The 71,871-nt window shown below is 41.1% G+C and overlaps 1 protein-coding gene and 2 non-coding genes across 6 annotated transcripts; 2 read left to right on the top strand and 1 right to left on the bottom strand.

Annotated features, from left to right (window-relative positions):
* Positions 1–8,347: 8,347 nt before the first annotated feature.
* Positions 8,348–8,454, bottom strand: LOC113833032. The gene has a single exon (XR_003480577.1). It is a non-coding gene; the product is annotated as a U6 spliceosomal RNA (small nuclear RNA).
* Positions 8,455–41,388: 32,934 nt separating this feature from the next.
* On the top strand, positions 41,389–69,938 carry Nap1l1 (nucleosome assembly protein 1 like 1). 4 transcript variants are annotated; one of them, XM_027392421.2, is made up of 16 exons: positions 41,389–41,540; positions 50,382–50,418; positions 55,110–55,195; positions 56,288–56,390; positions 62,602–62,743; positions 62,957–63,037; positions 63,658–63,786; positions 64,766–64,837; positions 65,273–65,412; positions 65,762–65,907; positions 65,998–66,017; positions 66,579–66,701; positions 67,169–67,198; positions 67,702–67,752; positions 68,364–68,435; positions 69,092–69,938. In XM_027392421.2, the coding sequence occupies exons 2-15, from the start codon at positions 50,402–50,404 to the stop codon at positions 68,397–68,399; spliced, it is 1,176 nt and encodes a 391-aa protein (XP_027248222.1). In that variant the 5' UTR covers positions 41,389–41,540; positions 50,382–50,401; the 3' UTR covers positions 68,400–68,435; positions 69,092–69,938. The 4 variants fall into 4 exon arrangements, with proteins under 4 accessions (XP_027248222.1, XP_027248221.1, XP_027248223.1 ...); XM_027392420.2 differs by having other exon boundaries at positions 68,364–69,938; XM_027392422.2 differs by lacking the exons at positions 67,702–67,752; positions 68,364–68,435; positions 69,092–69,938 and adding an exon at positions 67,426–67,521.
* On the top strand, positions 50,588–50,732 carry LOC113833052. Its single transcript, XR_003480594.1, has one exon. It is a non-coding gene; the product is annotated as a small nucleolar RNA SNORA48 (small nucleolar RNA).
* Positions 69,939–71,871: the final 1,933 nt, after the last annotated feature.

The following is a 71,871-nucleotide window of genomic DNA, read 5'->3' as shown; positions in this document are numbered from 1 at the left end:
GGAGCCTCAGCTGAGGAAAGGCTTCCATGAGATCCAGCTGTAAAGTATTTTCTCAATTAGTGATCAATGAGGAAGGGTCCAGCCCATGGTGGGTGGTGCATCCCTGGGCTGGTGGTCCCGGGTTCTATAAGAAAGCAGGCTGAGCAAGCCATGAGGAGCAACCCAGTAAGCAGCACCCCTCCATGGCCTCTGCATCAGCTCCTGCCCTGCTTGAGTTCCTGTCCTGACTTTCTTTGATGATGAACAGTGATGTAAAAGTGTAAGTTTAATAAACCCTTCCCTCCCCAACTTGCAGCAATAGAAACCCTAACCAAGGCAGTATTTCTTCTATGTACTGATTTTAACTTCTTAAAATCGACATATATTTTAGGCTGTTTAGATCATGCAGACAAACTAAAAGGGTCTAAAACACAAATCAAGACCAATGAGAAACACAGCATTTCTTAAAAACAAAGAAATGCAGTGTCAGGAGGTGAGGTCCCTTTACCTAATGCAAGCTCTGGGTAGTGCTGCTATTTTAAAAATAAAGAGCTTTATATGTCTCCCCTCTGTTCCTGGTTGCTAAGCACTGCAACTTATTTATAGCAAGAAAGCCATTAAAAACAGTTTGGGGTGTCTTAGAGAAGACAGTTATTAGTTTATTTCCTAGACCAAATTAAAAATTACGTAAAAGAATTTTTAAAAATACCACTTTTTCATAGCAGCGTCTACAACAAGATTTTTGGTGACTTCCTCATGGGAAGATGGTCTGCAGGGTCTTCTGAAACACATAGTTCCCTTCCAGGCTCAGTGTGTGGGAAACAGGCTTTTGTCTTAATCTATGGGTGCTTACCTCATGCTGGGAGAAGGATGCACAGGGCTGGGGAAGTGACCTTCAACCAAGGAATCCAGCCAAGACCCTGACTGTGGTCTTGAGCCAACTGGTAGGCTACCTGGCACCCATCTCCCCTTTCATCCTAGTAGCAAAGCGTGCCCAGAGAAAGAACATTTCCTAGTCAAAAGAAGTGCTGTTTCCTCTTGTTCTTGGAATAGAGATGCAATGGTTGGCATCCCAGCAGTCATATCAAATTAGGAGGTATGCTTGAGGTTTATTGTCACACACAATAGACCTTCTTCATAAAGCTGCTTTATAATGTCATGGTGCCAGCCCTGGATTTCCTTCAGTGGGTACTCTTTTACATCAAGAAGGAACTGTATTGTCTAAGTCGCAGCAGTCAGATCTCTGGTTCTTATGGCACAGTTTAGCCTTTATTGTATCCCTGTCCCTGGTAGTCGAGTCAACACACTCTACTCTTTTTCTGAGGGGTAACAGACCACAGACACCTCATCATTCTAAAACCCACTGGGGTTTGGTGTGTGGGAAACTTGAATAACCCAATTAATGGAGGCAGGTTTTAGCAATAAAATAAGCCAATGTTAGAGTACTTCCAACATCCTTTTATCTTTCTTTTCCACCATCTACTTTGCAGATAAGATGACAAAGCTCCCAGTTTTCAACCAGCAAGATAACTAGTCATGGAAACTGCGTGTGTAAACACGGGTATCCCAGCCCCAGTCTTCCCCCACCCCCACCAAACAAATGAGGACACAGTCTGGGTGAATCATGGGAGGACCTAGAAACTATTGCAAAAACATGAGCACTGAATACCATGTGGCTGCCTTCTAACACAGAATAGCTCAACACACATCACCCAGGATGCTGGTGGAGCACCCTGAGCTCACACCCCATGCACATCCCACACTGCCACATCACCAAATGGGCTTTACTCAGTATCCAAAGCCCTTCACGATCCCGTTGCTGTTTAGTGCCAATTTTTGTTAACTGCAGACAGATTACATACAGGCCTGGCAAAGGAAGGAGTGCTTGGGCAATTATTTGTCCCTGTCAGATCTGAAGCTGCTCTGAGATGCGTTTAATTAAGCAGTGGGCGTGCTGCCCTAATTAGAAGGGGCTCCTGAGTGGGAGGCAGGGAATTGCAAGACCAACCAAAGTTCTTGGTACTGTTGCTTTACTGCTGAAAGGAGAGCTGGTGAATTCCCTAGCATCCTTAGGCACTGTGGTCTTTTAAGATTCAGAACTGGTCATTGCTTTCCTAAAGCCCTTCCTCACTGCTCATTGCATCTGTGAGCCCGTGATTTGCAGGCAACATGGATCCTTTGATTATTGTATAATTAGCTCCAGCTATGCCCCATATAAATGCTAACTGCTCTGAAATCTACTTTCATTTTTTCCCCCAAATTTATTTTAGTGGAGGGATTTCCAGGATGTGAATATTAAGTAGGGCCTTTTCTCTGCTCAAGCAGAGCAGTTATCTAATCATCAATGAGACGCTCTACATTGCTGTCTGCTTCTCTACAAACAGGAAAATGAAACAGAACCGAGCACTCACTGGGCTGAACATCCTTGTTTCTCTCTTCCAGTGAGAACAAGACCACATTTCCCTACCATGCCTAACTTAAGTACAGAGACAGCATCCCAAAGAGTACTGACCTAGGAAATTGAGACTTGAGTTCTTTCTTCATCTCTATGACTGACAGCTGCTGTGATCTTCAGAAATCAACACCCATTAGAGGCCTCCAGTTCCTCCCCTGAAACCTGATGTGTTAGCATCAGACATACTCTACTAGACTAAGTGCTTTGCCAAACCTGAAATTTGCAAAGATCTAGTTAAGAAGAGAGAGCTCTGGTGCGAGAGGGTCATGGGTCTCTACACTTCACACTCTGGATCTTGTTTTTCTGCAGAATCAATCATGCCTAGTGCTCCCTATATAAGCTTAGTGCAGCCAAATGATGGTGGTACATGCCTTTAATCCCAGCAATCGGGAGGCAGAGGCAGGCAGATCTCCAAGTTTGAGGCCAGCCTGGTCTACAAAGTGAGTTCCAGGACAGGCTCCAAAGCTACACAGAGAAGCCTTGTCTCAAAAAAATAAAAAATACATAAATAAAAGCTTAGTGCACTGATGGATGTAACTATGCTTCTTCCTTCCAATGCCTGTTTTGTGTATGGTGTGGTCCTGTGTCCTGCATGTGTCTCTGAGGGCTACATTCATGAAGTGCCCCTGGAGGCCAGAAAGGACATCAGTTGCTCAGGAATTTGAGTTACAGATGATTGTGAGCTGCCATGGCTCTACTGGAAGAGCTTTTAACCACTGAGCCATTACTCCAGCTGCAATGCTCTGTTTCAACACTTCCTTTCTCCCTCCTGGGCTCTTCCGAAACAAGAGGAAAGCTGAAGCATACAGTGAATTCACACAACAACTTGTTATGTGCTACTGTTGAAGCTTCGCTCTAGATGCCAAGTAAGGCACCTAGATGTTTCATTTCAGAAAGGCAGGTGTTTCTTTAATATGCACTCACAAGCCTCTGCCAAAAGTGATAGCACCTGATTGCTAGTGTCTGTTTTCATTTGATTGGCTTACAGGGAGATAGAACTTCCTGTTCAGGCAGGCTATCTGGGGAAGCCGGGTTTGTGGGTGGGGAAAAGTCGATGAGACCAGTGAACTCCAGCACTTCATTATAACCAAGGGGAACAAAAAGAGGATGTTAGCATTAATGCTGCATTCATGGTCAGGTTTCTCAGAATCACTGCCTGCTAGGCTGGGAAAACATCTCTGTAGCGATTCCCTACAAACATGAGGACTTGAGTTCAATCCTTCAAACATACACTAAAACAAACGAAAAAGCTAGGAGTGGTGACTCATGCTTACAGTCCCAGAGCTGGAGAGGCAGAGACAGGCAGATCCCTGGGACCCACTGGCCAGCCAGCCTGGCCTACTCTTTGAGTACCAAAGTATTAAGAGACCCAAGATTGGGGCCCGGGAGATAGCTCAGAAGCTAAGAGCACAGGCTGTTCTTGCAGAGGACCCAGGTTCAATCCCCAGGACCCACATGACAACTCGCAACTCTCTGTAACTTCAGTTCCAGGAGATCCAACACCCTCATACAGACATACTTTCAGGCAAAAACACCAATGCACATGAAAAAAAGAATAAATAAAATTTTAAAAAGACCCAAGATTGCCATATGCACACATACCACACATATGTGTACATGTGAACATACATGTTCAGCCACACAAAGAATTAGTGCTTTCCTCAGATTGAAGTATTCTCAGTCGTTGGTTTATTAATGAAAAGTAAGAAAGAAAACATCAAAAATCAATGTGTGGCCCAACTTTTGACTCAGCTTCACCTCTGACCTGTTCCGTGAATCTATTGAGCCTTCTTAAAGATGATACTAACTCTGTGCCTGGTGCACGTGTGTAGAGGACCAACAACCTTTATTGAAAAAGGGCCCAGGGCTCCTTGAAGGACGAAGGACAGAGATTGCTCTTGACACAGATTCCCGATGAGGGTGTCTGTCTGATGGAGGCAGGAGCCAAGTCTCTTTAGGAAAGGGAATGTGCCGCTTCTACAGCCAGGATGGAAACCGGAGTCAGCTGCGAATGGGTTCCAGAAGCGCACGGAGGCATTTGATGCATGAATTTCAGACACACTCCTCTTTTTAACATTGGCTAAGCCATGTCTGTGTTTTAGTCTAAGCGTATCCTCCATAGGGGCTGGCATTCCAAACCACCAACTTCCTAAGAGTTGGCTTTTCCAGAAGCCTGTCTGTACAAACCATAATAGTTTTGGTGAACAAACAGCATAATTGGTTTTCTAAGATTAAAGTATTTTACTTGTGTGGAAGGGCTTCCTATGGAAGAAAAACTTAAAAAATAAGCCAATATTTTTAACCTTGTTAACACAAAACTATGGTTTTGAGGAAAACATGGCTCCTCTTCCCATTAGACTTTGGTGTTAAATATCCTTCTACATAGACTGTGCCAGGGTCTACCAAACTTTGATCCCCAGAGTTCCTAAGGCATGTATAACCAAAATCCTGGAGATCTTGGCTTAGAGTCTGACTTAGACATTCCGGTCAGTAGAAAGTAGGAAGCCATTGTTTTCAATGAGGCAAAGTGTTATTATTTCTGTTAGAGATGAGTCAAGTATAATTCAACAGCTTTACCGGCTGTGGTCACCCACACCTATAATCCCAAACCTAGGAGAGGCTGAGACAGGAAGGTCAGTGTTTCAAGGTCAACCTAGACTATGAATTGAGTCTCTCTCTCTCTCTCTCTCTCTCTCTCTCTCTCTCTCTCTCTCTCTCTCTGTGTGTGTGTGTGTGTATGTGTGTGTGTGTGTGTGTGTGTGTGTGTGTATCTTATTTGAGAATGGAACCAGAACAAAAGTTGCATGCATCTGAACTCTTCTGGGTGCTAAATAGGAATAATAAAACCTGTTGTTTGGGTATACCTGCATTAGTACACATCCAGCTTGAATAAAAAAAAAAAATACAGGGGTTAAGAAGGTTCCAGAAGCAGATCTAAGTCTGAGTAGGCCAGTTTATTTAAACTCTCAGCTTCAGCTTCCTTACCTGTGAAAATAGTCCAGGACCCAAGGAGTAGGATGGCTGAATGAGTAAGAATAGAGCTGAAATGATGACTCAAACACAAGCATCCCAAATAATAAGCAGGCTCAAAATAACAACTGTACTCAACGGTGCTGGGCACAGACTCACTGCTGCCCAATCCCAGAGCCCACTCAGGTCTCAGGGAGCAGACCCAGGAGGCAGTGTCTTAAACACTCCCCCAGGTGATCCATTTGGGAAACCACTAGTGAAGCGTAGCCTCCCCCTGCACCACCCCTGTACCGCCCCTGTATCTCTGCTGTAGATATTGGCCTCACCTCTTACCCTGAGAAGCAGACACCCTGACTCTGGATTTTGAAGGTCACTCTCGCAAATGGGAGGAGTCCTTCCTAGTTCCTTCCTATCTGACACCATTCCTTCTTCAAGCAGAGATCTGGCCAGGCTTGAGCTCTAGAAAGGTCCACCAGCTAAACTTACTTCCTCATTCACCTTGCCTTGAACTCTGATTTCTGAAGAGTGCAGAACAGGGAGAATTCTGTTTGTGGAACTGGAACCACATTCTTGTGTCTCACACTACTGGCATCACTGTGAGCAGGGAAGATGTAGGGCCTAGAGATGCTCGGGAAGCTATGCCATCACAGAAGGAGGTAATACATGTACCAAACATCCCATTTTCCTGTCTTAAAGTCTACCAACATCCCGTGCATATGCATGTAATTTCATGGAGCCTTCTGCCATGGTAACTACAGGTTATCTTTTCTCAACAGTTGCTTTCTTACTGCATACTGAGCATAGTTGAGTCTCAAGAAAGTAGGGAAAGATATGACAGCAAGAGATTTAAAAAGAAGCCTGGGCCAGGCGGTGGTGGTGCACGCCTTTAGTCCCAGCACTAGGGAGGCAGAGACAGAAGCAGGCAGATCTCTGTGAGTTCAACACCAGCCTGGTCTACAAGATCGAGTTCCAGGACAGCCTCCAAAGTCACAGAGAAACTACCTCCAAACCACATGCCCCCCCCAAAAAAAGAATAAACCTGTACATGGAGATATAAAATTCTTTTTACTTCCTCTAAACATGTAGAAAGACATTTTTAAAAGGCACCCTGCTGAATAATGTAAGTAAAAATAAACACAAAGGGAAAAAAAAAAACAGCAAGGAGAGATAGCTCAGCGGGGAATGTGCTTATTCTACAATCAGGACCTGAGTTTCCATCCCTAGAACTCACAAAAAGCCAGACACAATAACACTCATTTGAAATCCCAGCACCTGTCAAGATGGGAAACAAAGAGAAGAGACTCTAGATGCTCTATAGACCCTCTGGCCTGCCGTATACTACGGTAAATGACAGGAGACCCTATCTCAAGGCAGAAGGCAAGGACATGAGTTTATCATGTGACATCACTAGTGTACTGTGGCATCCATGCACCTGCACTCATTCATGTACATGAACACACACCCAATAAAGAGACTAAGAAAACCGGGATGGGAGGAAGGAAAAAAGACTGCACACTCCACATGTGGAAGCACACACCTGCAGTTGCTCCTGGTGGCAGGAGGAACAGGAGTTCAAGGTCAGCTCTGGCAAGGTGAAGATCAGCCTGATGCTGTCTCAGAAACAACAAAAGGAAACAAAGTGCTAAGATACCAAGAAAAATGGTTATTATTTGACCTGTAATTTTTGATGTACTGATACCCTATTGTTGATTCTCTCTTTAAGATAAAATTACAATTACTATGACAAAATGGATGGCTAGAAAATACCATTACAAAGTTTCTCATTCAACATAGATTTGTCCATTGTGTGCCAAATCCACATGTGGAGTGTGCAGATAAAGCCTGTGGCATTAATATTGTCCTTGTCCACTGGCTCATTTTCATTTCCTGTGCTGTGTTTAAAGACCCCGACAAAGGCAATTTAGGGGACTAAGGGTTTATTTTGGCTCCAGTTTCAGTTAACAGTCCCTCATATTAGAGAAGTCACAAATGTAGGATTTGAGGAAGTTGGTCATATTTCCTCCACAATCAGAAATGCAGAGCAATACCAGCTAGTGCTCCACTCACTTCCTCTACTCCTAGCATCCCCTGCCTAGGAAGTGGTACTGCACATAGTGGGTGGGTCTTCCCATATCAACATATTAAAAATAGTCCCACACAGACATGCCAAAGGCCTACCTGACCCAGAGAGTCCCCCTTTGAGACTCTCTTACAATCTAGGTGATTCTAGATTGTATCAAGTTGACAATTCCAAGTCGTCATTGTGTTCTCTAGCCCCAGCAGAATTCAGAGTTTTGTGGCTGGCTGTATTTTGCCATTCACGGGCTCTGTTTCTCATTTTTATGGCAATGTCACTCTGGCTTTTATTGGCCATCTTTCCTTCCCTGATGCAACCATGTGCCATGGATAAGCCACCTCACTGCAGCTTCTAGTGAACAGGTGTGCTAGCCCCTGGCAATTAGCTCCATCTCTGTGGATTGGGATAAGCAGTAGGTTCACACTGAGTACATACTCTGAAACCTTTCTTTCATATGCTCAAGTTGATTCTTCCAGTCATAGGATATTTCTAGAGAAAAGAAAATCCCCAGTAGTTTTATATGCAGTTCAGTTTAGACCTCCTATCTCAATCTTTCCCATTAAGAGTAAATCAGGTCTCTGGGGAGAAAAAGTCTTTATTTCCTTAATCGAAATTATCCTTCTATTAAGGTTTGTCTTAGTTACTGTTCTATTGCTATTTAGAGACACCATAACCAAAGCAATTGTTACAAAAAAAAAGCACTTAACTAGGGCTTGGGTATAGTTTTAAAGGTTTATGCCATTATCATCATGGTGGGGGGTATTGTTAATGGATCATAAAGAACCTCTCAACATAGTTACTGATTCACAATATGCAGGAAGAGTTGTGGTTTTTTAGCATTAATGTCAGACATGTTTCTTTTCTAAAAAAGCATGAAACACTTCACTAATTTGCGTGTCATCCTTGCACAGGGCCATGCTAATCTTCTCTCTGTCATTCCAATTTTAGTATATGTGCTGCCAAAAGCGAGCACCAGAGAGAGAGTTGTTTTACATATTGAGACCAATGAATTTATACTAGATGATACAGAATTGACTTTATTATTTATTCAGTTGCAAGACATAATCAGGGACAGGATAATCCCATATGTATAATGGACATCTGATCCCAAATAGGTCTGCCAAGCCCTGTAGCAAAAAGTAATGATGAAATTGATCAACCATTGATAAGAAATGTGATGAAGCCCTCAGAATTTCATAGAAACACCATGTCAATAGCAAAGGTTTGAAAAAAGACTTTCCATCACTTGGCAACAAGCCAAGGACATTATAAGGAAATGTCCTAGCTGTCCTTAATGCAACCAACCTAAGGCTTTATTTGTACAAGCAAGACATCACCATAGGTAAGTGGCAGGCAGACAGACATGATGCTGGAGCAGTGGTTGTGAGCTTTACACCCTGATCTGCAGACATCAGACACATAGTGGGAGACACTGGGCCAGGAGTAGGCTTTTGAAACCTCAAAATCCACCCCCCCCCCAGTGACACACCTCCTCCAACAAGGACACATCATCTATTTCAGCATGGCCATACCTCCTAATCTTTACCAACTAGTTCATCAACTGGGGCCTGAGTGTGTAAATATGTAAGCATATGAAGGCCATTCTCATTCAAACCACCACAAAGGTTCTGACCTTAGTAATATAAATGTCAGTTAAGAATCTTGAAATCTGTTCTTTCTTTTTTACTATTATTTTATTTTCTAATTGTTTAAAAGTAGATTCTAAGGCCATGTATGGTGGTATAAATCTATATTCCCAGCATTTGTAATTGGAGAAAGAAGGGTCTGGACTTCCAGGTCATCCTTGATCACATAACAAGTTGAGGTTAGAGCTGGGGCTATAGCTCAGTGGAAGAACACTGAGAAATTTTAGAGTGAGAAAGGAGAGAGAGAAAGAGAGGGCAGAAGCCCACCTCTCTCTCCCTCTCTCTCGCTTCTCTCTCTCCTTTCCTTTTCATACTCCCTTCCCTTCCCCCACTAAAACTTCCTTCCCACATTAAAAAAAGATAAAAAATTATGTGCTATTTATTCTCAGCATTTACTCTCATTTTTCTGTAATCTAGAACTTTTTGCTGAACAACCAGCTTTCTTTTTTTCTCTGGAAAATAACTTGGTAAACAACTTAAGGTTGACAATGCTCTGTAACTTGGAGGTCAGCTAGCTTCAGTTTAACACTGCAGTGTATTTCACCTGGTGTGGAGGCACATGCCTACAAGCCCAGCTTTCCAGAGACAGAGACAGGAGGAGCGCAGAAAGTCTGAGGCCATCTGGTCTACCCAGTAAAGTCCAGGCCAGCTAGGATGACATAATGAGACCTGTTTCAGAAAAGCAAAATGACCTGGTATGGTGGCCTATGGCTTTAATCCCAGCACTAGGGAGGTAGAGGCAGGCAGATCTCTGTGAGTTCCAGGACAGCCAGGCATATGTAGAGAGAGTCTGTCTCAAGGACAAAAAAACCCGAAATCCTAAAGTAGCATTTTAAAGTATTGCTGTGAAAAAATACCATGAACAAGGCAACTTGTAGAAAGCTTATTTGGACTTGTGGTTCCAGAGGGATAGTGTCCATCATGGCAGGGGATTGTGGCAGCTGGAAGAGCTATCTCATAGACAAGCATAAAGAGAAAGAGAATTCTCCAAGTCCACCCCCAGTGACATACTTCCTCCAGCAAAGCCACACCTCCTAAGCATCCCAAACAACTATACCAATTGGGGACCAACTATTTGAACATCCAAGCCTTTGGGGTACATTCTCATTCAAACCACTGCATGTGGCATAGTTAAAGTTTCAAGAGACTCAAATTTAGTGTCCCAAAGCACTCTGTAGATTTGAATATAATAAATCCCACAAAAACCAAAGAACATAATCACCTTTGTCTCCCCTAATAGGTTGAATGATGCCTGGGCATCCATCTTTCAGAAAAATTTTCTTTGAAAAGACTTTGATCATCATTGTGTTTTCAAATACAATCTTCAAGCTTTCTATGGTGGTAGGCAGCAATGCCTTCACTTCTGTGTGTGAGGAGTAAGTAGTCAGTCTACTGACTGTTCTTCAACTATTGAGACAGGACAGTCTGAAGAGAAAGCAGAATTACATTGCTTAGTGCTTTGGGGCTCTTGGATGAAAAATATTTTTAGATATTGTGATTAATAATTCATGAGTGAGAAAACTTTGCCAGACTGAATGATTCAATATTTTTTTTGTTTGTAAGTTATCTTTACATATTTTTGCCAGTGCCCTGAAGAAGCAGGCCCATAGTGAATTCACTTTGGAGACTGGACATGAGGTCTGACTCACAGCATCCCAGATACAAAGACAGATTAGCCCTATCCCCTGGCTTGTGTTTTCCCCAGTCTCATCTAGAGGCTAGGATCAATATGCACTAGTCCTTTGTTTTATTTTTCATCAAAAACATGTATGTGTGGGGATGTTTTGTCTATGTGTATGTGTATACATTATATGTATACAGTGCCCACAGAAGTCAGAAGAGGGTATCAGATTCCCCTGGGACCGTAGTTACAGATTGTTTTGAGCCACCATTTGGATGCTGTGAACTGAACCTGGTCCTCTGGAAAAGCAGCTCTTGACCATTGAGCTCTCTGGGCCCTACAGCAGCCCTTTAAAAGTACTGTTACATTGTTGACTTGGAGATGTGAGCACCTACACTTGACATCTTTAATTTTAACATCATTTTATCTAGTGATAGAGAAGACAAAGAGCTAGTCTACCCTGAATTCTCTTTGAAGACAATGGAAATTAAGGATGAACCAAGGTCTCCTGCTTTCAAGTATGAACCATGAGAAATAAGACTCTTCTTTTGAGCCGGGCGTTGGTGTTGCACGCCTTTAGTCCCAGCACTCGGGAGGCAGAGGCAGGAGGATCTCTGTGAGTTCAAGGCCAGTCTGGTCTACAAAGTTCCAGGACAGCCTCCAAAGCAATACAGAGAAACTCTATCTCAAAAAAAAAAAAAAAAAAAAAAAAAAAAAAAGACCTCTTCTTCTCCTTCTCCCATAAGGTTTATAAACCAACCTGGCATTTCTTTTCTTTCTTTCTTTTTTTTTTTCAACCTGTCATTTCTTCCTGGAGCCTGATGCTTCCATAAATGTGATTTTACAGTTTCTGAAAGCTGGGGTTTCTTGGCCTATCTGGGAGGAGCTCAGAATCATGGGGAGGGGGGACTTTTTGAGCATTGTGTATAAATCACACATACCTCATCCCCTTGTGTGTGATGGTTAACCCTCCTTGTCATCTTGACAAGGTCTAGAAACAAGCTTCTGGTGGTATCTGTGAGGGATTGTTAGATTAGGTTAACTGAGGGGAAGACCCATCCTACATGCCAGACTGAATAGACAGAAGAATGTGACTAAGTACCAGCATGCATCACTCTGCTTCCTGAGCATAGGTGTGATGTGACCTCAAGCTCCCTGCTGCCATGTGCATACCTTCCCCTCCATGAGCTGGGAGCTTTTCGCAGGGTGTTTTACCACAGCAACCAATCAGGTGACTAACACACACCGAGTGCATGTCCTTCAGAAAGGGCTTATCTTAGCTTACAGTTTCAAGGGGGACGCAGTCCTTCCTGTTAAGTGAAGATGTGTTAGCAGACGGAGAGGGCATGGTGGCCTCCTGAGTGGTCGCACAGCGCCCATAGTAAGGCAGCGAAGAGTAAACAGGAAGTGAGAACAGGTATAAAGCCTCAAGGCTCTCCCTCAGGGACCTGCTTCCTCCAGTGAGGCTCCACTTCTAAAGGTTTAACAGCCTGCCCAAATTGCTACCAGCTGATCAAGTGTGCAGGCACATGGCCTATAGGGGGCATTTCGAATCCAAACCACCATGGTGGTGATGGCTGGTGGTTTCTGTTTTAAATTTGAAAGAGAGCGTCTCATGTAGGCAAAGAGTTCAGGCCTTGCCTGGGATTCACCATATAGCCAGTGATGACCACAAACTCCCGAGTCTCCTAACTCTACCTCATGAGTGCCATCAAGCCAGGCTAGTAGTTTCTATTTGTCTGCAGTAGACTGTTGTCTGTCCATTTCTGCGTTCTGATGTTAATGTCTGTACTGGCAACCAGATGGTCCCTGGTTTTCAGTTTGCTATAAGTGAATGTTGTAGACTTTGTGACACATCCTAACATGCTGTGACAACTGCTCTCCTGCCACTCTTTTGTGATTAAAGAACAGAATCGGCTAGACCATCTAGAGAGCCCAGGATCAAGTAATTTTGAAGCATCCATGAGACAATTACCAAATTTGCCTTCTGAATATGCTAATGTAATAGATTATAGTGGTAGATTTTGCTATGGATAAATTTGATAATCATGTTTTGTTGTTTTAATGCATTATTTGATCAAGTTTATAAGTATTTTGATTAGAATACCTCAATGAATAGTCATACCTGAGTCAGCCTAAGGGCTGAATTGCTAGTTTCAATGCTTTTCTGTCTCTCCGTGTGCTTATTGTCTGGGCATAGCATTAGTCTGCCTTGGATAAGAAGGTTATGTTCATTCCATAAAAAGTGTGCTTTTCTCTGCCCTGGGATATTTAAATAGCACAAAACCTTCAGTTTCTTGGAACTCAGATGAATCTCATTGTAACTGAGTCTGGTGCCCTTTTCAAAGGTATCTCAGTATTATCTATCTCTTTCAGTGTAAGACATCATCTCTAAACTCATTGGGCTGGAACATCAGTAACCAACTACCATCCCCTTAACCCTTGGGTCTCAGTTGAGCAGAGAGAATCCTGGCTTCTTTGAAGTGCCCGGGTTTGCAATCAGGTGAGACTGGGGCTGCAGCCATCTGAAGCCTTTTATGACTAGCATGACTAGCAAGTGGACCAAGGTCCTCCGTTCCTCTTCTGCAGACCTCCTTGGGGGTTGCTGAGTAGCCCCACAGCCTAATGCAATAGTTAGAAGATGCAATGCCTTCTACTGGCCTACTTTTAGAAGTCATACACTATCTCGCTTTTGTCTTAATCCTCTTGGTAGCACCAGGCTAGCCCTGATACTGCCCTGACTTGGGGAGCGGACTGTGTGAGGTTATTACTTTCTGAAGCAGGGGTTAATAGAGTTTGCCTTGTAGGATGGGTCTATAGGCTCTCAGCATCTTTTCAGTTATTTCATGGAGCTTACTCTAGTCAGTTTTAACTCTTGGTGAATCACTTTCACATGTGTTATGGTTTTATCTCAAATGTCCTGCAAAGTCTCGTGCTTTGAATATTTGCTCCCCAGCTGTTTGTGCTATTTTGGAAGGTTTTTGAAACCTTGGAAGGTGTGCCTAGCTGTAGGAAATAGATCCCTCAGAGTGGATTCTTGGGGGGGGGGGTCTGTTATCTCTGGCAATTTCTTGGCTCAGTCTCTGTGCTCTCAGGTCTACATAGGAACACTTAGCCTCTGCCACATGCTTTTGCAGCCATGATGTTCTGCCGGCCTGCCCACAGCCTTGCCTACTGCTGTGATGATCATGGACTAACCTTCTGAAACTGTAAGCAAGCCCCCAATTAAGTGTTTTGTTTTTAAATAAATTGCCTTTGGTCATGGTATCTCTTTACAGCATTAAAATAGCAACTAGGACAATATGATAGACAACAAATATTACTTGATTTTCTAAAGTTGAACTGTGTGTACAAAAATCCATTGTGGTTATGAATTGCTGTGGCAGTCTTCTAATTTATAGTTACTCAGTATTGAGAGTGTGATGGTTAGTTGGATTTGTCAACTTGACACAATCTGCAATCACCCGGAAAGAGTCTCAGTGAAGGACTGAATAGGTTAGGCTGTCCTGTAGGCGTGCATGTAGGGGATGTACCTTGGCTATTTCGCCCACTGTGGGTGGCACCATCTCCTAGTAGGGCATCCTGGGTTGTATTTGAGTGGAGAGAGTACACTGAGCATTAATATACATGCCTTCATTTACTCTGCTCTTGACTGTGGCATGAGCAGCTGCTTCAAGTCTGGCCCACTTTGGCCTCCCTGCTATATTAGACGGTAACCTGGAATCATAAGCTAAAATAAACCCCTTTCCCCTAAGTTGCTTTTGTCATGACATTTTCTTATAGCAAGAGGAAATGAGACTAATTCAGGAAGTAATTTAAAAATGAGCTTACAGCTTCCTTATCTTTTATAGACACTGTGAGATATGTATTTTATATTGCTTTCATAAAAATAATTTGAAGTGCAAGTTAGATAGCTGAGTATGTAAGGGTTCTGGCAGCCAAGGCTGGCACCCCGAGTTCAATCCCTGGAGCCCACATGAAAGAAAGAGAGAGTCAGCTCTCCAGAGTTGTTGTCTGATGTCCACACATGAAGAGAACTTTCAGAAGCTTAACACAAGGAGGTTCTGGGCAAAGCAGCATGACTGTGTGGTTGGTGCCGTCAGGGTCACAGCCTGGGCTCTGGCTGACCTAACAAGCTAGGCTCAGCCACCCCCTCCTCAACACCCCACAAAGAGACAAGTGATATTGAGAAGCAGAGAAGAGGAAGAGGAACAACAAAGAGGCCACGTCACACATTCCAAGTCTACCTTCCTGTTCCTGACACAAAGTTAGGTTTAAACAGAAGGCAAGAAATATCCAGAGCCTAGAGAGTCTTGGTCAAGACGATTCCATAGTCGTCGTGGCTCCAGTCTGTCCTGCAAAGTTTCCTGGGAAGTAAGTGGTCAGAACTGTGTGTAATACATTCCTTTTAAAAACACTTTTTCTTATTTATTACTATTATCATGTATATGCCACAGCACATTGTGGAGATCAGAGGAAAACTTAAAGAAGTCATCTCTCTCCTTCCATCTTTATATATGTTCCAGGATTTGAACTCAGGTTATAGGCTTTTTTGGCCAGATGACCTGCTGAGTCATCTCACTGACCCAGGGAAATCTGTTCCTAAGAGGTGAGATCCCCCTATGACTGATACCAAGGCACCAATCTTTTCTTTCTAACATGGATCCACTTAGGAAATTCCAATTTCTTCAAGTCTATCATTTCAATAGTCTGATAGCCAAAGGAAAAGGCATGATGTCTCTTTCTTTGAGTATCTTTGCTTTTGCCATGACATTTACACCTGGAGAGGCCCATGAAAGTTCCAAGCTCTCGCATCAAACCTTGCATATGCCTGTTCCTGAGTTGTGTGTTTTTAATAGTAAACTCCAAATAAATATCCTTGGTTGTGTGACTTCTGTGAGCCATTCCAGCAAATTATAAACACTGGAGGGAAGGCCGTAGAACTTTCAGGTATTGCTGGTGGGTCAAAAGCAATGGTGCTATAACTTGGATTTGACGTTTGAGTGGGGGCAATTTAGTTAGACCAGCCCCTTAATCTGTGGGGTCCAGGCTATGCTCAGGTAGGTATTATTATTATTGGGGTTCTCTCACTTCTTGTCTTCTTGAAGGAAAGATTTCTGGCAAGAGACACAGACAGTTGGAATAGAAGTTTATTTAGCAAATCTAAGCTGAACCAATACTCCAAAGAGTTTGGAGTGGGTTGCCTCAAGGCAAAGAGCAGCCCTAGTAGTTCCGTGTTGGGTATTTTATTTTTCTTCAAGATGTATTTTTAGGTGTGTGTGCATGTGCACGCACATGTACCCAAGAAGGCCTAAAGGAAAGAGTTGGATTCCCTGAAGCTAGAGTTATAGGCAGTTGTGAACTGCCCTACTTTTGGGAGCCAAACTTAGTCCTTAGGAGAAACAGCAAGAGTTCTTAACTAGGGAGCCATCTCCCCAGCCCTGAGTCATGAATTTTAAAGAAAATATGAATATTCATGAGGTAGGTGGCACATTTATGAGATAGAGTATCTCCTATCTCAAATCATGGTGAACCATGCCTCCTTTTAGGTATTTCTTTCCACAATCTCCATTAAAATAGAAGGCTACTGAACAACAGTGCACATGGTACTATGACACCAGGTGGGTACAGCCCCTTCATTAATGTACCTCTGAAGATGGAGGTTTCTGTCCCACCTGGTCTGCAGCTGTTTAGCCCCAAATCAACACACAAAGACTTATATCAATTTATAAACTCTTTGGCCGATGGCTTAGGTTTCTTATTGGCTAGCTCTGTCTTAATTATTAACCCATTTCTATTAATCTATGTATTGCCACGAGACTGTGGCTTCCCTGTAATCGGGCATGTTACTCCTTCAGCAGCATGGCATCTCTCCCAGGCCTCTCTCTGCCTTCCTCTACCCTGCCTTCTCCTAGGCTAGTAGCCTCGCCTATGCTTCCTGCCTGGCTACTGGCCAATCAGTGTTTTATTCATCAACCAATAAGAGAAACATATATACAGAAGAATATCCCCCAACATACCTCAGTTCCCAGTGTAAAGGAAATACCCTAAATGTAGCTTAAAGTTTGTTTAACCACAAAGGGGCTTTGTGGCTGTCAGGGATCCCAGCTACAGTTTTCCCCAGTTACCTTGTATCTAACTCCTTGCCTGCCCAGTACTGGTTTCAGAAGTGAATTCGGAGACCTAGAATTGGATAACTGCTTGATGTGGGCGCCCTGACGTTTTGCACATTTGGCATCAGAATCCAACTGTTGTAAATTATTGAGAGTCAAATACAGGAGAGGGGAGTTTCATTTGGCTGGAAACTGCTACTGAACATCGCCGCAAGCGAGAGCTTGACGTGATCCGTATATGCTTGACGTGGCCTGCACATTTCTGCTGACATCTGCGCTGTCATTGCAGTGTCTAGCTGGAGAGATGGTGTCACTCACTAATGGCGTCGCTTCTGGGAAGGTCTCAGCTGAAGAGGGAAACAATACAAATGGTATCCATGGAAATTTCCTCTGTTTCCAAGGAGCACAATGAATAGTGCTACTTTATTCCACTTTAAAACTTCACTTGGGAATATCTGGCAACCTTCCTTCTGGCTTAAACTTATTCTGCATTATAAAAATTAGAACCTGCCACAGAACTCAGCATGAATCATAGACAAGGAAAAGAAGGAAGCAGGTTAGAGCTTCTGAAGGCAAGATTTTGGCTAAAAGAAAAATAAATAAATTATTGAGTGATCTGCATATGCTAATTCTGGGTAAGTATAACACATCCTTGTATTACCACCATTTGAGGACTGGTATAGCTATAAATAGAGAAACTTGTTTCAAACCACCTCCAAAGGTACACTTGCTTCAGATTAAAAAGCTAGCAAAGCATTTACTTCAAATGAGGTAAGAAACCAGAACTTAACCTAGAAAATGATTTCAGTACTGACTAATGTCACCATTATATTTTTAACCTATCATAATGGAAACTTATTTTCAAATTCTAAAATGACTAATTTCTTGCTTAAGAGAAACTTGTTTAAAATCAAGTCTAATATTATGATAACTGACTTTAATGTAAAATTGGGGGGAAATTTTTATTGAGCATATATTCAGGAGAAAATATTGCTGCATGATTCTGTGGGTAGAACTTCTGAAGAACAGCTTTTTGTTTCATTTTGAATTAACGCTATGAAGAGACCTAAGGAGTCTTTGGATGGTAAGCATAAGAACTACATAATAGTAGGATACCCTGTAGGTATCCAGGCAGATTGGTCTGAGAAGCGTTCAGTACACATGGCACAATTAAAGGATGCTCATAGTAGATGATACTGTTCACTTATTCTGGAATTCTGGCCCTGCTGACTGTCATTGGCATCACCGCTTGAGATCATCACTGTCATAACTGTGAACCCATCTAAGCAGATTCATGTCTCAGTAACTCTTATGTCCATGACACAGAGTCCAAGTTTTGTCACAGATTCATTAAATTAAAAAAGTATATGTGCAAATTAAGTTTCCCTGTGCTGAAAGAACCAAATAATTGGGTTTACAAGTGTGCTGTGTCATGCTCTACTTAAAGCCTTCCCACAAAGTCTTTCATGACTGGAGTTCATTCTACTTCCCATTCTTTGCTGTGTCCTTTCTCCTCAATTTCTTTTCACACAAACAAGATGCTCAGCCATGCCTCAACAGCACATTTTGCCCCAAAGATTCTTCCTTTTCTCAATTGATTTTTTTTTTAATCCTCCAGAGCTTAATTGAGTTCTTAGGACAGGTAATTAGTCTTCTTGATTACCATCTATCTAGACCCCAACCCAGCAATGGCTGTTGTTTGTTCTTTACATCTTTCTTCTTCTTTTCTTTTCTTTTTTTTTTTTTTTTTTTTGAGACAAGGTTTCTCTGTGAAATAGTCCTGGCTGTCCTGGAACTCACTCTGTAGACCAGGCTGGCCCTGAACTCACAGAGATCCACCTGCCTCATCCTCCCAAATTCTGGGATTAAAGGCTATTGTTCTTTACATCTTTACATCTCAGTCTCTGTCACTGTTCCCTAACCCTACTGTACAACCCACAATTCGTCTTTAACAGATGCCCAAACAAGTCGGTATAGTCCCTCCTCACACTCACCACACAAGCTGATGTTAGTATATCTAGGCACACAAAAAGACAACCATACCAAATTTAAGCTAAAAAGCTGTGCATAATTTATCCCCAAAACTTCACTCACAGAAGAAAAAAGTTAAAAAGCTAAGTATTTATGGAAATACAGCAACTAAATGTGCATAGGGGGCAGTCTCCTTGAACAAGGCGCATCTCAACCTGTCCCTAAAGAGAGTGAATTATTCTTCATAAATGACTGTTTGATGTGCATCATAACTTATTTTCTATGTACAGTTTCCTATATGTCTGGGTAGTTTAGTTATCTGCTTTTTTATAATGTATATTAACAATAATTTACAAAACACAGTTCACCTCAATAGGAGATGGAACAAATATAATTTTAAATAGCAATTAACGTCACAAAACCCAGGCAGTCAACATTATTTTTATTGGTTAATTTCCTGATTTTTCAGCATATACTTTTTTCTTGTATGCCGTTTGAGGGCATCTTTGTAACATAGTGATTTTTGCTTATCACTTCCTATAGAAAATTAGTGACTTAATTCAGTCTTGTTTCCAGAATGTTCCTCCAGTTCTACCTAATTTCTTTCAGTTTGGTTCAATATATTGCCTGACAGAAATATCTAAAGGAGGAATGATTCACCCAGCTCATGGCCCATGGGATATAGCCCTCCAAAATCTGGAAGGCATGGAGGCCAGAGTGTCTTGCAGATGTGGTGGCAGGAGCATGTGGCAGTGGCAACAGGTAGAAGCTGCTTGTCGAATGGCATTGATCAGGAAATAGAATGCTTAGCTGGAAGTGTAAGTGGCCTATAAATCTCAAGGCCCCACTTTATGGCCCTAAATATGCCAGCCAGCCTTCCCCACCAAGTCCAAAAGATTTCATAATCTTCCAAATCCAGTGCCACCAGCTGGGGACCAAATGTTCACCCATAGGAGCCTGTGAGGACCGTTTCACATTGAATCCATGCCAGCTGCTTGAAGGTTTTCTTACTCTGAGAGACCTCTGGCTTTGCATGCATGTCACCACACTTCTAAGTCAGCATAGTGACAGAGGAGTTCAGGAGCCACCTACAGAAGAACAGCTAATGATGACTTATCTTTGCATGAAACTGATGAGACCCACAGATGCGCACTCACGAGCGTGTACTACCACCTCAACTCTGAGATGTCTGTGGCCCTGGCAGGGAGCACACCAAGCAGGAGAAATGTAACTGAGAGGAAGGTGGAGTGGAAAGAGATACAGGACATAACCATCAAAATTAAAACATCCAAATGTTGCCAATTTCCCAGAATCTGACTGGCCACCTGAATACATTGGCAGGACCCTTGATGGGGGAGCCTCGTCTGAGGAAGGCCTCCAGGGCTGAGAACTGCCTCTTAGCTGAAATTCTCCCTTCCTCAAGGAAATGAGAATGACAAAAGCAGAGGGCAAAGAAGGCAGTCAAACTTTGCCAGTCTGTTTTATTCTATTAAGCAAACAGCCCTTTCTTATTCATACTAGATAAAAAAACAAAACAAAACAATAACTTGTAGGAAAGTATAGGAAGAACTGAGTAAATGAAAGAACATTCCTTTGCCCAAAAATACTTGTTCTTTTCTTAGGGGTGTGTGTGTGTGTGTGTAAAAGATGAATGAAACCAAGTAAGCATGATAAAAATATAGCATTCTGCTGGGTGGTGGTGGAGCATGCCTTCCCTTTTAGTATTGGGAGCCCCAGCTTGCTACAGTCCCCCACCTACACAGTTACATAACCACATTTATTACAGCCCACTGTATTTCTGGTTCTTGCTTGACTTTGTGACCTGTATACTTCAGGAGTCTGTGTATGACCAGCAGGCCCATTTGCACAGGCTTGAAGAGAACACGAGAGACAGTCTATAGACAGGGCCAACGTTGGTGCTATAGATACACTCAAAGGATGTGGGAAGACTGTAGGAGCAGAGGCACCAGAAGACCACACTAATTGTATCCGCTATTTCTCCAGATATTATCCCAAATGAGGAAGTCAGGGTTTAGAAAACAATGTAGATATCATAGAAAACTTAAGAGCCTGTCCCTCTGAGTCTGGCTTGGTCCCTATTCTGCTTGGTATGATGAGTTCCAGTTCTGTCCATGTTTGTACAACTGTATGACTTTCCAACATTATGAAAATAGCTCTGTGCATTCCTCATGGTGTTTTATAGGGGCTGGTGGTCTAGCATCGATGGTAAAGCACTTGCCTAACATGTATGAGGCCCTGAATTTTGTCCACAACACCTCGCTCCACACCAAAAGAATTATACTGTATGATTTGCATAGGAAAACATTCAGCCTACACTGAATAAACACTGTAACCCAGTGTACTAGTCTATTTTGTGTTGCTAGAATAAAATACCTGGGGGCTACCGAATTAATATATCTATTTATTTATTTATTCCCTCATTGCCTCATCATTTTGGAGAGTCAAAACTTCTCCATAACATGGCAAAAGAAAAAAAGGGGGGAGGAGGGAGAGGGAAGAGGAGAGAGGGAGGAGGGCGGGCTGGCCAGATGGCTCAGTTGGATAACTTATCTTGCTGTGCAACCCGATGACCTGAGTTCCATCCCCAAACCCACATACAAAAGCCAGGTATGCCAGATGTGGTGGTACATATCTGTAATGCCAGAATTCCTATGGGGAGATGGGTCACATAGAAAGAATTTCCCAGAAGGCCATGGACCAGCCTAGTCTGTAGTATACAGCACAGAGTGAGGGTCCGTGGGCAGGAGTGGAGTAACTCTAAAACCAAGAGAGCTCCCCTCTAAGCCAGTTACTTTCATCATTCACATGCCAATTTCAGGCACCTTGCTCCATCTACCAATAGGCTTTTTGCATTAATTCACTTGCTAAACAAAAAAAAAAAAAATTGAAAGCAAAGTTCCCATTGGTAACATGAATTCAGTATCTATGGTCAGAAATAGAAGGCAACTACAAATACCCACCACCCCCACCCCCAGGGCAAATGCTTGTCCTCTAACTCACCCCAAAGCTGTTTCCACCCCCAGCTGTGGTTTCTAAAAGCCTTTGCTGTCTGTCTCCGGTGGTCAACTCCCATTTCCTACTTGGCCTCAATCTTTCCAAGAACTGAAGCTATTTATCAAATAATTTCAAAGGCCATATGTCCCCAAGCCAGCCCCTTGAGGAACCCTCCCCTCTATACCTCCAGGAATGGGATCCTCATCTTTTATGTAGATAAGCATGCAAACTTTGAGACGCTACAAAATAGGATGCTTCGATGTTTCCCTTTTTAGGAAATGGAAAAATAATTAAACTCCAATATTTCTGGGGCATCAAAATACAAGCAGTTCATTTCTGAGACATTTGAATTGCTCTCGTCATTCAGTCACGACTTTGGAAAAACATAAAGGGCCAATGTGTCCTTTTTTTAGCAGGTAGCTTTCTCTTCTAAAGCTCTCCACAGTGACGTTTGTTTATTTTTAGAGTCCCGTGGCTAGCACACTGGCCTGAGGCATGATTGATCTATTCATTTCTGCTCTCTTTGATGTCAAAAGCAATTGTAACAGCTGAATCAGCTGTGTCGTAAAGTCCACTAGTGGCCACCACCCCAAGTGGGTTAGTGACACACACCTTGGGTTTTTATTTTGTGGGCAGTCATCATTTCTTCCTGGTTCCATTCAGAATCGCATTAGCTTTGGTGGCTTTTCCTGGAATCACGCATTGTTAACTAATGACTGTGAATGCAAAGCTCCCAGTTGTGATGTTTCTGGTCTCTGGATGTAGGCTGCTCCATCTGAATATGCAATTCTTACCTCCCTGTTCTGATGGTGTCTCTTTGGAACTTAAAATCCCTATTGACTATGTTTCCAGGCTGCTTGTTCTTCATATAGCATCTTTTTTAAAAGACTTTAAAATTTGCATGCCACTTGTGTGTGCAGTGAGCACAGAGGCCAGAACAGGGTGTTGAATCCCCTGGAGCTGGAATTATGAAAGTTCTAAGCTGCCATGTGGGTGCTGAGAACTGAACCCACGTCCTCTGCAAGAGCAGCAATTACCCCGAACAGCTGGGCTTGCTGTTTCTCCAGCTCCACATCTTCTCTTTTGTCTTTGCTATACGGAGTTTCATTAAACAAAATGATTATTTGCAAGTGAAAAAAAAAAATGGAACCTAGAAGTGAAGACGAAAGCCTAATTTGGGGAGACTCGATGGGGGAATGCATTGAGAGACTAGAAGCCTTAGACAGTTTTGCACTTATCGCTTGAATTGATGCCAATATATTAACTGTAAACTGTAACATGAATAATAAAAACCCAGAGACAGAAGATCAGAAAAGCAAAGCAGTCAAGACAGTAGCTCATACCTCCACCAAACTGAAATACCAATCCTGTCTCCATGATTCATCAGAGGCAAATGCCCCCCTCCCAATAAGTTCCTGTCTCCTCCCGCCTTATATTCCTTTCTCCGCCCAGCCATCTCATTCCTGTCTCTACCTCCCTGGCGCTGGGATTAAAGGGATGTGATCCCAGGTGCCTCCTGTGTAGACCTATGTTCTCTGCTCCAGCCCTGTCCTGGTCAGGTTACTATCTAAAGTGACCCCTCCTCTAAAGTCCCTTCCCTTCCAGCCTCTCCACTCCCAAACCAGCATTGCCTCCGGGACTTTGATCTCAGGGGGTAGGAAGGAATTTTTCACAAGTACTTTTATTTTCAAGGAGATGTTTCCTAAATCAAATGCATTTCTGGTGGTATTTCAGGCTGACAGATATAACAGGGAAGGGCAGGCATGGGAGGCTCCTGGAAACTGAGTAGAAGGGTTGGCCCTTTCTACAGTCAGTCCCTGGAGGCCATACCTCAAAGCTGTTTTGATTCTTGCATCATCTTCCCTTCTCCACTTCTGAACACAAGAGAAACATTAACACACACACCGCTTCTCTGAAATTCTACAATACATAAAGGAAGGGCAGTCAAGGCTTAGGATGTTATCTGTGGCTGTAACAGAATACCCAAGACCAAGTCATTTATAAAGAAAAGAAATTTATTTGGCTTATAGATTTGGAAGTTAGGATGTCCAAGAAGGCAGGTCCTGCATCTGCCCAGACCTGGGGCAGGCCTTCTTGCTGCACTGTAATGTGATGGAGGTCATCACATGGCAATATTGGAGAGAGATGGGCTTCATGAACCCCTCCCTCATAGCAGCCTTTGACTACCTATATACATCTTCAGGGTGCCTTATAGCTCCTCGCCCCCTCCCCCCATAAGGAAATGTTGCCAGGAGATGGGATTTTGTACAGGTCTTTTGTAGCTAATCACGGCTTCTGAGAGTCTGGGAGTGCAATGGCCGTGTCGTGTCTAGAAGAAAGGGTTCCACGACCTCTGTCTTCCTCTTTTAAAGCCACTAATGCTGCTACTCCATGACCTCACCCCATTATCTCCCAGAAGTCCCATACCCCCAAATCATTAGAATACGGATTTGGAGTTTAAATTGCCATCATGTGAACTTGAGGGGAACAGAGGTCTCCTATTTGGCTGTTTCTCATTGTGACTGGCCGATGCCTACGTCAGCTGATTTCTGGCTGACCCATAGGAAAACTTACTTCCCATATATCTCATCTGAGGACAACTCAAAGTTGAAAACAAAGTCTTCAGACTGGTTTCAGCCAATTCTGATTTGTAGACTAGGAACACCCTAATGTTTTTTTGTTTGTTTGTTTTTCCTGCTCAGGACAATGGACTTGAGCCTTCAAAGACAGGAAGTGTAGGTTTTTCTTGATCATATTCCTGATGTAAGAATTAATCATTTTTGGCACACACCTTTAATCCCAGCACTCGGGAGGCAGAAGCAGGTGGATCTCTGTGAGTTTGAGGCCAACATGCTCTACAAAGTGAGTTCCAGAACACCGGAGCTGTTACACAGAGAAACCTTGCCTCAAAAAACAAAAACAAAAACACAAAAAATAAATCATCTTGTAAAGGCTAATATGTAGCAGTTTTTGTCTTCTCTGAATTTTGACATAGATGTCAAAACGAATGACATTTCAACTCAATTTCCATTATCATTATACTTAAACTGATTTGCATGTTTTCCTGAGGGTTCTTAAAAATTAGAATTCTGGGGCTGGAGAGATGGCTCAGAGGTTAAGAGCACCTACTGCTCTTCCAGAGGTCCCGAGTTCAATTCCCAGCAACCACATGGTAGCTCACAACCATCCGTTATGAGATCTGGTGCCCTCTTCTGGTGTACATGGAAGCAGAATGTTGTATACATAATAAATAAATAAAATCTTTTAAAAAAATAGAATTCCGCTGAAAGAAAACCTAGGAGTTCTTTGATAAATAAAGGACATATTTATGCCTCTTATTTAATTTTATGCTTTTTTCTCATGTACGTATATGACATTATATGCAATGAACTATGGATGCATGGAATTGCTGGACAAATGTACAGTTTGCCTCCAGGGTGTCTTCTTATTAAATGGCACATTAAGCCAGGACTATCACTCAGCCAGATAGCACTACTGATTTGCCATTTATGACTCTTGTCACCACATAATTCTCTGTGTCTCCCTCTGAATCATCCAAGGAACTCTGCTTGTTCTATACTGCCTTGTACCTCACCCTTATCTTGCAGTCCCTGGCACACATCCAACCTTGTAATAAAATAATCACACCTCAACAAACAAACGGTATCGCTGGCTACCCAAGATAAGTTCATTGTGATAGCCAAGCAATAAATTTGGCAATTTCTTGGCAACTAAGGCTCAAAGAAAAACCCACAGGCTATATGACGTCTCTTCTAATGACCAGTAGGGGGAACAAGAAGAGGCAGTAGTAAAAATGCCCCGAACTGTGATTTTGTATAGTGACATATTATTTATGATTTATTAAAGCTTGTCTGAGGATTCAGAAAAGCACTGTCAGCCTAAAAGCTATAGGGATCAGGCAGTGGCGATACACACCTTTAATTCCAGCAGCCAGAAGCTAGGAGGTGGTGGTTCACACCTTTAATCCTAGGACTCAGAATGAAGAGGTTGATGGATCTTTGTGAGTGCAAGGCCACCCAGATCTACTCAAGAGTGAATCAGTCTGAAAGATAATTATAGCTCACACCTTTAAGCCCAACAGTAGGGACGTATATAAGACAGGAGCAAGGTCTCAGTATAAAGCATTCATTCTCTAGCCACACTAAGAAGAGGAAGCAGGATCAGCCCATTCCGCCTGAGGTAGTGGTAAGAGCTAGTGGCCCACTACTTTGCTTTTCTGTTCTTCAGGCAAGCTTCAATAAATCATAAGTAACATATCATCATAATTTTGCATAACCAAATACTGTCAAATGAATTACTTTTGGACTTTTCCTAAAAGTTCATGTGACATTTTACCCATGAGGATATTTTTGAAGACCATATACTGTCTGAATTTGCTAATAGCAATCAAATATTATAATATGTATTTTAGTATTTAATTGCTTAAGCCACTGTCAGAAAGATGGGTTTCAGCCCCGGCTGTACCAGTTGTAAGCTTTGAGGTGGGTATTTTACCTCATCTGAACCTTGGCTTCCCATAGCCATAAAATGTGACAGTTTTACTCCTTACATGTAAATCTTTGTGAACTAAACTTGATAATTTCTGAGAGCTTCTAGATAATCAGTTCTCAACCTGTGGGTCATAACCCCATGGGGTCAAATGACACTTTCACAGGCATCACCTAAGACCATTGGAAAACACAGATATCTACATTATGATTCATAACAGTAGCAGTTATAAATTACAGTTATAAAGTAGCAATGGAAATAATTTAATGGGTGGGGGTCAGCACAACATGAGGAACTGTATTAAAGGGTCACAGCCATTAGGAAGGTGAGAACACTCCTCTAGATAAAAAGTACCCATTAATGAATGCATAACAAGGACCATTAGCTAATACTGAAGTATAACCAGGGAGATCTAAAAGGACCAAATAAAAATCTAGTGGCTGTAACTACAGAACTATTTATTTCTCTTGACCTCAGAGGTTTAAGAAAACATTTTGCAGGCCAGGTGGTGGTGGTGTCCAATCTTTGATCCCAGCACTCGGGAAACAGAGGCAAGCAGATCTCTGTGAGTTCAAGACTAGACTGATCTACAGAGTGGGTTTCAGGACAGGCTCCAAGTCTACACAGAGAAACGCTGTCTTGAAAAACAAAATGAAAAAAAAAAGGAAAGAAAGAAAAGAAAGGTGACATGTCTTGTGATATTAATCCAAGTTGTCAATTTAGCAGACTTAGAGACACCAAGAAAATTGGTAAAGCACACTTTCTGAGTGTGTCTGATGATGCTTCCCAAGAAGACTGGTGTACAAGTCAGAGAAGTCGAGAGGGAGGCTTGACTATGAATCTAGACATTGTCCAGTGGTCTAGGGGCCCAGGTGGTATGATAAATGGGAATGGAGATTACATAGAAAGATATAGAAACCTCAATCTGCAGGGACAGCCAAAACAGAACATACCTAGATACCTTCCAGGCTGAGCTTACATAGCTCAGAATAAACAGTGAAGCAATTTTATTTGTTTAGTATTTGCAACAGGAACTGACCTAATGTGTTATGGAATAATCTTTTTGTACACTATGAAGATATGTTGCTCTCATGGGTTTAATAAAGAGCTAAATGGTCAATAGCTAGGCAGGAAGAGATTAGCTTGGACTTGTGAACAAGGGGACAGTGTAGGGATGAAGGAAGGGCAGCATCATCAGGAAATGTAGGAAGAAGCAAGATGAACTTGCTGTATTGAAGAAAGGTACGAAACCACATGGTCATGGTAGAACATAGGTAAGAAATATGGGTTAATTCAAGTTGTAAGGACTAGTTAGTAATAAGCCTAAGCTATCAGCCAAGAATTAATAATAAGTCTCTGTGTGGTTATTTGGGAGCTAGCTGGTAGGACAGAATATTCCACCTACACTAATGCCTAGAAGGTATTTGTTTTCTTCAGATGCAATTGATTGATTAGCTTATTTAGAACATTTTTGGTTACCTATTGCATAACTTCATAACAATCATAACTTCCCAATTTAAATCAGATAAAATTAATAAAGTTAGAATTAGCTTCAGGTCTTTGACTATACTAGCTACATTTCAAACATTAGAGAACCACTGGTGACTAATGGCTACTATATTGGACAGTGTAAATAGGACACTTTCATTGTTGTGTATAATTTTGTTGCACAGTAGTCTTCTAGAATGGTTAAAATATCTGGCTGTCAATCTGGGATGGTGCCTAGCCCCTGACAAAATACAAAGACCCTCCTAGGGTGGTACCATTGAAGGAAATGACTTATCCAGCTCCCTGTGGAAATTTACATGGTTTTAATTCCTCCTGAAAATGTCATTTCAAAGGTAACTTTGATCTGACAGCTGAGAACAGGCTCTCATTCCAAAAATAATGTTGTGTTACCACAGTTTCTTGTAAGTACTCTCAGCTCTTCTCATTAAATCCACACAATAGTCCCATGAGGGGGGTATTATTTTCAAAATGCAGATGAGAAAAATAAAGTTCAGAGTGCTGATGGAATGTAACTGCCTCAAATAATTTGACTTCTAGGGAACAGATTTTTAAACTCTCTACTGTAAAATTCCAAATCTCTTTGAACTTTTTTTTTTGAGTCAAGCATTCATTATTGCCTCCCTAGTTAGCATCAAACTCACAATCCTCCTGCCTCAGCATCTTGGGTACTTAAGATTATAGGTGTTTGTCACCATAGCTGGTATGCCTGGTATTACTAATGTCTACTATATATGAGCCACTTCTGTTATCTTGAACCAGACTCACAGTTAATAGCTTTGTGATCTTGGGCAAACAATCTATTCTTAATTTTATCATCCATAAAGTGGGAGTGGTGACATAGTGCAGTTCTATAACAATACACACACACACACACACACACACACACACACACACACACACTGCAAGTAATAGTAATAGCCCAACCTCAGAAAGCAAAGTTCCACTTAAGAGGATATAGGAAATATCAAGTTCTAATATCAGAGAAAGAGCTACCAAAAAAAAAAAAAAAAAAAAAAAAAAAAAGCTCAAAATACTGACAATTAAATAAGAATTAGCAGTGGCCCTTGGGTATTGGTTGCCTGGTTTACCTCCTAGGACAGTCCATGCCGGGTACAGTGTGGAAGCAGAAACAGTCTTCCACAATAGGCCAGTAGAGCAAAGAACGAAGTTAGGAAGTTAGAATGGAGGGGGGGGGCAAACCACCAACATAACACCTTTGGCTTTATAAACCCAGGCCTCTTAAAGTCAGAAAGATGGATGGAAGGGAGTGACCAGTGACAGAAGACTCATTAGTTATCACACAACCTCCATAAGTCTGTTTTTGCTAAATAAGATTTGGGACTAAAACAAACAAACAAAATAAAACCCAAACCAAATTGTCCCCTTCTTCACTACTTCTATTCCAGTTGTCTACAACATTACCATTAGAAAAAAATAAAAGACTGTTTCTACATTTTTCACTCTCTAAGTTGCTCTGCATTTTGCTTATGAAAGAACACAGAAGTTTCTGGAATATTGTCATGGGCTGTGTATTGACTAAGCCACTCAGGCAAGGGTCCAGCTCATCTTCCCAGGCCTTAGGAAGGACTGCTAGCATGGGGCCCGCCCACATATACAAGCCCAGGAGACCCCTTCTGTGGAGGGAGGGCAACTCAGTAGGGAAGAATACATCCCCCTCATCCATTCATATTTACCAGCCACACCAGGGCCCCGAGCTACAAAGAATAAAAAGTTTGCTTTCAGAGGTTTTCTCTTTGAACTTCTGTCAGCATGGGTCCCTTCCTATCATTTTCAGTTCAAACAGGCCTCCTCCACCCCCCTACCCCCCCCACACACATACCACACAGAGAGAGACACTTTGATGTTGACTTCCACCATAGTTCCTTGAGGAAGAAGGGCTGCATCTATACTAAAGACTTCAGAATGGGGGTCTCAACATTTTCTCACGTCTTGGCTTTACTTCCCCCTTCATCCCATTAAAACCAGCATATCACAGGATTCATCGGAAGTTGACAGCACTAAAAGGAATGATAAAGTTCGAGGGAGAATAATTTTAAAGCATATATTAAAAGTAAAGATTCTCGTAGCAGAGAACGCCTTTAATCCCAGCACTCGGGAGGCAGAGGCAGGCAGATCTCTGTGAGTTCGAAGCTAGCCTGGTCTACAGAGTGAGTGCCAGGGCAGGCTCCAAAGCTACACAGAGAAACCCTGTCAGGGAAAAAAAAAAAAAAAAGCAAACTATCTCTTCAAAGATCCACACAATAAATAGTTTAGGCATGGCAGTCATTCTGCCTCTTATGTTATGAGTCTGTTCTGTCACTATTGAGCATCAGAAACGGCCATAAACAAGCTGGAAGCAAGTGCTTTGTGGCAGTGTCCTCATAAAATATAAAAATAGTCATTGGGGCTCTGGACCCCAAGGGCAAGGTGGCAAGATGGCTTGGTGGGTAAGGTTCTTGCTTCCAAGCCAGACAACCTGAGTTCAGTGCCCGGAACTAACATGGTAGAAAGACAGAACCAGTACTCAAAAGTTACCTTCTGACTTCCACAAATACAACTTTGGTACACACACACTCTTAGACATACATGCAAATAAATAATGTTTTTAAAAGATAATCACTGGACTGGGTTTGGCCTGTGGTCTCTATCTTACAGGACCCCCATAACTGAACCTGGACTGCCCAATAGTAATGTAAGCATGAATGTAATTTCACATTTCTTAATCTCCATGTTTTCATTAAAAAGGAAGCATAAACACCAAAACCTAATTGTAATGTGGTTTATTCGATCCTAGGTATCCAAAATATTATTTCAATATGTAACTAATGTTGAAAATTAATGAAGTATCTTAAATTCTTTGTTTGTGCTCTCTGCAATCAGATACAGATTATGTACATTTCTCATGTTCAGTAATAGATGTGGCTTGCCTCCCACTAAGGGCCTTGTTGGTACTGTAAGACTCCCCCCCCCCCCCCCGAAAGCTCAGGCTTTCAGGATCTTAGCCCCGGACCTCGGCCACCCAAATCACCAGGCTGAGTTGAAAGCTTGATGCAAACTGCATGAGGCTTTATTGTTGTTTAACAAGATAACCCCATGTTAGCTCGGGTCTTTCATCCACCAGCCATGGTGGATGGCTAGCAAAGACAGTTCAAAGCGGCTGCATAGAGATCTTATAGGGCAGCGTAAGGGGAGTGTCTAGGGGTATGCACAGGCTCAGGATTGGTGTGCCTCCAGGCTTGGAGGACTTGCCCTGTGTTGATTGGTCAACTGGTTGTTATGGCCCATAGGCCCTCCCAGGGTGGTTGCTATGCTCTTTGAATCATTGCTGTGTGCTTGTCCATAAAGCACACCCAGAGCCGTAAAGCATAGCACCACCAGCTAACTTCTGATTGGTTCCTTGCCACGATGCAGGCACCTAACCTCTAGTGACCAAGGCAAGGTCAGAAAAGCACATGTCCGGCTGTTATGACTGCCGAAATGGGGAGCTGGTCCCTTCAGTACCTCTAATGCAGTGGTTCTGAACCTTCTTAGGCTGCAACCCTTTAATACAGTTCTTTATTTTGTGGTGACCCCCCAACAATAAAATTATTTTGCTGCTATTTTATGACTGTAATTTTGCTAGTTGTTAGGATTGAGGCATTATGCTGACCTGCTATCTGTCACCTGGCAGGAAGCATCAGGCAGTACCCTAGCCAACCCAGGGTCTTAGCAGCCATAGGACCCTGGGCTGGCCAGGTTTCTGTGTCTGCCAGTACATTGGAAATCTATTCCATCCTGCCACAAGTTCTGAGAGCTCAAGTCACTCCTATTGTCTTTAAGATATTAGCTTAATGGCTACAGGATGCCTGGCCTCCATAGTGAATGGCTCCTATCTAAATAGCAATAGATTTGGGTCGAGGATGAGTTTACACTCATCTTGAAGGCTAGGTGATACCTGCAACTATGAAGTCCCTGAAGGCCAAGTAGTGCCTGCAGCTACGGAGTGTCTGCTATTTGCCCACCTTTGGTTGGCTTACTTACGAGAATGTATAAATAAACAGAAGCACACTGAGTATGGACTAAAACCACCCTCCTAATACTATCCTATACCCTGTCTTTCCCTTAACACCTTTAGCTAGCCTTCCCTCATCCACACTCCCCCACTCAGGAACTGACTGGTGGCTGTTTGGCTGGACCCAATTAGCAACAAGGGGCTAATACACATGGCAGTGACATTACTGCCTATGTCTCTTCATAGTCTGTACACAGGCACAAAAGGCCCCTTTAAGAGACAAGCTCCACCAACTTCTGCTTTCCCTTTCCTTGTTGCTCCTATTAAGAGGCAGGCAGCCCCCCCTTTTTTTCTGTCTTTCTCTCTCCCCTATCTTCCTTCCTTTCCCCCAATGGTGTGTTTGTCCCTCACCCACTGTGGGGCTTCCCACTAAGGTCCCTCTCACACTGTATTATAACAGCTGTTATAAATTGTAATTATCTGATAAGCAAGATAGCTGATATTGGATCCCAAAGGGGTCTTGACTTACAGGTTGAGAACTGCTGCCCTGTTCATCTTTCCCTGGTGGCCTGATGGCCACCATTGCAGTTTGACAAAGTTCCGTTGCTGACCACATTTCTCCAGCACCTTTTTTACTTCCATTTTTAATGACTTTTTCAGGGGCAGGGGGCATTTCAAGACAGGGTTTTTCTGTAGCTTTGGAGCCTGTCCTGGAATAGACCAAACTGGCCTTGAACTCACAGAGATACACCTGCCTCTCCTCCCGAGTGCTGGGAATAAAGGGGTGTGCCACCAATGCCCGGCCAAAACAACATCCTTTTTAAACAAGATAATTCTCTGGGAAAAGTCCCCACCACTGAAGATCCAGAAATCCCATTGTGCCCTCCTAATTACACCAAGGACAGGAAAGTTAGAGATTTACTAGACATACCTGATCCCAGGGATGAACTGTCTACAGTCTAGAGAGTTCATTAAAGGTCAGTTAATAAGTATAAGTGTAGAGAAATCAGAATGGTATGAGATAAGGGAAAAGAGTAAGACACCAGGACCCTTCCTTTTGGGAGTGTACGAGGGGAACAGGCCCATAGAGTAAGACTAAGACATGAAGGAACACAAATAGGAAACAGCTCAGTGCAAATGCTGCATCATACAACTTGGGGAATGAAAATTGCTCTTAAATTATGGAGTGTCTGGTCCCAGAAGAAGTTCTTTTCCCAAGGTCAGGCATTCCCTGGGGGCTTGAGGGAAGTCCCTGGTTGCTAAAGGAGTCATTCTCCTTACCTCTGTCAGGAGGAACTGTGAGCCTTTCTTGATGTAAGAGGGTGCCTAGTGGAGCTACTCAACTTTCTAGAACAATAGGCATTTAGACCCTTGCTGAACTTAACCACTTTTGTCTCAGGAAAGATGCTATAATGAAGTTAATGGCTGCTTCCCATCCCTGAATCAACAAGTCTGCTTTCAATCTTGCCTGTGGCCAAACTATTTAGTACAAAAGGTGTATTCCTTCTTTTAATAAATGGCATAGGCAGCCATTCCCACTCATCCTCAGATCCAGTCTGTCTCTTCCTTTCTCTCCACAACTCCACACATTCTCTTTGGGACTTACCCACACAGCCCATCCCAGGAGATCTCCCTGAAGACTACGATCAAATACACCATGAAAGTCAAGAGTAGGACCTGAAGAGACGACTCAGTAGTTAAGAGCATTGGCTGCTCTTCCAGAGGACCAGGGTTTAGTGTGTAGTAGTAGTAGTAGTAGTAGTAGTAGTAGTAGTAGTAGTAGTAGTATTTATTTATTTATTTATTTATTTGCTTGTTTAGTTTTTGGTTTTTTGAGATAGGGTTTCTCTGTGTAGCTTTGGAACCTATCCTTGCACTCACTCTGTAAACCAGGCTGGTCTCCAACTCAAAGAGATATACCTTCCTCTGCCTTCTAAGTGCTGAGATTAAAGGCATGCACCACCACTGCCTGATGAGGAACAGGTTTTAATTCCCAGCACCTACATGAAAGCTCACAACTGTCTGTAATTCCAGTTCCAGTAGATGTGATACCCTTACAAAGATTATATACAGGCAAAACATCAGTGGTAGAATGTAAATTAATATAAGATTAATGTACGTGAGATTGATATAAGAGTTAGTTAGGAACAAGCCTAAGTTGTAGGCTGAGCTTTCAACTATTAATTATTTCATAATTAATAAGAAGTCTCCATGTCATTATTTGGGAGATGGCTGATGGGACAGAGAAAGACTTATTACAGGGGAATATCCTTAAACTATGAGGAAGAGATTTCTTTAAAAATACTGTCTCACAGGCAGATCTCTGTGAATTCAAGACCAGCCGGGTCTACAGAGTGAGTTCCAGGTCAGGTTCCAAAATAACAGGGAAACCCTGTCTTGGAAAAAAACCCTCCCTAATCACATGGTAACCACATGATGTTTTTTTGTTTGTTTGTTTTGAGATTTTTTTGTTGTTGTATGTCCTTATCGCCCTGTTGCTTCTCTTCTGTAAAACTATTCAAGATTTTACTCCTTAAAATGGGCCCAAGAAGGGGCTGGAGAGATGGCTCAGAGGTTAAGAGCACTGGCTGATCTTTCAGAGGTCCTGAGTTCAATTCCCAGCAACCACATGGTGGCTCACAACTATCAATAATGAGATCTGGTGCCCTCTTCTGGTGTGCAGATATACATGGAAGAAGAATGTTGTATACATAATAAATAAATAAATAAATAAATAAATAAATAAATAAATAAACTCTTTGAAAAGGGGGGGCAAGAAATGGATTAGGGTGTTGCTCTCTTTAATCCGATTTAGGAGGCAGTTGTTAGCCAGCTCTTGGGTACACCCAAATAAAAAAAAATCAAGCTTGTTTCTAGTTCGGCTCAAATTGTGGTAGTGGTCTTATTCCCACCCTTGGGATTAACATTTCACTTAATCTTTTTTCCTTCTCATTAAAAATTTTACCTTGAACAGAAAAGCAAACAAACAAACAAACAAACAAACAACAAAACACCAGAAAGGTTTGCCTGAGAGTTTGGGCTATAGATCTCAGTTTTTATTTCTATAGTCACTGGGATAAAAGTCTCCTTGTGTCCAATGTGACATTTTTTTTTTAATGGTGGCTTACAGAGCACAGGGAAATACTGGTTTATATTCACAGCTGTACTGAATTATTAAAGGACATACAAAAGTTATGGATGAAGCTAGATGAAGAGATAATGTCTGAGGAAGGGCAGGCCTTGCCCTCTCTAGATGCCACCTTCAAGGTACCTGTCAACTAAAGATCTCCAAAACTGGTAGTTCAAGGTATAGTTGGAGGCTTTACCACACAGGCATGATTGATTAATTCTTTAGTTCCAGGGTTTTTGATTATTTTTGCTTTTTTATTCATTTGTTTTTTATCATGGCTTAGACCAGGTGTGTCCAATACACTACCTAAAGCTCAGGTGAGCTATAAATTTGGCCCTACCCAAAGTTGCAAACATAATCAAAACTTTGAGTTCTTTTGCAAAAAAAAAAAAAAAAAAAAAAAAAAAAAAAAAAGTTGGCCTGTCGGTGGTGGCCCATACCTTTAATCCTAGCACTTGGGAGGCAGAGGCCTGCCTACAAGACTCTGAGTTTCGGCCAGCTGATCTACAGAGTGAGTTCTAGGACAGCCAGGGCTACACTGAGAAACCCTATCTCAAAAACAAAAAAACAAAAAACTTAAAAACTAAAAATAAATTGCAACTTAGAGAGTTCTTGAGTGTAATATTTGTAGATGACAATTTCGTGTCCCGACGTCACACAAAATACATGTCTCTTCTTGTTATTTACTCACATGTGTGGACTGAGTGTTACAGCAGTTGTGTGGCCCATGCTTTGTTTTTCAAGTGCAGACAGCTGAAGTGGCTCCATCACTTGTGACATGATTGTGGTGAATGAAACACACAATTACCAATAATGTTTGAATTTGCCATTTCAAACGGTAGATGTTTAATGTTGTTCAGAAAGCAAGTAAATATTATTTGATAATTAAGGGTTGATCCATGCCTCAGCTGTGCCATACACATGGCCTGGTTTGCTTTACAATCTGCCCTCTGGTTCTCTCTGCATTAGCAGTTGAGATAGTGTGGGAAATGAAGAAAACCCTGTTTTCTATTTTCCTGTCAATTAATTTTCATAATAAAAATAAATGCAGTACGTTATCTGTCATGTTGAATACAAATCTACAAAAATCTCAAAATAAACAAAGCCCTTCAAAAGGAAAATTACAGGTGAAGATTGTTCAGTGAAAAGTTAGCATGTGACTACTTTTTTTTCTCAAGGCAAGACACCCTTTTTCTTTTTTCTTTTTTTTGGTTTTTCGAGACAGGGTTTCTCTGTGTAGCTTTGGAGCCTATCCTGGCACTCGCTCTGGAGACCAGGTTGGCCTCAAACTCACAGAGATCCGCCTGCCTCTGCCTCCTGAGTGTTGGGATTAAAGGTGTGTGCCACCAACGCCTGACTAAGACACCCTTTTTCTTTTTCTCTTCTTTCCCTTTCTCTCTTTCTCTTTCTCCCTCCTCCCTCTCTCCCTCCTTTCCTCCCTCCCTTTCCTTCCCTTCCCTTCCTTCCTCCTAACACAGGACCCTGATTGTGGTGTAACTCCCTATATCCCAAGTTAGTCTTCAACTTAGAGCCTTCCTGCCTTGGCCTCCCACTTGGTTTAACTGTTCCAGCCTTTTGCCCATCAGAAAAGCCTCTCTGCCACCACACCCAGCTTTTGTGCAAGTTCTCAAAGGCCATAATCTAAAAAGCATTAAGTGCAAAACACATGATATTTATAGTGCCTCTTAAAGATTCCATCCTAGGTGTAAAAGAGTGAGAAAATGTGTAGCTTAAGAGCTAGTTTTGTGATGGTATGTTTAATAACAAAAGCCCATAGAGAACACAGCACATAGAATATATTCCATGTAAAAAAGGACATAGTGAAGCAAACTGAAGAGACTGGACCACCAAGGCCAAACTTAACCCTTTATTTACTGTATTCCAAGGGTAGAGGCAAGTGGATCTCTGTGAGTTTCTGGCCTAATTCCTGCAACTTTCCCTGCTCCTCTCCTCTGAACCCAATTCCTACCCTGGAAGCTAAGCTGTGCCAGCTAGGAAGCACAGACAGCAGCACCTTCTAAAGGTTTTGCTTCCAAGTCAGGAGTCATCCCTGCTCTTTGTAACCCTTCACCTATACTCCTGTTGGTAACCACAGTAGAAAAAAAAATTGCTTCACCAAATTGGACTCTGGTGCAATTACTGCCTTGGGTTGTCATGAGTTCCCTTTCTGGGACCAGTAGATGATGTGTGTGCATTGTCACCCCAGGAAACATTCATCACACAATACTCGATTCTTTTTTAGGAGTGTTCTGTGTGTTTCTTTATCTAGTCTATGATTGGCACTCTACTATCCCTACACACAACTCATGTGCCTCTCCTTGTATTCTAAGCTCTGTTCTTCCTTGTCCTCTTTTCTTTATACTTCATACTTTCATAGCCCCAACCATCTCAAAAAGTGGGCTGGGAAATTGGCTCAGTAGTTAGGAGAACTTGCTGCTCCTCCAGAGGACCTGAATTTGGCTCCTAGAACTCACAGGGCAGCACACAACCACCTGTAACTCTAGTTCCAGGAGAGCCAATGCCCTCATGTGGCTTCTATGTGCACCAGATGGCCACGTGGTACACGTGGTATGCAGACAAACACCCATACAAATAAAATAAAAAGTTTTTAAAAATCTATGGCCTATAATAGTGTCCCAGCTTTCCCCTTCTGGCTATTACTTCCCAGCTTGATTTTTTTTTTTCAAAGTTGCTCTAATACTAATTCCTTGTCTAATCTCCCTACTTCCCTTTCACTCCCTACAAATGTTTCAGCTGGAAGAATATAACTGATTTTTCAAAAATTTCAAACAATGAAATAACCTCAGCCGAATAAATCTCAACACAGTGATATAGAAGACGTGAAAAGCCAAAGCTACGTAATTGCTCCAAAAGTTACTAATCCCATAGCAATTGCCTTCAGTGAGAGTGAATTAGATAAAAATCCCAAAGAACTAAAAAGTAATTATATCTTCAAAGAAATCCAAGAAGAAAATAAAACTCCTGAATGACTCGCCAAAGAACAGCTGAATGAAGTAAAGAAGTTGACACAAAATATGAAAGGAATTCAGTACACAGAGATATTGAAGAAAAACCAAAGAGTCTAAAGTCAGAAATCAAAAGCTCCATGGAAAGTCTCACCATGAGAATGATGAAGGAAAGGAGAGAGTATCTTGGCTTGAAGACAAGGTGGAAGAATTGGAAGGTTCTATCAAGGACAAATAGAAAGAGATATATGAATTTCAAGAAACGGGAGCTACCATGAAAAGGTCAACTCTAAAAAGAAAATAATAATAATGCCATGCCAATAATCATCATGATGGGAATTTCATAAAGGCCAAGGGAGTAAACCACCAATTCCAGGAATCCCTTAACAGTGTTGATGTTGCCCCTCGGTGGTGGCCCACGCCTTTAATCCCAGCACTTGGCAGAGTAGGTGGATCTCTGAATTTGAGTTCAGCCTGGTCTATAGACTGAGTTCTAGGATAGCCAGGACTGTTACAAAAAGAAACCCTGTCTCAACCCCCGACCCCCAAAAAGTGTTGATATTGACTAAGTTGACATCACTTAGTTTTTGGAAGTAATGAAGAAAATGTTATGATTTTTGACATTTTTATCGTCATTTATGGCATCCAAAGAAAATTTTTGCCAAAATTTAACAATGAAGAATAGAATACTAGCTGGGCGTTGGTGGCGCATGCCTTTAATCCCAACACTCGGGAGGCAGAGGCAGGCGAATCTCTGTGAGTTCGAGGCCAGCCTGGTCTCCAGAGCGAGTGCCAGGATAGGCTCCAAAGCTACACAGAGAAACCCTGTCTCAAAAAACCAAAACCAAAACCAAAAAAAAAAAAAAAAAAAAAAAAAATACTGATTGTATACAACTATGTAAAGGTGTTTATTCTTTTCACTACTAAGAAGTAATACTTAAACCATACATGGTCAAACATGCTTTAAAAAAAAACTTTTTAAATTGATTCTTTGTGGACTTTGTGGACGTCATGCACACCCTTATCCCATTTATCTCCCTGTCCCTTTGTATCTTCCCTTGCCCTTGCAACCCACCCCCCCCCAAAAAAAAAAAAAAACTCATGCTTTAGTCCATACATCTTTACTCACAACTGTTCATTGCAATGAGTCTGGCTTGACACCTCTGGCTTCTGCTATACTGATAATGGACCCTCACTGGGACTCTTCTTGGATATCTTTTTGTTGCCCTGTCATGAAGATCCTGCAGCTTTGGATCTGCAGGACCAGTCCCTTCATGTGTTCCAGCAGATTATAGATGGGGTGGATATTGGGGTAGGCCAACTCATGGTCCTGGTCCCGAGCCTTGGTGGTAGCTGGGTTGGTCAGCCTGACATGCCAGCTCTCTTTCATTCTCACAGCCAGGGTGAGCTCTCCAGTACTGTCCTGGCTAGCTCCCCCAAAGCCACAGGCAGCAAGGGGAGGGGCCAGTTCTCTTGCTCTCAGGGCCAATTCTACTGTGTTGCCCAGGTGAGGTGCAGGGCCCACTCTTCTGTGAGCACATGTTAGCTTGTCATGGCTGCTAAAACGGCAGGGGGGGAGGGGGGAATATGTTGGTCCCTTCACCCCTTTAATCCCATCACTCGAGAGGCAGAGGCAGACGGATCTCTGCGTTTTAGGCCAGCCTGGTCTACAGAGCGAGTTCCAGGATAGGCTCCAAAGCAATACAGAGAAACCCTCTCTAGAAAAAAACAAAACAAAACAAAACATGTCACCCTCTAAAATGGAAGTGCTGGTTGCTGTATGTGAGGACTCCAATAGGAGACTGCAGACATTTTGAAGTTTCTAGGACTATAAGATTTATATTATAAATTATGATGTAAATGTTAGAATATATTTATGTTGTAAATATATTATAAAGGAAAGGTCTCACATTTACAAATCTTAAGATTCCAAAAGCTTTGTTTAGCTTTGAGATAGGGTAAGTGCCAGGCTACACTAGAATTCGAAATCTTTTATCTCCTGAGTTCTGACTTAACTGGGTGTGTTACACCACATTCCACTTTACCCCCAAAGAACTTTTGTGTGCCTTCTAGATACTGACAGTTATCATTTTTGGAAATTAACTGTGATTTTCTTTTTCTTTCTTTTTTGAGATAGGGCCTTAGGTATTCCATGCTGGCCTGGAATTCTCTGGACCCTACACTACTCATCCCTTTGCCTCTAGCTCTGGAGTGCTGTTGCTACAGAAGTATGACACCACACATGTGCCGCTGGGATTTGAACTCAGGGCTTCATGCATACTAGGCAGGCCCTTTTACTAAATGAGCTACATCCACAGGGCCCAACACTGACAAATCTTGAAGAGTGGTTATTCTTCATTAAAACAGTCATATCACATAGCCTGTTATATGAGCATATTAGTTTTTACCAAGTTCTTCCATGCCTGATTGTTTGTATTTCCAATGTTTTCCTATCCTATGATGTGTAGTGGCAGAAATACTCCAGTGTAGGCTTGTGGGATAATGGGATGTAAAATGTTGACAGTGCCTTAGTATTATAGACACAGGTTGGACCTTCCACCTTAAAGGGTGTGTGGAAGGTCAGACCACACTTGGAGCACAACTGTTTTGTGGCACATACCCACATTCTGGAAGATTTCAGTTTTGATACCAGCATGGGCTACTCAGTGCAGCCCTGCCTAAAACCAAAACAATTAAGCACCAAACTCAAAAGAGTTAACAGGTGAGTTGTAGCCAACTGAAAAAGAGCAGCAAGGTTTCACAAGCTTAAGGGTTTTATACAAGATTAACTTTTTTCAGGAAGATGAAAAATTGATACACTGGTTGTTGTCATTATAAAGCGTTTTAAGAATTTAAAAGCATCATAAAGCAGTTCTACCATCAAGTCAACTAAAGCAGAAATGAAGGATTGCGTATCCGGTGAACATGATGCGGAACACGGTAGAAGGCGCAAAGGCCCCTTGACTAAGAAGCAAAATGTGCCGAAGATGCCGCTGCGGTGTCCCGGAGGAAAGAGCTGTGTGGTTCTTAGCCGGGGTGGGAAAAAAAATGGTTTCAGAGAAGAGGAGGAGGAAGAGTTGCAGGAATCACGCCTGGACGCGGAATCCGAGCCGGGATACTGCAAGCCGGCGACCAGGCTGCTGTACCTAACCCAGCGAGCGGGCAAGGAGAACCAGGGTCGCCGCGGTGAGTTTGGGATTTCGACCCCACCGCAGAGGCGAGAGACTGCGCGGTGCGCAACCAGCAGACGACCAAGTCTGGCGGGAAGCCTAGGGCTCCGAGGGGGGTGAGAGGGGGAGAGAAGGACGGCTCTGTTACTAGGCAACACGGGCCGGGCCCGCCTCCTGCTGCCGTTGCTAGGCGACGCCGAGGCCAGGGGGCGGGGGGAGGAGGGCGGCGGAGCGGCCCTACGTGCTGACGCTAATTGTATATGAGCGCGAGCGGCGGGCTCTCGGGTCTCTTTTAGCGCCATCTGCTCGCGGCGCCGCCTCCCGCTCCTCCCGCTCCTCCCGCCGCCGCCGCCGCCGCCCTGAGTCACTGCCTGCGCAGCTCCGGCCGCCCGGCTCCGCGTCTGAGCCTCCTGGAACGGTAACGGCTGGGACCCGGGAGGGCTCGGGGCCTGCGAGGTGTGCGTGCGTGTGAGTCGGGGTGTCCGAGGCCGCGCCGCCTGAAGGGCCCCGGCGGCGCTTGCCGGCTGCGGGGCGCGCGGGACAGCGAGGCCGCGGCGGCGTGGAGGGGGAGCGGGAGGATGAGGAGGCCACGCTGCGGAGCGCATGGGTCGCCCCGGCCACCCGGGCCGCCGCTGCCTCGGTGTCGTCGTCCCCCGTCCCCGAGAGGAGCACCACGAGCAGGCCGCGGGGGTGTGGGGGATGGAAAGAACGGTGGCCGCGAGTTCCGCCCGCGGGGGGAGGAGGGAGGGAGAGAGGGGGCTGCGCAGGCCGCGGCCTCCCGCGCTCAGGAGCCGGGCACGTGGGGACGCGCTGCGGACGGCGGGAGACCCCTCCCGCTCGGGCTTCCCCAAGATTTGAAGACAAGGAAGGTCGGGTTGCGCCGAGGACCAGCCCCGAGGGCTCACGCGCTTCCCTGGAGGAGAATGTGCTAGCGGATGGGAGGATGCCGGTGGCGGGGGGTGGGGACGACGACCAGGGGAGGATGGGGGGGGGCGAGAACAAGCCTGCGCGGCTGGGGTTGTTAAGGGTTAACACGTGCAAAGCATTTAGCGTAGCTTTTTCTTTTTTCTTTTTTTTTTTCTATCTAGAGGTGGTTTTGTGCCTCACAGGTACGGTTAGAACTTCTGGGTACCTTGGCCCCGGGGTCTTATTTGTGTGGAGAGAGAACTTGCTCTGAAGTCTCCTTAAACCTCCGGATGGTTCTAAGATGAAGAGGAGGCTGGCTTGTTGGGTGCGGGGTGGGGGTAGGGGCTCCCATTCTACTAGACCAACAGCGTAGTTTTCCCTTCCAGAACTTCCCAGAATTCTCACTGGGGGTATGAGGTGGAGCAAGGCATTAATATATACTGATACTGGGCAAAACTCAGTGCGCCACATTTATATAGAGATCTCAGGCGTGGCCATGAAGGGAGGGAGGAGACAGGTCCTGTCGGGAGGGCTAGACTTCCAGAATCAAAGGGTGAACCAGGTACGAGCCTGCAAGGACTCCCTATTTCATCTCCTGTCTCCGAGTTCTGAGAAAATAACGTCTTAAAAACTCAAAATACTGACTAACCTGGTTTCAAGAGAGCCAACCTAGAGTTTGCTATATTTTTTGAAAGCAGTTTAGCATCAGAACATCTTTGCAAACTAATATCCAAAGAAATATTTTGGTTTTGTTAGGGGAAAACCTAAAACAGGTAAACGGGATTTTCGGTGGTCTTGGGGAAGTCTTTTTCTCTCAAGCTTGTGTACAGTTGAAGTACACGCCCCATATTTAAACCATACAACTACATTAATTCCAAATCTGGATTTGAAGGATTTAAGTTAGCATTAGCAGGGACTTAGACATCTGTCATAAAATCTTGACTTAACTAATTGTTCTTTTCAAGTCAGCATTTAGATTAATAAAAAGTTAAAGACTCTTCAACATAACGTGATGTCTGTTCGTTTTATCTGTTGCAAAATACCTGTTTTGTTTTAAGTCTTGGGCCCTATAATTGACAATAGTTTAATATTGACATGTCCTTTCATGAGATTAAAAAAAATAACACTCTTGGCCGAACCAATGTGACTAAAATTCTGTAGTTTATTTTATTATTTGTATTGGCCTAAGGTGACCGAAGCCAATACAGGAAGGGGGGTGCTGAAAGAGGTGGGATGCGACTTAAAAAGATCTGAAGGTATCAGAACACATTGCTTATTTTATTGGGTTATAAGTAACTGCTAGACCTCAGGATTTCCACTCTGCCTTTCATTGCTAAAAATGTATTTGGACAATTAACTTGAAAAGTTTTTCATGTTTTTATTTACAGTGGAAAAGGAACTATAATTTCCTTAGAATAAAGAGACTGCTACAGGGGTTAGCTTGGGTTAAGGGCACTGGTTTTTCCAGAGGACCTGGGTTCAATATCCAGCACCTACTTGGTAGCTCACAACAGTCTGTTACTCTGGTCCCAGAGCGTCCAACTTGTATACAAAGGATGTACAGACATAATGTGTAGGCAGAACACCCATTAACATAGAAACAAAGGTTATGAAACAATTAAAGATACTCCATGGGGAACAAATAGGCACAGTGATTACTGTGAGACTCTTTTTTTAAAGACAGGTTCTCTTCTTACATAGCACTTGGCTGTGTAGGGAAGGCGGCTCTTGAACTCAAGAGATCCACCTGCCTCTGCCAGTGAATGCTGAGATTAAAGGCGTGGGGTTGTTTAAATTCCATCATTCCAATCATTCATTCATGTATTTGTTTATTTAATGCTGTCAGGTAGTATTAGCTTTCTCTTTAGAAACATGCCTTAGGTGGTAGTAGTAACTAACTAGTAGTTTAGTATTAGTTAACTAGTACTACTAACATTTTAGCTAGAAAACAGGTCTGGTATGATTAAAAGGCTTACTCAGACTTTTGCAATGATGAGGTTGGGTTCTTGTTTTTTTTTTTTTTTAAGCTTTTATTATGTGTGTATTTTGCTCACATGTATGACTGCACCCTGTGTCTTGCTGGTACCTGTAAAGGTTAGAAGAGGTTGTCAGATCCTAGTGTGAGCTGCCAAGTGGGCTCCTGGTCTCTGCAGGGAAAACAAGTGCAATTGAAGCCATCTCTAGCTCATTTATATTGGTGAGGTTTTTTTTTTTTTTTAAAGACAGGGTTTCTCTATATACTCTGGAACTGTATAGACCAGGATGGCCTTGAATTCATCCTCCTTTGCTGGGATTAAAGGTGTGAGTCACCATCACCTGGCTATATATTGGGGTTTTTTTGTTTTGTTTTTTGAAACAAGGTTTCTCTGTTTATTTAGCCCTGGCTGTTCTGAAGCTCTGTGGGCCAGGCTGGCCTCCAAATCACAGAGATCTCCCTGCCTCTGCCTTTTGATTGCTGGGATTAAAGGTTTGCCACCACCCCCTAGCATATATTGGGTTTTAAAGGCTGTTGTCTGACTTGAAGCAATTCAAAAATCACTGTTCTGGATTTTGCTGTGGGGAAAAACAACAGTGTAGTCAGGTGACTTTTGTTCCAACATGGAATTTGCTTGTGTGTAATTAAATAGTGCCTGCTTTGAAGCCTTTGTATATGTAAGCTATGTATGTCACATGCACATAAAAACTGCAAGTTGAATATAGTTACTAGTAAGTGAGGAGTTTGCCAAATGCCAGTCCGTTGTACATGTACCTCTGCTGTTGGGTTAGATGATAGTCATTTACATATGGAGATCTTTTGGACAGAAGGTAATGTTCTCGAACAGTCCATTTTGCTTGTGAGTTTAATGCATGACCAGGCCAGTTCTGTTTGGTCTTCACTTGGTATCACTAGAATGAAAGAGTGGGGGGGGGGATGGTGCTGTGAACTGTGAAGTTCTCCCAGCACTCAGGGGGCAGAGGCAGGCAGATCTCTGAGTTTGAGACCAGACTAGTCTACAGGAGCTAGTTCCAGGACAGCCTCCAAAGCCCCAAAGAAACCCTGTCTTGAAAAACCTAAAAATGAACAAATAAATAAATAAAATAAACTGTGAAGTTCTGTTGGAGCCACATTTGGTGCTGCTCCCTGGACTGATGATGAAGAGTGCTCCAAGAGAACAGCCACTTCTGTAATTCTTGGAGTGGGGTTCGGTCTGAGAGAAAAGTCCAGTCGTTGAGTGTCCTGGCACCTTATTTAAGCATACACATTTCAAGTGACTGCTTGCTTCATCATAAGTCACTGATTTCTAAGTAGGAAACATGCTGATTGATATCATGGGAATTTTTCCAGAAAATGATCCACCAGAAGGTAGGAAGTTGGTAGCAGGTGCTGGATATCTGGCTGTTAGATCTCCAAGACCATAAAATCAGTTTTTGTGTCGTCAGGGTTTTTGTTTTGCCTCCCCTCTACTTGTGTGGAAGATTTTACTGATTTCAATTTAGTTTAATAATCGACCTAAGGAAAATTAGAAGCCAGCATCTTTTCCCATTGAGATGATGTATACAATATTGGCTTATACTTTGAACTTTTTAGGGCTGACAGTGGTCTGCAAGTTTTCTCCTCATGGTAGTATAGTTTGGTAAAACACTTGGTTAGGATTGTATTTTGTTTTACTGCTCTAATGATGGTGGAAATATTTAGTTGGATATTAGGATGTACACCTGTAGTTCAGCACTATGGTATCTGAGACTGGGGGATCAATTTAGCTTAGCAGTTTGAGGACATCCTGAGCAATATAGTGGTACCATATGAAAAACAAAAATCTTAGATACACACACAACTATTTGCCCTATGTCTTAGACTGTCAACCTGGAATCAACTTCATTCTTCTTAAGGGTATGGTATATGTTACAGAATATTCTAGTGAGATTGCTTGGAGATGTATGTGTGTGTGTGTGTGTGTGTGTGTGTGTGTGTGTGTGTGTGTGTGTGTATGTATGTATGTAAAATTTGCCTCCAATCATCTGCTTTGCCTAAATTTAGGTCTATTTTATTTTATTTTATTTTATTTTTATTTTTTGGTTTTTCGATACAGGGTTCCTCTGTAGCTTTGGAGGCTGTCCTGGAACTAGCTCTTGTTGAACAGGCAGGCCTCGAACTCACAGTTCGCCTGCCTCTGCCTCTTGAGTGCTGGGATTAAAGGCATGTGCCACCACCACCAGTTTAGGTCCATTTTAAAAGGCTTATTTTGATTGTATATGGTCTAAAATCATTGGTTAATACACTCATGTTCTGGGATCAAGCATGTACACCATCATCAACCGTGGCACTATTTTGTTTGACTTTTTACTGCTATCTCAGCCTGTTTTGTGTTTTTATTGTCAGTGGGAAAGTAGGATTTAGAGGGCTCCTTTTATCTCTGGATTGGTGTCTCCGATCACTTCCAGAAATTTCTTAGTTGTTAATTTCTAAATGTTCTATATACTTCTATAATTTGTGTCCAGTCTCAGAGTTTAAGTCCTAAATCTCCAGTATTTTCTTTCAGACCTGCCATGCTTGCAGTGTGACTTCTAGCTTCCTTTAACTTAATCCATTTCTCAGTTGAACCTAATTTACTGTTACGCCAACCTATTTAGCTTGGTGTCAGTTTGAAATTTTTTTTCTGGAGGTTCTGTTTAGTTATCAATCTTTAATGGAGGGTGTGTCTTGTAGATGGTTTTCTTCCTTCTGCCTCTCCTCCCTAAGAGGAAACTCAGACCTTTTTTTGCACACAGTAACACTCTACCATTAAGTTGTACCCACAGGTTCCAGTTACTTTTACCTTCAGACTTAAGAGGCTGGTTGTCTTTTGGCCTTTGTCCATTTGATGATAATATTTAAGCTTTTAGAGTATAGGACTAGTTTCTTGCTTTTATAAATTATTTGAGGTTTAGTATGAAGGCACCTTTTACTTGTTCGGATATGCAAGTGCCTGTGAACACATTGGGGTCCATTAAGCTATAGCTTAAGCATTTAGGACACAGCACAGGTTAATTTGGGTGGTTATTCCAGAAGAAATGGTTTATTCTGAGGCTATAGCATTTAGGGTTCCTGCTTAATTTGGGAGGATTACTTACTATAAAAGTTGGGTGGGTCTACAGATTTTTTTTCTTTTTTTAAGGGGCTGGGGATAGAACCCAAGGCATTGAATGTACTAGGTAAACTATCTACCACCGAGTTACTTCCTCTAGTGTGCCCAGGATTTTGATTATAGCTCAGGGTCATTAAACTAAATTCACTTGGCTGGGTGGCACACACATGTATTCCCATTAAAGAGGGAGGATGGAATATTCAGGGCTACCCCTGGCTATAAACTGAGTTCTCAGTTAGCTCAAAGTCAGTGTTGGGTGAGGCTCTTAATAGCACAGGGAGCTATTTCAGGAAACACGATGTGGGCCTTAACATGGGGTCCTGCATCTCAGTGTGACCTCATGGCCCACTTGCTGTGGAAGCTGGGGTTCTTGTTTAGAATACTGATATTTTGGGTTTATTGGATATGTTGGTTTAGAATGCAGCCCTGGAGTCTTTTTCTAGCTTAGATTTACAGAAAAGTTGTTTTGAGTTGCTATATATGTGTGAGGTGCTCTTTGTTGCTCTGACATTATCAAGAGGCAACTTAGGGTAGGGTTTCTTTTGGTTCACAGTTCAAGTTCAGTAGTCTATTATGGTGAGGAAGTCATGGTGGGTGACAGGAGCGTGAATCAGCTGGTTAGAGAGATGAAGGTGGGCACTCCAGACTCTAGCCCATAGAATGGAACTGTGCTCATCTGGGGTTTTCCCACTTAGATTAATGTCATAATTGTTGTAAGCATGCTGAGAGGCTTGACTTGGTGATTATAGATCCTGCCAAGTTAACAATATCAGCTGTCACAGTATCCCTTGCGGGGTGTGCTCTTAACTGTCACATCATCTTAACCTATTATTTTGCAAAAACATTGACCCTGTCTGTGCTGATTGAGAATGTCTTGCTTGGTAAAACAGTTTGAGAATTTTCTGGATGTCAGGTACAAGTTAAACTATGCCTATACATTTATTCTGACAGTTACAGGATTTACTAGACAAGGTATTTACTTAACCCAGCAAGTTATAAGATGTTATTCAATTATGTTGGTGCATGTTGTAAAACAAAATAATGAAAAATGTTCTGTTATTAGGTTCATGTTTATTCTAGCATTCAAGAGTGAGGTAAGATTTCTAAGAGTTGGTGACTCCTAGGCTGTTTTAGGCCAGCCTATGCTACATAGTGAAACCCTGTTTTGTTTTAAGGAAAATTCTCATTTATCCCTATTGTTTTCCTTGTTTCTTGTGTCTTTGTACAAACTTCTTATTTAGGGAGCTGGGAGTGTAGTAGCTTAGTGGCCAAATAACTTTCTAGAAAAGTAACTTAACCCAGGTTTAAGAACATGTATTCACGCTGGGCGTTGGTGGCACTCGGGAGGCAGAGGCAGGTGGATCTATGAGTTCGAGGCCAGCCTGGTCTCCAGAGCGAGTGCCAGGAGAGGCTCCAAAGCCACACAGAGAAACCCTGTCTCAAGAAAGAAAAAAAAAGACCGTGTTCACCCCAGTTTTCCCTGCATTGAAAGAAAGTCTTTTGATATGCAGAGTATGTAGTCTTGGTTGTATTTTACTAGCGATAAAGAATCAGTGTTCTTGATAGTTTTAAATTAGTATTCAAAAGTAATTGCTTAAACATTTTATAAGCACTACTGTAAGTACTACTATACACTGCATAAAGCAAATGGGAAGGGCTGGAGAGATGATGGATTAAAAACAGTACTTGTTGCTCAGTGAGGGCCATGAATGAGTTCAGATTCCTGTGGCACCCATGAACACCTGTAACTGCAGACACCCTCTTATGCTTTCCCTGCATACACACTCATACACACTACTCACATACTCAATCCAGTGATATGTGTGCTGCTAAGTTCTTGCCAATACAGTGAGCAGAAATCACAAGTGCTGTTTCTAGTTTTAAGGCATTCCTAGTGCCATCTCTGGGTTGTCATTTTTCTTGGTGATAATCGTGTAGGTATTGGTGGCTGAGTCTTCAGCAGTGCAGAGAAACAGTGTTCCAAAGGCTGGCATATATAATGGAAGGCTTCTGAGTGGTCACACAGAGCAAGGCTGCCCTGCTGATCTGACCACCTTTATGATGGTCACATGACTGAGAACTAAACTGTTCTTCGAGCTGCTGTAGTGTTGGTTTTCAGTTGCTGCGCTTTTTCCTCATCCAAACCCTGATTCAGTGGTCACCTTTAGAAGCTTCCAGATGCCAAGAGGAACCCAAGAGGATGGCCATAAGAAATAGGTTTTTAGGCAGTCTTCTGCTTAGCTCAGGCTGGCCTCTGTCTCTAATACTAGTGCATTAATTAGCCGGGACCAGTTTTCACAAAAATAGCTGAAAGATGCAGGAACTATTAAGTTTTTCAAAAACTTCTAGAGTCATGGGAAGGGCAGTAGTTAAGCAAAGTTTTGCTTTTTGAAATGAAGTTAAAAAAATAATAGTGATAGCTTACTGGGGTAAAGTGTCTGCTGCCAAGCATGATGACCTCAGTTTCATCCTCGGGACCCACATAGCAGAGAGAACCAGCTTGTAAGTTGTCCTCTGACCTCTACCCATGCCATGGTGCAGACACAATACATGAATGTCATTTTTAGAATACTGTTAAAAAGCGAAGTAGTTTAACATACAAAGTGGATTATCTCTAGTCCCAGCACCAGGGAGGCAGAGACACATGGATCTCTGTTGAAGCTAGCCTGGTCTACGATGTAGTTCCAGACCATCCAGAGTTACATGATGAAAGCCTGTCTTTAAAAGAAAATGTTGGGTGGTGGTGGAACATCTTTAATCCCAGTACTAGCTAGGAGGCAGGGCAGGCAGATTTCTGAGTTTGAGTCCTGCCTGGTCTGCAAAGCTAGTTCCAGGACAACCAGGGCTGTTAGAGAATCCCTGTCTTGGGAAACAAATAACAACAAAATGATTCTAAGGGGACTAAGTAAAAACTGCATCCATTATCATTAAGGGTTTGAATAAAGATAGCTAATATTCTATAATTCTAGCTAGTAAATGTATTTTTGTCGATGAAATTATAAAAACCTAGCCTGAAAATTGTTTTCTTTTTTATAATGGAGTCTTTGTATGTTCCATGATTTTGGGGGGGTGGGGAGTTCAGGGTGTTTTCTCTGTAGTGGACCTGGCTGTCCTAGAGCTCACCTGTAAATCACATTTTTTTCTTAACATTTGCTACATTGTTTTATTGATTCATAGGGTTTCACTTGAAATGTTTTTCTTCCTTTAGGTAGATGCTTGTTTTTAATGCTGATTCTTTTTTCTCTTAGATAATTGGAGTTCTTACAAGATGGCAGACATTGACAAGTAAGTGGCAGATATTTCACTTCTTTTTAGAGACTTTGTATTGTAATTAGTAGCAGTACAAATTGTATATTATGAAAATGTCTGTTGCTGACATTCATTGGTACCTGCTCTGTTGGAAGTTGGGTAGAATATCTTTTTCTAGAATACGTTATATATAATCACTCAAACCTACCCCCTGGCAATGGGCAAAGAGACACCTTGTTGGTGGTGTTGTTCTTATATCAGTCAGGGGTAGAGCAGATAGTAGCCCTTTGTTCATCCTAGCTTGATGCCTGGCTTGGTGGCCAAAGCTGTTTCATGCCTAGGGCACATTAAGAAAAAAAGGAAAGAAAGAAAGAAAGAAAGAAAGAAGCCAGGTGTAGCATTTGGAGGCAGAGACGGGTAGATCTTTGTGACTTGGAGGCCAGCTTGGTCTACAAGGTGAGTTCTAGGATAGCCAAGAGCTACCTAGTGAAAACCTGTTTCTAAGAAAACAAGGAAAAGATACAGTAAACCATATGTCAGTGTTTAGCCTTCAAGTGGTGAGTACCAGGCAGTGGTGTTGGACATCTTTAATAACTCAGGCAGAGGCAGTCAGATCTGAGCTTGAGGCCAGCCAGCCCTGTCTACAAAGTGAGTTCCAGGACAGCCAAGGCTGCTACAAAGAGAAACCAAAAAAGAAGTGCTGAGCATGGTAGTAGATAATAAATACTTGAGAAAATTTTTAGTATGTATATATTTCTCAACATTTTCCAGTTAACACTGAAGTGTATAAACATGTAGAATTGAGACGGCATACAATCAAGTTAAAAGTGGGAAGATGCTGTTAAAATCTCCCCTTTTGGCCCATCTCAATTGCATTTTCTACCTTACCAAGAGTTGTAAGCAGTTTTGTTTTCATTTATTTCTTTGCTTTCTTTAGAATCTTAATGTTGGTTTGGGTTGGTGGGTGGGACTGTACTAGGAATTGAATTTAGGGTTTCACACATGGCTAGGTCTGTGCTCTGCCACTGAGCTTTCTCCTCAGTTGACATTTGAATTTTAAGAAAATGTATAAAGAAAGCAGTGTTGCTTTTAGTTGCCTAAACTTTCCTGAAGCTCTACAAGATTTGTAGATAAGTTCTGACAGCTTGAAACATGGTGTAAGCAAGTTTTCATGTATATATCCAATGTGGGTGTATATCTTCTAAGAATATGGTCAGGGAGAATGGAATGATAGACTACATAAGATTAATCATGTTTAATTTGACAGCCTTGCCAGCTCACAGCAGTTACAATGCAACACTTGTGATGAATTAAGATTGCCAGTGGCATTAGATAACAAGGGCATGGAATTGGGGGAATACAACTTGTAAGGGCAACAAGTACAAATATGTATGACAATTTCACCTGTGTTTTTATGTACATGCTTGCTCTCTTTAAAAGAGGACATGGAAGTGTATTACTATCGCATGTAGCACGACTGAAAGCTACTGTTCTTTTATGCTTGATAGGATATAGAATTTTATGAATATTAAGCTCCTGCTCTGTTGTCACTTTGTCTCCAATGTGATGTTGAAATTCAAAGCCACAGTTCTTTGATCACATGCATTGTAAAGTTTCTTTAATTTGGCTTTAGTTTTGCCATTCAGTAGTGGGCCCTTTCAGTCTGTCCGTCCAATCCAGTGGCTGTCAGATCTAGGACATACTTATTTTTGACTTATTTTGTTCATTGGCTTGCCTCTTCTCTTTCTGCATCTATTGTTGTATGTTGTATCTTGGAGTGGTCTTCTAGTTTTTAATCTCTGTCTCTTTGCTCTTTCTGGACAGATGTAGAACTTTATTTTTCTGTTTGTATTTTCAAAATCTATTGCTTTAGTTCTCTCTTGATCTTGGTTCCCCTTTCTATTTTGCTGTGCTGTCTTTCTCTGGATGTTTCTTTCCTATTTAGTCTTATTTACTCTTCTTTTCTCCTTTGTTTTAGACTTAATTTCCTGATGGGGTAGTGCTTGATCATCTGCTTGTTCAAACTGGTGCTGAGGGATCTGGGATGAGTGCATTGAAAGACATTAACAATAATAAATTCAGAAAACATGAAGGCTTGGTAGTAGAGGGGGACTCTGCAGTAGGGTGGGTCATCAGTGGTTGCTATGAGAATTCCCGATGTCAGAATGACTTCTTGGAAGCCAAATTCCTTGGTGAGTAGTGTAGCTCTGGCTTCTGTTGTAGGAACCAAGGAGGAGGCAGTTAGGGAAAGGTTAGCATTCTATTTTATAAGTAGTCATATTAGTGTTTTCAATATTGTTAGCTTTTCTTTTGAAAACTGTCGGGCTTATTCTTCACATTTCCTACTTAATTTTGATGAACTTGTCACTTCTGACTTCCAAATTTTGTTCTTTCCTCGACATTTAGTGTTAACTCCTTAAATACACTCATCTTTTGTTTTTGGAAGAGTTAAAATTTGATGCCGTTAATCTACCATCTTAGCTTAGTAACCATCATTTTGTAAACAATTAAAAACCCGAAAATTGATAGCTTGATTTCTCCCCCCTACTATTTAATTCTATATGGCTGTTATCCTTGGGAAGGTGAGAGAAGGGACCCCCCTCAAAGTAAGCCAGTAAACTGAGAAATACTTAGGAGTTAGCATTTTACTTGCTTGGAGTCTTAAGACTGCTTGTAATACCCTTGCTGTTTTGTTACTATGTCTGTTCTAATACAAATTTGTGGTATTTATATAAATGTAGAAGTAAGCTAGATTTGGCCATATGATAAAGTTTGTGAAATAATCTTTTAAAGACTTGTTCAGTAATAAATATTTGAGAATACTAAAGGAGTGGCAGCTGTGTATGTTACCTAATAACAGCCTCTGACTCTGTATGCATGCACAGATCATAAGGATCAGATCCTGGAATTGGCCCTGCGTTTCTCTCTATCATTGATGGGGTCATGGATTCTACTATACTTCCATACTCTGGAGATTGCAGTTGGAAGATAGTTGAATTTGTAGATTGCCCTGTTGTTACACATGGCAATACCTTGTCAAAACCAAACCAAAAAAGGGAAAATTGTCTTTAATTCCACCCTCTCTGTGGAATGTCATGTCCACAAAGTAGGGTTTTGCTGATAATCCCAAAATGGTGAGGAAGATATTATCTTTCTCCTAATGGAACTGTTGAGGCTAAAATTTAAGCAAGGTGTTGGCTCAAGTCTAAACATTTCATTTTTTACTGTGAAGTAAAAAAGTGTTCATAACCAGAGATAACAGGATCCCACTTCCCCTTCCCCCTGTCCCTCAGGGTCTCTGCATAGTCCTGGCTGTCCTGGAACTCACTCTGTAGACAGAGGCTGGCATTAAACAGCCTCCTAAGTGCTGGGATTAAAGGTACTCGGCCAGGATCCCTCTTTTTTTTTTTTTTTTTTTTTTTTTTTTTTGTCCTTGAGACAGGGTTTCTTTGTAGCTTTGGAGCCTGTCCTGGAACTCAAATCTGTAGACCAGGCTAGCCTGGAACTCAGAGAGATTCATCTGCCTCCCTCTACCTCCCAAGTGCTGGAAATCAAGGCGTGCGCCACCATCGTCCTGCTTTTTAAATTCTTTAATTTCTTTTTTTTTTTTTTTTTGTTTTTTTGAGACAGGGTTTCTCTGTGTAGCTTTGGAGCCTATCCTGGCACTCGCTCTGGAGACCAGGCTAGCCTTGAACTCACAGAGATCCACCTGCCTCTGCCTCCCGAGTGTTGGGATTAAAGGCGTGCACCACCAACGCCCGGCTAAATTCTTTATTTTCTTTGCCTCTACTTTTCAATTAACATCTTCATCCTTAGTGTGGTTATGCATATTTTCTGCTGCTGAAGCTGTAGTTATCCAGGACAGAAGGATGGATCAAATTCTAAGGTTTCCTAGCTATCTTATCATTTTATAAGTATTCTTAAAGTTTTAAATAACATGTTTTATCAGATCTCACTGCCAGAGCCAGGGCTCTGGGTGACAAACATCCCATTTCAAAAATAAGCCAGATGGTGATGGTACACACCTATAATTCCAGCATTTGGGAGGCCATCGTGGTCTATAGAGCAAATTCCACGACAGCCAGGTCTTAAACAGATAGGGAAACTGTCTCATAAACAAACACAAACAGCAAAAAAAAAAAAAAAAAAAAAACACTACCAACAACAAAAACAGAACCCAACAATTGACTGCCATAAATTGGGCATGGTGGTGTAGGCCTACAGTCTTAGCACTGTGGAGGAGCAAGTTTCCAAAGCCGCCTTCCTTCAGCTACAGAGGGAGTTAGGTGCCTGGGTAGGCTACATGAAAAAAAAAATGTACCAAGGAGCAAATAAAATGGGATTGCCAAAACCTGGTCATAGTTACCTGCTAGGAAAATGGATTTCATCTTGGTATTTTGCCGCCCTGTGTAAAATGATAGCACTCTTCATTACAGAGCTGCAAGGATGCTGTCACTGAATCCAAGTTTGAAAACATGCTACCTGAGCTCACAAACCTGCTAAACTGCATTTTTAAAGCTTGAAGCTTGTTTTTGGCTAGATGGTTTTAAGTGGAGGTGTGAAGTACTTTAATTAGTACTTGTCTGCATATTATAGTTAGGAAACAATTACTTTTGAATTTCTGTCCTTAGAAAGAACCTTATTTATTAGAAAGTCAATACAAGTTTCTCTAATTTTGTTTTGTAATTCATATATTTAAACTATGGTGTGATGCTATGACATTGTAGCAAAGAACAGTCTGAACTTGATCAAGATTTGGATGACGTTGAAGAAGTAGAAGAAGAAGAAATGGGTGAAGAAACAAAAATCAAAGGTATTCTTTTAAATTACTTCAGGAGTCAGCAGTTGCTGTCATGTGTCCTCAAGAGGAGAGTAATAGGAACTGTCTCCCTTTTCTGGACCCTTGTCCATTGTCCTTTATCTCCTGATAATTCCTTGAGTTTAGTTAACTGTTTTTGTGTAAGAGGAAGCAATAAGCAAGAGATGATTGTGATAACTCATTGACATTTCACCCCCCCCCCCTTGCTGGAGCTAGAGAGCACCTAGCTGTGTCAAACTTGGGAGGGTGGAAGTGGGAGTTACTTGGCAATGCTTCTAAACTATGTTTACTTTTTAATTACATACAAAGTGTAATGTATGTATCTTTAAATTTTCACTCTGTTAAACACCAGCATTTATTAAATATATGTGGAACCTGTGAAAGTTTACCTAGCAGAATTTGTACAAGGAGTAGGGGTGGGTAGATGTTCCAGGAGTACTCAGGTAACCAGGTGATTCACTTTTTCATTTTTAGTCACGTGAATTTTCATTATGAAAATAGTTCCTGCCTTCTTTCCTAAATTTTTTTCAGTTGCTTTTAATTGTTTTTATTAAATGCCTGTTACTACAGCTGTGTATCATCTAGTTATTGTATTATTATTAAAAGCAAATTGATCTTCAAGACTATAACTGAATGATTTTGTTTTACTCTCAAAAACTAAATGAACATAAAATAAAAGCATCTAACACAGACATTCAGATAGCACCTTCATTTTTCTCTGGCCTAAAGTGTACTTGGTTTTTTCTGGTAAGTGTTGTCTCCCTTTGGGTGACTAGTCGAGTCTTGGGTAGGGCAAAGCTTTGAGCTTCCCCAAGTGCACAGTGGTGAAATGTAAGATACCAGGATTAGAGAGGATTTTGTCCATTGTGCTTGTGATAATAGCCTAGAGAAATCTGGTGTGGTAAATATCACTAGAAACCCAGACTTTTCTAAGTGCTGGGTTTTCCTTAGCTTACCCTATACGTTTCTACTCCTCATAACAGCATTTTATGGGCCTGTTAGCAAGACTTGATGATTGGTGTTCAGTGGAAACAGCAGAAACGGTTTCACAAATCCCTCTTTCAATGCCCCCTTTCTTTTTAAAAGCGCGTCAGCTGACTGTTCAGATGATGCAAAATCCTCAGATTCTTGCAGCCCTTCAGGAAAGACTGGATGGTCTGGTAGACACACCAACAGGATACATTGAAAGGTACAAATTCCTTCTTTTTTCTTCCCTCCTTATTTATCTTTCTATAAAAAGCCATTGGAGTTTACCTGTGTGATCATGGAACACTAATGTATGTTAGTATCTAGTATAAGGTTTTGTGGAGATAAGAATATAGAGCTCTGATTAGGTTGAGTCTTTTGACTTGGTTCAAGTCTGCAGGAAGTAAACTGGTCTTAGCCATTTCTGTGACTTGCTTAGTAAGTTTGTTAAATGTACAGAATTAGAAATACAGGTTTCCTTTGTCTTTAAAATACGGATTACTTCACATGCTGCACAATTCAGTTTTCTGATTTCAAGGTCCATGTCTGCTATCCTTATCCTGCTTATTGGAATGTTTCCTTGGTCTGTGTGTCTGCTATTCTGTTGCCTGCTTCTTTGGTTTGGAATGGTGCCCATTGTTCTGTATCTCCCCCTAGGAACTGTAGGAATTTCTTTGGGCTGTTTTCGTAGAATTCCTACTTAGAGCAAACCATCTTTAAGACTTGTAGCTAGGTTTCTGTAAATGCTGGGGTTTCTTTCCAGAGATGTTTAGTCTGAAGGTGGCTTTATCTTCCATGTCTGCCAAAATTTGGCATCTGGCTTTTTGTAGATTTTCTTTTCAACCAGCTTAGAAAGGTATGATCTTGTTGTAATTGCATTTTCTGCTTCCCAGTAAACTTGGAGTTTCATTTCAGCAAATGGGTGAGCCTGGGGTTGACTATTTTTACTCTGTCTATGGAGTTCTTCAGAAACAGAAGTCCTTAATTTTTATATTAGCAAAATGGGTGGTGTTTTTTATTTTGTGCTGATGACTTGTGGATTCAAATTGTTGAGGAACTCTTCTTAGGTCTTTAATTGCCTTCTTGGTCTGGTACAGGTAAACATTCATTCCTTCCTGCTTTTTATATATAGTAAGTTCTTACTAAACTATTTTCCATTTATACACGTACCACCTGTTTATCGTAGGAAGTTCTTTTATAGAGTTGAATTTGTCTGTGAGTAGAATACTTTGATTTCAATGGTCTTTTAGTCTATTTTTGTCTTTTGACACATTTAGCAGCATAGCTTCATAGTATGTGTTTGAGACAATGAGTTTCTTCCATAATCTGAACTCTTAAGCAGTCTTCATGTTGGTCAAGACATTCTTTTGTCCTTGTCTAACTGACAGGATGCTTCCTTCCCTACTGTCCTATGAGTAAATACTACCCAAAAGCTACACTGCCTACACCTATCCCACATGTTTGGCAGGGTTCTCAATTTTAACTCAAGAATGTTTGCTGTCAGTTACAATGAAGCTCGTAGATTAACAAAGTCGTCTATCTTTAGTGCCATCTCATCCATATACTTGTATTTATAATAAGCACATGTTATACTTCAGTTTTATGGTTAAATAGTATTTTATATAATGTATTCCTGCTTATGTGGAAAAATGCTGTTTTTAAAAAATTAATAGTGTATCCAGTAGTACTGCTACCCCAAGAGTATATTTTAAGTCAAAAACTAGCTCCATCACCTAGGAATAAACATAAATTAGTATGTTACATCACTTGTGAGATAAGCTTATATATGTGTGTATACTTACGTGTACAAGGAAACTTTCATGGGTTGTTAATAGTTATGAACCAAGATTTCACTTGCTTAGCCCTCTCTCAAGCCCAGGAATGCTTCTTTTTTTCTCTGTTTACTGCAACAACAACTTTTTTTTTTTCTTTTTGTTTTTCGAGACAGAGTTTCTCTGTGGCTTTGGAGGCTGTCCTGTAACTAGCTCTTGTAGACCAGGCTGGTCTCAAACTCACAGAGATCCGCTTGCTTCTGCCTCCCTCGTGTGCTGGGATTAAAGGCGTGCGCCACCAACGCCCGGCTAACAACTCCATTAAGGTATAAAATAAATAAAAACTGCACATACTCTTGAATTTGGAGTTAAATGCTTTTGGGGAGTTTGGGGCTACTTTTTAAATAATTGTGTGTATATGAGTATTGCTTGTGTGAGATTGTGTGCCTGATGGCTATGGAGGTCAGAAGAGGGTTTTGTTTTGAAAGCCTTTTTAGCCACTGTGGGAAAGCTGGCAACATAACCCTGGTCTTGTTTAGCCTTCTCTCACTCTCCTTTGTGGTAGAACAGGCTAACCTAGAATTCACAGCAGAGATCTTGCCTGCCTTTTCTTCCCAAGTACTGGTAATAAAGGAGTGTGCTATGACACCTAGCCACCATTTTATTTTAAAATCTAATTTGGTTTGCCCAAGTTTTCTTTTTTTTAATTAATTTTTCTTTTTACATTACATTTCCTCCTTCCCCGCTCCATCTCCTGTCTGCTCCTCAGGGGGTGAGCCTTCCCCAGGAAGTCTATTAAGTCTGTTCCATCATCTCTTGAGGCAGGACCAAGGCACCCCCATGTCTAGATTGAGCAGAGTATCTCTCCATATAGAATTTGCTCTATTAAGTCCAGTTTGTGCATTAGAGTTAGATCTTGGACCCATTGCCAGTGGCCTCATAATATTGTCCCAGTCGCACCATTGTCACCTATATTAAGGGAGTCTAGTTTGGATTTATGCAGGTTCCCCATTTGTCAGAACTGAGTCAGTGATCTCTCACTATCTTGGGTCAGCTGATTCTGTAGGTTTTCCCATCATGGTCTTGACTCCTTTGTTCATATTATCACTCCTCTTTCACATCGATTGTGCTCCAGGAGCCCAATGGTTAGTTGTGGATTTCTGCATCTGCTTCCATCTGTTTCTGGAAGAGGGTTATAGCTTCTCTGGACTTGTGTATTGTAGGCTGAGTTCCTTTGCTTTATGTCTGGTATCTACTTATGAGTGAGTATATACTATATTTGTCTTTCTGGGTATAAAATGTGCCACATTTTCTTACTCCCCCCAACCCCCCCAGACAGGGCCTCTCTGGTTTGGGAGGCTGTCCTGTAAACTAGCTCTTGTAGACCAGGCTGGTCTTGAACTCACAGAGATCCGTCTGCCTCTGCTTCTCCAGTGTTGGGATTAAAGGCATGTGCCACCACCGCCCCACATACCACATTTTCTTTATCCAATTTTTGGTTGAGGGGCATATAGTTTTGACTATGACAGATGTTGCTATGAACATTTTGTTAAGCAAAATGTCCTTGTGGTGTAAAATGTGCCTCATTTGGGTATATGCCCAAAAGTGGTATTGCAGGGTCCATGAGGTAGGCTGATTCCTAATTTTCTGAGAAACCACCATACTGATTTCCACAACAGCTGTATAAATTTGCACTCCCAACAAGGAGTGTTTGTTACCCTTACTATATGTCCTCCAGCATAAGCTGTCCAGGTGTTTGGTTTTTTGTTTTTTTTGTTTTTGTTTTTTCGAGACAGGGTTTCTCTGTAGCTTTGGAGCCTATCCTGGCACTCGCTCTGGAGACCAGGCTGGTCTCTGAACTCACAGATATCCGCCTGCCTCTGCCTCCCGAGTGCTGGGATTAAAGGCTTGCGCCACCAACACCCGACTGTCCAAGTGTTCTTTAGTGTCAATTTTTGGTTACTGTTTTGTAAACATGTATGTAGAATGTAGTTTAGAGACAGGGTTTCTCTTTGTATGTAGCCCTGGCTGTCCTGGAACTTTCTGGCCTTGAACTCAGATTCACTTGCCTCTGCCTCCTGAGTGCCCACTTTAATTTACTTAGAATTTCTTTTGAGAGCCGGGCGTTGGTGCCAGGATAGGCTCCAAAGCTACACAGAGAAACCCTGTCTCGAAAAACAAAAAAAAAGAATTTCTTTTGAGTGTTTTCTGTGGCTGCTCTCTCACTTGTCTCTGTCCATGTCTGTATACTTGCTTTGCCTCTCAGTTTAATCTGTCCTTCATGGCCTTAGCATTCTTTTTCTTAAAGATTTATTTTCTTATTTATATGCATGTGTGGTTGCCTAGGGAGGTTAGAAAAGGACAATAAATCCTGGATTAGAGTTACAGGTGGTTGTGAGCAGTCCAACATGGGTGCTGCAAAATGAACTTGTGAGTCCTCTGTAAGAGCAGTAAACACTCTTAATCACTGAGCCAATTCTTTCACCCTCTTTTGTTTTTATAACTCTTCTGTAAATACTGACTAGGAAGGGGGCACATCAAGGTAGCAGCAGATAGGTAAGGAAGGCATTTGGTACTCAAATGATGGAAAACTGATTACCCAAATTTAATCCGTGGAAACCCCCCAGTGTTGTAATTTGACCTATGTATCGCTCTCCCAACTATAGAGTGAAGAAAGCATTCTGACCATAGTAGCTCAGCATAATTGTATTCCTTGAGCTATCTTTAATTCTGTGCAGTAAGAGTTCACTTGGTCTGAAAAGTTGTAGAAAGGATATGTGAAAAACATGGGTTCCACTTCCCACTATAGACTGAATTTTAAATGTTTATGGCTGTGTGTGTCTATACTCTAGTCTATGTATTTTGTAGTTTCTCTGGCTGTACTTTTTTACCCCCAGCATTAAGACACAAACTCTAGCCTTCTTATTTTAATTATGTATGTCTTTATATCTGATACCATAAGCTAAAGTTTGTTAAATTCAGCGTTTTGTTTTGAGACATGAACCCAGATTGACTAATCTGGCCTCAGGCTTCCATGTAGCTTCTTGGCAGCCTGTCTATATCTCAAGTTCTGGGACCACAGGCATGTGTCACTCCAGACCAAGGACAGCATTTTTCTATTTGTGTTATGTGTGTGTATGCATACTTATGTACGAACACCCTTATGGGATTCAGAGGTGTGGGATCCCTTTGAATCTGGAGTTATAAGCAGTTGTGAGCCTCAGCTTGATATGTCCTGAGAGTGAAATTATGTTTGGACTGACTGGAGCTACCTTTCATTATTTGGGCCTTCCTTTGTTTTGCAGCTATTCCCTTCTTCCCTGGTTTATAAATAGCTGAGTTTCTATTGTATAGTTTGCTGAATATTTTTAAGATGTGTACTGCTTTAAATAATTGTTTTCTCCTTCAAGGCAAAAGTTCAATTTAATATACCTTATGTAGTATTATTGTACTTTTTAACTAAATTGCTTTAAATAATATGCTTTACCTCTTGGAAAAACCTAATGTACCTAATGTACATTTATCTTGACCAGCATTGTGAAATCATTTCTTCAGACTGTAAGAGTTTTTGTCTTGCAAACAGTATTTAGCTTTTATTTGATTCTCTTATAAATTACTGACTTTTTCCTTTGAAACCTTGTGTTTATTATTGACTAGGACTAGGAAGAGGCCGTAGTGTCCAAGGGCAGAGCGGAGTCTAAAGTTTTTCTTAATAGTTTCTCCTAGCTTGTCATCAACTTGCTTTCAGGCAACTTTCCCCCATGTTTTAGTTTATTGTATTGTATTGTACTAATTAGAGACAGACAGCAAACTGCTTAAAAATTGACTGTGGAGGTGTGTTTGCCTGCTTTCCTGAGATGAGCGAGGAAAACAACTAGCAGCCCATGCTACTTCATCACTCCCCCTTTTTCCATTTTTTTTTTTTTCTCTTTGAGCACACACACTAACACACCCACAGTGTTGTATGAGTTGGATCTGTACCTTTGACTGCACATTCTCGAGAATTCCAGCTTAAAGCCAAAAGCCATTAGGCTAGTATGGAATTAATTGTAAGAAATGCAGAAAACTGATCTAGTTGAATGTTAATGTCCTAATTTTAACTTTTAATGGTTAGGTAAGAAAATTATTTTACAAAAATTTGAATAGAAAATTTTTTGGGTATTGCTCAGATTTTTTTCTAAACTTTTAAGTGTGTCTTACTTGAGTGAACTTTTGGATGAAGCTACAAGGGAGGGTTCCTGAATTTGTGATTTAAATAATGAACACACCAAACAGGTGCTTTGAAAGTTGCATATTCTTCATAATGTTCTTATGTAAGTTCCAAATTAAATCTAGAAAGTGGAACTTCTCATTCCTCTAAAGTCCATGTCTGTTCATTTTTGGCCTAGTGAATACAGATGAGGTAGAGTGATTGTTCTCCAACTTGTTATGCACTCTATTGCATTTACCATTGAGAGTCTGCTTATACTGAACTTTCTTACAGTTTCGCAGTGGTTTTGATTTTTCTATTGATTTACTCTACTTATAATAAAAGGATCTATATTTCTTGTTTGAATTTTAAATTCCTTGCTTCAACTAAGAATTTTGTTTCAAATTTAATGTGAATAAAATATGGCTTGTGTTTTTGTATGATTTTTATGTAACTGGTTTCTAAACTTTCAGCCTGCCTAAAGTAGTCAAAAGACGGGTGAACGCCCTCAAAAACCTTCAAGTTAAATGTGCACAGATAGAAGCCAAGTTCTACGAGGAAGTTCATGATCTTGAAAGGAAATACGCTGTTCTCTATCAGCCTTTATTTGATAAGGTAATGGCTTATACTTTTTAAACTAACTTGGGAAAGCAAACTTGTAATGTTTATTTAGATGTCTGAATGGCATGCGTAGCTAGAGGTATTCGTGAAAGCATCAATAAGAGTCATGTTTACTAATTAAATCTATGAGCCCTTAACTAACCAGAATCAGTTTTAAGTTTGGGTGCTAATTTTTTATACAAGTTCTTTTTTCTGTTTTAATTTCAGCGATTTGAGATCATTAATGCAATTTATGAACCTACAGAAGAAGAATGTGAATGGAAACCAGATGAGGAGGAAGAAATTTCGGTTAGTGCCAGTATTTTCCTGTACTTTGAGGTGATAGGACCATAAGGAGCTCTTAGAAGTATGTGTATTGACGGCATGTGGTATTTACTCTGTAAACAAGTTGAAGTTCTGTCTCTTGGATCTCACACCTTGGAAATGTCTTTGTGTGTGTGTGTGTGTGTGTGTGTGTGTGTGTGTGTGTGTGTGTGTGTGTGTAATGTGGATGAGCACTTTAGCCTGGGATTGTCTGCTTTTGTAGCAGTCTGAGCTTTCTGTGTAGTAGTTTCCTTTCAACTTCATGGTGACTGGTGAAGAACAACAGCTGTGACAAGTCCAGGGCCACATTAGTGGCTGTGTTTCTCTTTAGCAGTGCTGCTTTTAGCGAAAGTAATCCATTCTGGCAGGGAGTGTTGGGCTAAACACTGGGCAGGTCTGTTTGCGTGGCTTACTTACTCTGCTTTTGACGGTGTCCCTACAGCCCATGATCTGCCTTGTGGTTCTTGATTTCTATGAAACTGAAGTTTGCAATGAGTGAATTTGTTGAAATTAGACCTAGGCCACTGTCTGAATTAAGGGGTCATACAGGTTTATCAATATCTATACCTAATTGTTCATTCAATTGTTTTATGTCATTTTTCAAGGAGGAACTGAAAGAAAAGGCCAAGATTGAAGACGAGAAAAAGGATGAAGAAAAAGAAGACCCTAAAGGAATTCCTGAATTTTGGTTGACAGTTTTTAAGAATGTTGATTTGCTCAGTGATATGGTTCAGGTAAATTTAATTCAGAAAATCATCTGTTTACCTAAAAGAAGTCTGACATTTCTCTTTGGTTTTTCGAGACAGGGTTTCTCTGTGTAGCTTTGGAGCCTAACCTTGCACTCGCTCTGGAGACAAGGCTGGCCTGGAACTCAGAGATCCGCCTGCCTCTGCCTGCCTCTCGAGTGCTGGGATTAAAGGCGTTATGTATAATTTTATATAAATACAGTTTTATATAAATAAGTATATATATAAATATATACTTTTGATTATTAAAGTATTTTAAAACTTTGAGCATTGTCAGTTGGTTCTTTCTCATAATTATAGTACCTTCCTGTTTTCCTATGCTTTTGAATGAAGGTTTAGGGTTGGTGAGAAAATATTGGTGTTTCATTTATATTACCTTAAATGTTTTCAGCTTGAAATTTGTTAATCCAGGGGAAAATTGCATCTTAAAATATGGAATATGCCAGGTAGTGGCGCATGGGAAGCAGAGGCAGGTGGATCTCTGAGTAAAATGCCAGGCTGGTCTACAGAGTGAGTTCCAGGACAGGCTACAAACAAACAAATAGATAATTCTAACTATTTAGCTCATTCAGAAATGTCTTATTACCTGGAAAACCAGCAGAGTTGTTAACATTTGGGAAACAGCCTCACGTTTCTTGGGCCATTACCCTATCTTGAATCACTGGGAGTCAGTAGTGAATGCATATTGCATTTCTGCTTTACCAAAGTGGAAAGGGAACAGTTTGAAAAGGCGTCAGATATAGTTAGGAAACATTTTAAAGAATGGCCCTTTTTAGATTTTTGTGTTATACATATGGGTCAGTCAGTATAAGGTAGCTTCATAATCTGGTGGAGAAGTTTTATGGTTCATACTTTCTCTACAAAAATTCACTGTAACAGATACTGCCTTTAGTTATTAGTTTTTATTTAGTGACAACACTGACCCTGATATACCAAATTAGATAATCATTTTTATTTTAATTTGAAGGAACATGATGAACCTATTCTGAAGCACTTGAAAGATATCAAAGTGAAGTTCTCAGATGCTGGCCAACCTATGGTAAAAAAAAAAAAAACAAAAAAAAAACTTATACTTTTGTAATGTTTTTATTGATAAGTTTTCAATAGATGGTATTCTAGAGTTAGTGATGGAGGTATGGAATTACAGCTGATACTAGGTGCTCCCTAAATACATGCATGTTTGGTTTTGGTGGTTGTGTTAAAGAGTATGTCTGGAAAGGACTTGAGGTAGATGGAGAGAGATGAGGTAATAACCCTCCTGTGCCAATTGTGGGCAGAGCTATGAATAAAGGCAGTCTTTCCATGTGTTGAGGTGAGGGTCTGTGTGGGGAGAATGAAAGGGGACACTAACTAGCATTTCCTCTTATGTTCTTATTAGGCTGTATGTCAGCATGAGGGTGGCATTAGACTGGAATGTATGTTTACAAACCATAGGCCAGACTTCACTAATGCCTCACTTTGTTTTCTCTTAAAGAGTTTTATCTTAGAATTTCACTTTGAACCCAATGAATATTTCACTAATGAAGTGTTAACAAAGACGTACAGGATGAGGTCAGAACCAGATGATTCTGATCCCTTCTCTTTTGATGGACCAGAAATTATGGGTTGTACAGGGTAAGTTAATCGTACTGCGGTGTTTGTGTTTAATTGTAAGCAGAGCTTACAGTATTGCATTCCCTGTGTATCCTGTCAGGTTTGTACATTGCCAGACATTGCAGACTGCCATTTTCCTCTGGGTCTAGCTATAATACGTGTATATCTGGGGAAGATTCACTTGCTGCTGTAAAAAAATACAGATTTTAATCTTTTGGGGGGGGGGTCGAGACAACACCTGGCTGATTTTAAACTTTTGTTTAGAAATTTTTCCTACTATTTAGGACAATTATCCTCAAATTTTAATTTGACATATGAACTCTCCTAAAAATCTAGCAGTCAGATATTTGTATATATTTTGTTTCCTAAGGTGCCAGATAGATTGGAAAAAAGGAAAGAATGTCACTTTGAAAACCATTAAAAAGAAGCAGAAACACAAGGGACGTGGGACAGTTCGTACTGTGACTAAAACAGTTTCCAATGATTCTTTCTTTAATTTTTTTGCCCCTCCTGAAGGTAAGCAGTGTCTTAGTTTTGGTTGTAAATGGGTGTTTGTGTAAACTTTATTTTGTTTTCACATTTGGATTTCTTTTCTCATTTTTGCAGTTCCTGAGAACGGAGATCTGGTGAGTTGTTTATTCAGTTTAGTATACAATAAATTAAAGAGCTAAGCCTTAAATTACAGTATGGGCTGGTGCAGCTAGCTGTGGCACTGGCTGGCCTAGAACTCAATTATTGACATCAGACTGGCCTTGATCTTACAGATCCACTGCCTCTGTTTCCCGGGTGCTGGGATTAAAGGCATGTACCACCACTGCAGTCTGCTGAAGATTCAGTATTATTTTATGTGTATTAGTTTGCCAGTTCCATTTGTGTCCCTGATACCTTTATGAGTCAGAGGGCATAGACTCCAAACTGGACTCACCATTGGTTGTGCCACAGCTTTGTGAATCCTGAGAACTGAACCCTGGGTCTGCAAGAGCAGCCAGTACTGTTAGCCATTGAGCCTTACTGCTGAGCCATTTTCCCAGCCATTTTCAGTATTTCCAAAGGAAAGTTGCCCTGATGTAGCAAACTTGCTTTTTCCTCTTGCTCTTTAAACAGAAAGCCCTATGTAATAGTTTTCTGTTTAGTGTCAAGATTGATGGGAGAGCAAGGTTAAGTCTCACAACAATCTTTCTTAACAGGATGATGATGCTGAAGCCATACTGGCTGCAGACTTTGAAATTGGTCACTTTTTACGGGAGCGGATAATCCCAAGATCAGTGCTGTACTTTACTGGAGAGGCTATTGAGGATGATGACGATGATGTGAGTGCACCTGAGCCCTGCTGCTCATCATAGGTGGAGGGCACCATAAGACACAGTTAGGGTGAGGGGTTTGTCAAAACAAAAGCAGTGTGACAGAAGACATTGGCAGTGCCATTAATCATTTGGATAACCTCTCAATTTAGAAGAAGTCTTTTTTAGGATATTTGGATTCATTTACTTTCCTATTTATTTTCTGTTAGAACAATTATTGAGTTGATGAAACTTGGTTACCTTTTGATCTATTTTGGTGAAACAACTAGAACTCTTTGGAGTGTTCATCATGTTTGTACAGGAAGTGTAGATTCTACCTGTAGCTAGCACAGAGCTGGGGAATTTATCTGTAGTTAATGACATTTCTAGTTGCTTTTTTTTAACTTATTACATTGGTGTTCTAAACAATGGGTATTACTGATGCAATACTCACTTGTTACTCATTCACACTTGTACTTGTCTTTTCCTCATTTCAGTATGATGAAGAAGGTGAAGAAGCTGATGAGGTAATGTTTACCAAATGAGCAAATAATTCACTGTATAACACATTGAGGAGCAAATTGAGTGATTAATGTATTCCTTTGCTATAATCATTCTGTGATTTGGGATAAATTTTGGAAAATATGATTTTAGAATTCTACAGCCAAACAATGTATGTATAAGGTTTCAATAAATAAATTGCAAAACTCAGCAACATTTTTTTTTTATTTCAAATAATTTTGTTCTGCTGCAGGGTTATCAGCTCTTTGAAGAAGTCAAAAGCTGCAGTAAACTTTTCCAACGTTGGCTGCAGTAAATCTTTTCAATAAAACCTGTCTGGATGTCTCAAGTTGTGTTGGGAAATTTTTCATGTTAGAAGTTTACAAATTAAATTGTATTATCAACAAACTCTGTAATCATGAAAGTCTGTTGACCCATAGAGTAACTTGTACTAAAATTTCCATACATTATGAGCCAATTTTTCCTAATATGTACCTACTTCATGGATGCATTTTGAACTTTAATATAGGAAGGGGAAGAAGAAGGAGATGAGGAAAATGATCCTGACTATGACCCCAAGGTGAGCGAAGCCAGTGTTGTTTCTTTTCCTTTGAACTTAGACTACAGTAAGAGATGAGTTGCCCTTCATTGCTCATTATTTGGGCCTCTTTTTAAGGATTAGAAGCGTATTGCTCAGATTGTTTTCTACCCAAAGGAGCGTGAGAATTAGTCAGCTAAAGGATATCTGGATGCAGGAGTGCTTTGGAGCAGTCCTGTGTGTTGGATTCTCCCAGCCATTTTATTTAGTCCCTAAAAGTGTCCCAGTATACAATTCTTGGGAATTTTAGGGTTAGTAAAAGCTGCTTCTCCTTGAGAATATAGATAGAATTTCTTTTATTTCATTCGTTGATCATTTGCTGTGAAATATGAGAAGGTAGCTAAATGTAAACAATAGCTGTAGGAATAAAGACAAATAGACAAAATGTCCAACACTGTGGTTATTTTAAAATTTATCTCAAAGCTTTATTGTATACTTCAGTGACTTGCTAACATTAATTTGTTGCTATCCCATATCACTTGTTCTCACCATAATTTTGTAAGGCTTGAAATACTGTGATAATTAAAGCAATTATTGTTTGAAAACTACAAAGTAGGTAGAAGATAGATTGACCTGTTGTTTTCCTTTAACAGAAGGATCAGAACCCAGCAGAGTGCAAGCAGCAGTGAAGCAGGATGTCTGTGGCCTTGAGGACGGCCTACCCTGTAATAGCCTAAATACGACTATCATTTACTTACAGCCTTATGTTTTGTATTTTCTTGGTAGAATCAGTAAGTTTTTAAAGGAAAGGAAATTGCTATTTGAAAGACCAATCTGTTCTGCCTAGCATCCCAACTGTAGTTCTGTCAGATCTGTTGAATGCAGAAATCCTCTCTAGTGCATGTTATTGATGCTGCAGTTTGGTTCTTCTGGAATGTTTCATCATGTACCTATTGGAATACAAGTATGGAAATCAACTGTTGAACACGTTTGCTGTAGCTCTTTCTTTCCTCAAGAACCAAAATTGTTTGTCAGCTGGTAGAACAGGTTGAAGTCTGCCTGTATCAGCTAATGCTTCCATTTATGTTAGGTGATGCAGGGACTGACACGTTGGAGAAAGGAAAATTGTGGTTAAGAATTTCCAGTAAGAACCTAATAACTGAGATTATTAAGGGAGTTTTCTATTTCAGATGATACAATTATAACAGAAGTCAACTCATAGTCATTATAGCAAGATGAACAAACCCTAGGGTTTTTTTGTTGTCATTGCTTGTTTTTTTTTTTTTTCTTTTTTTTTTTCTTTTCAGAAGTTAATCTGATAGTATTTAAATGTACTTTGAAAATTAACCTCCATTAATTAAATATCTTTTCTTTGTGGTAGGGCCTACCTTCTGCTTTCCTGGAAAAGATGGAATTACATCATTTGAACCTATTTTGAGTTTTTCTCTTGTTTGTTTGCCTAATTTTGTTTTATAGCCTAAAATAAAAACATAATACAGTTTTAGCCCTCACAGGGTGATGTCTCAGTTTGTACTGATTGAGGCTATTGGAGGGTTAGCTTGAGTTCAGGGATGCCTAGTTTTCCATAGTGAGCAACTTTGGAAGAGGTAATAGACATGTGTTTTTTAAAGGGTAACAAGTGATACTTTTTTTTTTTTTAATAGAAAGGTTAAGTTCCATTTGTTAAAACTAAGTATATTTGACGTCTGTGTTTATTCTAATACTTAGTGCTCAAGGATGGGTAGTGTATCCTTCAGCCATGCTTCTGTTTACTGTGGACAATTAGGAATGGGTAGTACTGTTGATTTAACTACCTCACAGATATGTTAAGACATATTGGGGTAATTCTCACAAACTTTTTCAGTCTTACTAAATGCTCAAAAAAAAAAAAAAATCAGGCCTCTGTACCACAAGTGTGATGTTCAACATTATATTCACACTGAGCTTGGAGAATTAAACTAGAGTTTGAAATTACTGTACAATTTAAAGACTGTCTTTTTAGTGGGTCCCCCTTTTCAGGTGTTTTAATAAATCCCAAAGTGGTAATGAGGCCATTGCAGAGGGGAGAGTGATACAAGTTTTAGATGCTGAGAGCCACTTTTAAAATACCTCAGGCTAATTACTGTTCATTTTGGGGAAGGAACTTTTCTTCACAGGGTATGTTAATTGGATTGTGCTTGGAGGGCAGTCTATCATTCCTGCTGTTAATAAAATTTATTTTACACCGAGATTTTTTTTTTCTTTTTGTGAAATTTTAGTATTGAGATCTTAGGATGTGAACACTTCCTAACCTCTTCCTGAGATTTTTAACTACTGGAAATCCTTAACCTGTTATAATATTTCCTTTATTTTGAAAATGATTGGTTGCTTTCTCTTAGATGGTTTGTGCTAGTTTCTGTAATCATAGTTCATCTAAACACAGCTTATTTTCTTGACCATTAAAGTTTGTAACCTAAGGATAGACTCCCACTTTCAGTGAAGTGAATTTAAGGAGCTAGCACAGTCTTTCCCTCCCTCCCTCTTCCTTAGGAAGTAGCTGTTGCCAAAGTGATCAGGTAGCTGGTGGTTCTTATATAATGGGAATGTGCTTTGTGGACGGACACATGGGGGTCAGTGTACATTATGACATTTGGTTGCTCCCCAAATGGTTCTTCTCCATTCTAGAAGTCTGAAATGTGTAATTTGAAATCCTTAATAAAATTGGATCTAATTTTATAAAATACAGTGGTGATATTTGCAGTTTTTACAACTAAACATATTTCTTTGAAGATTGGAGAGCAGCTGTTGTGTGGCCTGTTAAAAGTACAATTCATTTCAAGAGAACCTTCTTAGCCATGCAAGTTTGCTATGTAAAGAGTAGAAAGAAATTCCATTGTTCTCATTGTCTATGATCTTTTTTTTTCTGGACATTTCTGATTTTCAATCTCAATATTTAAAATATTCCACTCATGTTCTCTTTATTTTCCCTCCAAGACACGATGGAAGCCCTGTATAGTTCTGTACATACTTTTGAGAAAGTAATTTAGAAGACTGTGATCTTTCAAATCTGATGGGTGTACAGAGTAGTCTCCCTGCTGGTTAGTTGAGGTGCACCTGCAGTTTCCCAGGTTGTCTGGAACAGTAGTAACTTCTGTCAGGGTGGGGAGTTGGCAACAGAAAAATTCCTACCCCTTAGCTCACTTACAAATTCACATAAGGAGACATCGGCTTTGGCAGATCTCAGTTTATGCTTAGTTTAGGTAAGATGTTGGGTGATTAAAAAAGCCTTGAGGTTACTGAATTAAAAGTCTATTACTGTTGGTAAGACTATGAATTTTGTCTTATTTGAGTTGCAGGCTAGTCCCATAAAAAATAGTGACAAAAGAACTGTATCCTGCTGTGCAGAAATTAAATGTAAAATATTTCAGGGCTTGCATTAAGATTATAGTTCATTTTTACTGGTTAGTCTAGTAAGACTTTTAGCCTTTAGTTTTTTTTACTTTAAACCAAATGTTATAGATTTATGGAATATATAATTCAAAAGAAGCATAATTTATAAGGACTTTGGAAAACAAATGTGCTGTTCATTTTTTTTAAATATGCATTGTATATATCCTTGGCAATTATAAACTCAATTTTGTTTTAACAGTGCTTGGTATATGTATCTGGCAGTGGCAAAGTAATTATGATAGTAACAGATGTTGTATGTACTGGTTTACAAATCCAGAGGTTAAACTATAACCTGGATTAAAAACAAAAGTTCTTGGAGTAAGGTTTATTACATACACATTTTTAGAAAAGTGGAACTGTTGGCATAGAAATTATTTTCATTTGAAGATGCTTCTATCAATTTTCCTGATTTTTTTCCTTCATACTATGTAGCCTGTTTTCATGTTGACTTCTTAACTATAGTTTGGCTGCAAAAAGTAAGTTGTTGACAAATTCTTTAATATCAAAAGAGAAATTTGGCACAACAATGTGAACTTGACAGGAGTGAGTCATTAACAGACTTTAAATTTCATATAAAGCTCATGGTTAAGCTGCTTAAAATATAGGCAGTGTTTGAAAGTACATTTTTAACTGAAGTGAAAAAGAATTGGGAACAATTAATCAAAAGTGCAAGTGACAAACCCAGCAGGTTTATTTATGGCCGTGGGTTGGTAAAATAGTTTCTGCCAGGAT

The sequence above is a fragment of the Cricetulus griseus genome (genome assembly GCF_003668045.3).
Source record: "Cricetulus griseus strain 17A/GY chromosome 1 unlocalized genomic scaffold, alternate assembly CriGri-PICRH-1.0 chr1_0, whole genome shotgun sequence".
In the NCBI taxonomy this organism is placed as follows: Eukaryota; Metazoa; Chordata; class Mammalia; order Rodentia; family Cricetidae; genus Cricetulus; species Cricetulus griseus.
Note: the sequence above shows the minus strand (reverse complement) of the source record. Positions and strands in the feature narration are given on the sequence as shown.

Coding starts and splice junctions, on each gene's coding strand:
- Nap1l1 (XM_027392421.2), top strand. Junction 62,744..62,956: donor ATCAGCCTTTATTTGATAAG/GTAATGGCTTAT, acceptor TTTTAATTTCAG/CGATTTGAGATCATTAATGC. Junction 65,413..65,761: donor GAAATTATGGGTTGTACAGG/GTAAGTTAATCG, acceptor TTGTTTCCTAAG/GTGCCAGATAGATTGGAAAA.